Source organism: Cottoperca gobio, chromosome 20 (assembly GCF_900634415.1).
Source record: "Cottoperca gobio chromosome 20, fCotGob3.1, whole genome shotgun sequence".
Taxonomy (NCBI): Eukaryota; Metazoa; Chordata; class Actinopteri; order Perciformes; family Bovichtidae; genus Cottoperca; species Cottoperca gobio.
The window spans coordinates 5163904-5235440 of NC_041374.1; the positions used below are offsets into that span (position 1 = coordinate 5163904).

The following is a 71537-nucleotide window of genomic DNA, read 5'->3' on the forward strand; positions in this document are numbered from 1 at the left end:
CCCTAAACCTGGTTCTGAGCTGGGGCCCTCGGATGTCGAGTCTTCTGATGGAGACGGTGCCGCTGAGGATATGGACTCTGACCACTCAGAGGAATTCTGACCCTCCGCCGGCTCCCCCTCCTCCCGAGTGGTGTTTCTTGGGGACTTCTGGAGCCATCCCTTGGGGGGGGGGGGGTCCTGTCATGAGCCCTCTCCCTGCCTGGTAACACCACTAATTGTTTTCAATTACCTCCACCTGTCTCTGCTCCACCCTCGTTAACTTACCAGCTGCACTGCATTTACTACTCATCATGCCCTGTATAGAAAGCCCTGTTTTTCAGTCCACACTTGTCAGATCATCTGCAAGCCTGCATCGGAATCCTGCCTGCCTGCTTTCAACTCTGACTCCTGATCTGTGATCTGTTACTACTACTCTGATCTCCAGATCTGTGATCTGTTACTACTACTCTGATCTCCAGCCCGACTTGCCTTATGACTACGAGTTTAGAATATCCCTGAACTGTACTACTGCCGTGCCTCATTCTGTGTGTGTTTGTGTGTGTGTGTGTGTGTTCTCGAAATTGTGCTCCTGGGTCCTCGTCTGTCTGTCCTGACAGTTACATTCAAATCGGAAATTCCACTCTGCTTCGCTTCGGTGGGAGCAGAGTGTCTCTTTGTCCTCTGTCTTAAGTGAGGTAACAGTTGGCTCTTTTTTCCAGTTGCATAACAAGAGGGACAAAGCACTTCCCTCTCTCCCCACCCCTAATTAAGGTATATAAAAATGGAGTGAAATTCAGTTCTTGCACTTCAGACCTTTTCCTCTGTTTGCTGTCTGACTGGGGCGGAACATTTTATACTGTAAGTATTCTATACTTTTATCCTAAATGATGGATTCATACATTTCTGTGCCAGAATAGCTTGATGCATGAAGAAATTATTTATTAATATGTTTAGAATTGTGGGAATTAACTAATATAAGGTGAACTATTCAGTAAAAGTTAAATAAAGGCACTGTTGGTGCACAAATGAAATAGCAAATGTACTCACACAATATAAGTTTTCATATCATTTCCAGTGTTTTAGATGGATGCAACACAGTCTTTCTCTTTGTTGCAGAATCATGAGCAGAAACTACTTGTCCAAAAATGATGAGCTCCGCAAGGGAGACTTTCTGATGTCCAACAACAGGGAGTGGAAGGCTATCTTCCAGGTGAGTAACTCAGAATATTAGTGCACTCCAGACACTTATCAGGATGCATGATACAAGTGCACTGGACGAGAACAAGTGTTTGGAAATGCTCCTTCTGATAACAGTCAAATGTCTCTTTCTGCATGCAGGATGATGGTAACTTTGTCCTCTATGGCTGGAAGCCTGTGTGGGCTTCAGACACTGGTGACTCAGACGCCTCCCGCGTGTGCATGCAGGCTGACTGCAACCTGGTCATATACAACAAGGCCAGCAAACCCTTGTGGCACTCAAACTCCGCCAAATCCGACTGTAACATGTGTCGCGTTCAACTGACCGATTGATGGCAAACTGCTGGTGAACAAGGAATGTGATGAAATCTGGAACTCTGCTAACTCCGAAGGCGTGAAGTGATTCATTGTTTGTGAAAGTCATGTTTGGAAGTCGATTTGAGTTACTGTAACCCTGAGTGCTGTGTAATCTTTGACCGAATAAAAGCAATTTTTCACAATGCATAAAGGAGTTTTTCCTTCTCTTTGTAGAGAGCTATGATCAAGCTAAAGTGTGTTTCTGCAGCTCAGCTCCTTATGAATGAACAACTCTTTTGCTTTAAACAGAGGGAAAGTTTAACACATTGAAAAGATACACTGTGTGAGGCAACAAAGGATTTGTTCAAAATGATTGAGGGGGAGCCAGACATTGAGCTGTCAGGAGAAGAGGAGGAAAAGAGCTAGGCGGTAAAGCAGGTTTTAAAATGTATTTTATATTTGTTTCCAATATTCATCAAATGAGAAATAATTTAAAAAGAAAATGTATTTTAGTTTCTTATATACCAATTATAAAAATGATGTATATAAAATACATTTAAAAGATTTTGGGTCTCGGAGGATAAAGTAAAAAAAGAAACTCTTACATGTAAAAGTCCTGCATTGAAAATCGTACTTAATGAAAGCAATATGTTCTCATGACGTCTGTTTTCACAGTGACTTTGCATCATTGCAGGGCTGTGCAGTTTGAAGCAAAACCCTGGATAGATAGAAAACTGCCCAAAAATGGTAAGAAAACCTGATGTCACACTAAATGTCAGGAGAGTAGCAAACCTTAAAACGAGTTGCCAAAATGGAATTTAGTGAAATGTGTTTTGTATAGAGCTTGTTAAAGAATAACATTCTTCATGCAGTTACATTCAAATCGGAAATTCCACTCTGCTCTGCTTCGGTGGGAGCAGAGTGTCTCTTTGGGAGGAAGATGAGTGTAATTTCATTAAACATCGCTTTGAAGTCTAAGTGAGGCAACAGTTGGCTCTTTTTTCCAGTTACATAACAAGTGTATAATCTTGGTATTTTTCTGTTTGGACCAGGCAAAGGTGCACACACAAGAGCTTACTTTACATAATAAGGTTAGCTGCGACCGTGCACTGCATTGAGAGGAAGTGTGTGTGGGACTGTGATCTATTGTCTTTATTAGTTGGCTGAAGATAGACAGGAAAGGGGGACAACATGCAACAAAGCACCGAGTGTCACGGTGTGGTGAAGGTGAGGACCCAAATGCAGTTCACTGGACGACGATGGTAACAAAAAAACAAATTTTATTGAAAACAAAGCCGAAGCTGACAAAGTACAAAAATATAAAGTAACAAACAAACACAAACCAATCAGGACACGAGCAGGACACGAGCAGGACACGAGCAGGACACGAGCAGGACAGGGGCAGGACACGAGCTGGACACGAGCAGGACACGAGCAGGACACGACGGAACATGAATGACAATCCCCCAAAACACACTGGGGCAGACAGGGATAAATACACAGACACCAAACGAGGGAACAAGACACAGTTGGGGAGAAAGGCAGAAACACAAGGGCAGAGTAAATGGACACAGGAAGAACACATTAACAATCAGAAGGCGAGGGAAAAGACAGACAGGAAGTACCACTTCAACATAAAACAGGACACCAAAGAACAAGCAGATTGTTACACCGAGAGTCTGATTTGAACCCAGACCGCTGCTAAAGACTCAGCCGTAGCACATGAGGAGTACACTACTGGGGCTATTCTGGACAACAAATGTTTTTACTTGACAAATACATTTAAATACTTCTGCAAAGGTCACACGTTCATATAGGCAATGTCTTCTTTTTAAATGGACACATTACTGCCCAAAACCTTTGTTCATGTAATTTTCTCTCTTGTCTTGTCTTGTTGTCTTGTATGGTAAGAAAAACTGATGTCACACTAAATGTCAGGAGAGTAATAAACCTTAAAACGAGTTGCCAAAATGGAATTTAATGAAATGTGTTTTGTATAGAGTTGTTAAAGAACAACATTCTTCATGCGTTACATTCAAATCGGAAATTCCACTCTGCTCTGCTTCGGTGGGAGCAGAGTGTCTCTTTATCCTCTGATGGGAGGAAGATGAGTGTAATTTCATTAAACATCGCTTTGATGTCTAAGTAAGGTAAAAGTTGGCTCTTTTTTCCAGTTACATAACAAGTGTATAATCTTGGTATTTTGCTGTTTGGACCAGGCAAAGGTGCACACACAAGAGCTTACTTTACATTATAATGTTAGCTGCGACCGTGCACTGCATTGAGAGGAAGTGTGTGTAGGACTGTGATCTATTGTCTTTATTAGTTGGCTGAAGATAGACAGGAAAGGGGGACAACATGCAACAAAGCACCGAGTGTCACGGTGTGGTGAAGGTGAGGACCCAAATGCAGTTCACTGGACGACGATGGTAACAAAAAAACGAGTTTCACTGAAAACAAAGCCGAAGCTGACAAAGTACAAAAATATAAAGTAACAAATAAACACCAACCAATCAGGACACGAGCAGGACACGAGCAGGACACGAGCAGGACACGAGCAGGACACGTGCAGGACACGAGCAGGACACGAGCAGGACAGGGGCAGGACACGAGCAGGACAGGGCAGGACAGGGGCAGGACAGGGGCAGGACACAAGCTGGACACGAGCAGGACACGAGCAGGACAGGGGCAGGACAGGGGCAGGACACGAGCAGGACACGAGCAGGACAGGGGCAGGACACGAGCAGGACATGAGCAGGACACAACGTTACATGAATGACAGTCCCCCAAACACACTGGGGCAGACAGGGATAAATACACAGACACCAAACGAGGGAACAAGACACAGTTGGGGAGAAAGGCACACACTCACACACAATCACAAACAAAACACAACAGTACATTTTACAATTGTACCCATATTAATACATCATACAGTTCCAGCCATGATAACATCCAGCTTTGGCTTTTCACACAACTTCTATGGAGTGAGCCCTTAATTTATATCAACAGAAAGAACTGATCCCAGGCATGCTTTAATGTCCCTTTTGTTCCTTCTACAGTAACTATTGAGTGTTCAAAGGAAGCCGTTTCAGTCATAAGTTGAAACCATTCAGTGAGAGTGTTTGTGTTCTTCCAGTTTGACAAACAACTTTCTTTAATCATAAAGCCTGTCCGTATTGATCTAAACTGTGCTTTGGTAACACCTGCTGGTGTCTATGTTTTACCTAGTGTTCGTTTGCTGAGTTCACTTTAGCTGCTACAAGTCTCCTATGTTCCTCTGTAGATAGTAGCCTACTAATCTCCTTTTAGCTCTGTTTTTTAACTAGTTTTTGTCTCCTTAGCTCTGTTTGAACTATTTTAGCCTCCCTTTAGTCAGCCTACCTAGTTTAAGTCTCCTTTTATAGGCTATCTGTTTGACTTAGTTTAGTCTCCTCTTTGTCGGCCTACCTAGTCGTCTCATTTTAGCTCTGTTTTACCAAATGTTAATCTCCTAGTTAGATGTAGTCTTCTTCTAGCTTTGGTTTGGATAGATTTAGTGTCCCTTTAGTAGGCCAACCTTTTTTTAGTGTCCTTTTAACACAGTTTATAAAAGCACTGCCAGATTCCAATAGTTTTTCTGAACTATGTGAAAGGTTTTATAATCGTACTGCTACACCCTAGCCTATAATTAGGTGGAGTGACACTAGCCTACGGATTATTCTCATAAACGGGTAAAGGTCCTGCAGCACTTTCTTGTGCATGTTATCGTTAGCATGCACAAGTTAAGGTGTCAATGACTGGAATTGTTTTTGTGTTCTTCCAGTTTCACAAAAAAATGTCTGCAATCATAAAACCTGTCATCCATCAATGACAGTCACTTTATCAAATATTCCTCCCTTTAAAGATTGTCTCATAGATACTTAAAACCAGAAAAACTGCATTTCCCCCCCCCCCCCCCCCCCCCCCCCTTCTCTCCCCATCCTAACGTCTGTTTTCACAGTGACTTTGCATCATTGCAGGGCTGTGCAGTTTGAAGCAAAACCCTGGATAGATAGAAAACTGTCCAAAACTTTGTTCATGTCATTTTCTCTCTTGTCTTATCTTGATGTCTTGTATGGTAAGAAAAACTGATGTCACACTGAATGTCAGGAGAGTAGCAAACCTTAAAACGAGTTGCCAAAATGGAATTTAATGAAATGTGTTTTGTATAGACTTGTTAAAGAATAACATTCTTCATGCGTTACATTCAAATCGGAAATTCCACTCTGCTCTGCTTCGGTGGGAGCAGAGTGTCTCTTTGTCCTCTGATGGGAGGAAGATGAGTGTAATTTCATTAAACATCGCTTTGATGTCTAAGTGAGGTAAAAGTTGGCTCTTTTTTCCAGTTACATAACAAGTGTATAATCTTGGTATTTTGCTGTTTGGACCAGGCAAAGGTGCACACACAAGAGCTTACTTTACATGATAATGTTAGCTGCGACCGTGCACTGCATTGAGAGGAAGTGTGTGTAGGACTGTGATCTATTGTCTTTATTAGTTGGCTGAAGATAGACAGGAAAGGGGGACAACATGCAAAAAAGCACCGAGTGTCACGGTGTGGTGAAGGTTAGGACCCAAATGCAGTTCACTGGACGACGATGGTGACAAAAAAAACGAATTTTATTGAAAACAAAGCCGAAGCTGACAAAGTACAAAAATATAAAGTAACAAACAAACACAAACCAATCAGGACACGAGCAGGACACGTACAGGACACGAGCAGGACACGAGCAGGACACGAGCAGGACAGGGGCAGGACACGAGCAGGACACAAGCAGGACAGGGGCAGGACAGGGGCAGGACACGAGCAGGACACGAGCAGGACACGAGCAGGACAGGGGCAGGACAGGGGCAGGACACGAGCAGGACACGAGCAGGACAGGGGCAGGACACGAGCAGGACACGAGCAGGACACAACGTTACATGAATGACAGTCCCCCAAACACACTGGGGCAGACAGGGATAAATACACAGACACCAAACGAGGGAACAAGACACAGTTGGGGAGAAAGGCAGAAACACAAGGGCAGAGTAAATGGACACAGGAGGCCACTTTGTGAATGTTACCTCTGTTCTGTCATTTAACCTAAGTTTTTAATAATGTTCCTTTCAAAAATCCACTCTAGATTCATATGATTTATTCATATCTTTTGTAATCAATATTGTATAGGTAAACTTTTACATACCCATAAAAGGGAGAAAAAACAAAAACACACAACACACACACACACACACAATCACAAACAAAACACAACAGTACATTTTACAATTGTACCCATATTAATACATCATACAGTTCCAGCCATGATAACATCCAGCTTTGGCTTTTCACACAACTTCTATGGAGTGAGCCCTTAATTTATATCAACAGAAAGAACTGATCCCAGGCATGCTTTAATGTCCCTTTTGTTCCTTCTACAGTAACTATTGAGTGTTCAAAGGAAGCCGTTTCAGTCATAAGTTGAAACCATTCAGTGAGAGTGTTTGTGTTCTTCCAGTTTGACAAACAACTTTCTTTAATCATAAAGCCTGTCCGTATTGATCTAAACTGTGCTTTGGTAACACCTGCTGGTGTCTATGTTTTACCTAGTGTTCGTTTGCTGAGTTCACTTTAGCTGCTACAAGTCTCCTATGTTCCTCTGTAGATAGTAGCCTACTAGTCTCCTTTTAGCTCTGTTTTTTAGCTAGTTTTTGTCTCCTTAGCTCTGTTTGAACTATTTTAGCCTCCCTTTAGTCAGCCTACCTAGTTTAAGTCTCCTTTTATAGGCTATCTGTTTGACCTAGTTTAGTCTCCTCTTTGTCGGCCTACCTAGTTGTCTCATTTTAGCTCTGTTTTACCAAATGTTAATCTCCTAGTTAGATATAGTCTTCTTCTAGCTTTGGTTTGGATAGATTTAGTGTCCCTTTAGTAGGCCAACCTTTTTTTAGTGTCCTTTTAACACAGTTTATAAAAGCACTGCCAGATTCCAATAGTTTTTCTAAACTATGTGAAAGGTTTTATAATCGTACTGCTACACCCTAGCCTATAATTAGGTGGAGTGACACTAGCCTACGGATTATTCTCATAAAGGGGTAAAGGTCCTGCAGCACTTTCTTGTGCATGTTATCGTCAGCATTCACAAGTTAAGGTGTCAATGACTGAAATTGTTTTTGTGTTCTTCCAGTTTCACAAAAAAATGTCTGCAATCATGAAACCTGTCATCCATCAATGACAGTCACTTTATCAAACATTCCTCCCTTTAAAGATACTTAAAACATAGATACTTAAAACTAGAAAAACTGCATTTCCCCCCCACCTTCTCTCCCCATCCTAAGGTATATAAATATGGAGTGAATATCTCTTCAAGCACTTCACTTCATTTCTTCTGCTTGCAGTCTGACTGAGGTGGAATTTCAAAGCTGTAAGTATTCTATACTTTAATCCTGATGGATGGTTTCATGTATTTCTGTGCAAGAATAGTTTGATGCATGAAGGAGTTCACTTTTAAACATGTGCTGTTGATATTAAGTTTATAATTGTGTGTATCATTTTCAGTGTTTTAGATGGATGCAACACAGTCTTTCTTTTTGTTGCAGAATCATGAGCAGAAACTACTTGTCCAAAAATGATGAGCTCCGCAAGGGAGACTTTCTGATGTCCAACAACAGGGAGTGGAAGGCTATCTTCCAGGTGAGTAACTCAGAATATTAGTGCACTCCAGACACTTATCAGGATGCATGATACAAGTGCACTGGACGAGAACAAGTGTTTGGAAATGCTCCTTCTGATAACAGTCAAATGTCTCTTTCTGCCTGCAGGATGATGGTAACTTTGTCCTCTATGGCTGGAAGCCTGTGTGGGCTTCAGACACTGGTGGGTCAGACGCCTCCCGCGTGTGCATGCAGGCTGACTGCAACCTGGTCATATACAACAAGGCCAGCAAACCCTTGTGGCACTCAAACTCCGCCAAATCCGACTGTAACATGTGTCGCGTTCAACTGACCGATGATGGCAAACTGCTGGTGAACAAGGAATGTGATGAAATCTGGAACTCTGCTAACTCCGAAGGCGTGAAGTGATTCATTGTTTGTGAAAGTCATGTTTGGAAGTCGATTTGAGTTACTGTAACCCTGAGTGCTGTGTAATCTTTGACCGAATAAAAGCAATTTTCCACAATGCATAAAGGAGTTTTTCCTTCTCTTTGTAGTGAGCTATGATCAAGCTAAAGTGTGTTTCTGCAGCTCAGCTCCTTATGAATGAACAACTCTTTTGCTTTAAACAGAGTGAAAGTTTAACACATTGAAAAGATACACTGTGTGATTTTAGCCACCTTGAGTTAATTTAAAATAATTAAAACATGAAAACTGAGATGAGATATGAGCTGTGTTATAATCAGAAATTAGTAGTGAAACACAGGGGGATTACAACATAACACAAAAACACAACATGAAGATGAATGTTTCATCTAATGGTGGCTTCTATTATCACTCAGTCTGTCTTCAGTATAAGTTTGCAGCACTGATAGGCCGTGCAGTTTGTGGACATGATAGAAAACTTCCCCCAAACTTGTTTATTGGATTGTCTCTCATGTCTTGTAATGTTCTTCTGTGTCTGTGGTGAGAGAAACTAATGTCACAAAACAACCGGGGTGTAGCTAACCCTAAAAGATATGTTGCATTCACTGATAAGAGGATTAATTGCAATCAATCTTTTAGTCCAAGATTGTATTGCTTTACCTTTTAAAACAGCAATTCTACATTCATATGATGCATTCATCTCTTATGTTATTGTGGAGACTCTTGTCCACAGTCAGGGATAAGGATGACAAAGAGGAGGTGTAGTGTCACACACACACAGCTTTATTCTCACACAGGTAAGCGTATATCACAGGCACAGCTAACAGGTCACTCTCCTGTCCTTCGCTCTGCTGTCCGCAGGCTGCGCTGCGTCGTGGCTCAAGAAGCGTCTCCTCTGGAACCCAGCCTACTGCAAGAGAACAGATCCAGACCATCATCATGCATTTATTATGTGACTGATTACCTGATTCTGTTCAGCTATCTGGCCTCCAGCTGGGACACTCCTGTCTCTCCCCAGCAGCCGGCGCCCTAACCCCACCCCACTGCCACAGCTATCAATATTATACAAGTAAACTCTCTATGCCCCAAAAAGGAGGGAAAACAAAAACAAAACAAACACACACACACACTCACACAAGATATAACAAAAAGACAGTCAATTACATCACCTAAAACATTTACAATTGTACCCATATTAATACATCATACAGTTCCAGCCATGATAACATCCAGCTTTGGCTTTTCACGCAACTTCTATGCAGTGAGCCCTTAATTTATATCAACAGGAACAACTGATCCCAGGCATGCTTTAATGTCCCTTTTGTTCCTTCTACAGTAACTATTGAGTGTTCAAAGGAAGCCGTTTCAGTCATAAGTTGAAACCATTCAGTTTGACAAACAAATTTCTTTAATCATAAAACCTTTCAGTGTTGATCTAACCTGTGCTTTGGTAACACCTGCTGGTGTCTATGTGTTACCTAGTGTTAGTATCCTTAGCTCTTTTTTAGCTAGTACTTGTAATGGAAGATTTCACATGCCATATTGTTCTGTAAAAGTCTTCACTGCTATGCATAATAATTATGCTTACGGTTCCTTCAGGACATTTTGGCACAGTAAGACATTGAGGAATCTGAGAATCTGAGAAGGTGTCTGAAAAACACTTCCTTCCAAGAAGGAACTTGATTTATTTGAAATGATAGAAACGATTGCAACTACGACATGGAACCACAACATGTCCCACTAATCCTTCAGTACTCGCTGTATCCACATTATGCCTCCCAGCTGCACAAAAGCACCTTGTAAAAATCTTCTTTCTATATTAAATGATGCTTCTCTCCAAACTAAATCTCTAGTATGATTCAAAATGTGTTTAAATTGTCTGATTTAAATGCCAACATTAGTGTCATTGTCCTCTGTATCATGCAGAACCCCGATTGAAGGATTCAAAGTTGATTTTTAAGCAGGATTCTGAAGCCTTTACTGTAAACTTAATGTCATTACTCTTGGAGGATGGTTGCAACAACAGATGATGACCCGATCTGAGCAGACTGAACATGGACACATTTTCAGAGTGATGATATTTTTAGGGCAGATTTTCATTCGTTTTCATGTAAGATAAGATAAGTTAAGATATAACTTTATTTATCCCCAGGGAAATTGTTGTGCAACAGTCGCAATACACAGTAGGAACAGTATGCAAAATAAAAATTAACAAAATGTACAAATGTTGGCTTGTCATTATCATGTTGAAGTTGTGCCTTCAATTCTGGAACACCGTTTTGTGCCCTAGATGTGGCTCGTCTAGACAGCGCCATTGTCTTGTCCTCTGCTCCATATGCCAGGAGCAAATCTCATTAACAGTGAGAGGAATTGGAAGAACAGAGGCTCACTCACAGGCTCTCTGTGAGCACTGTGCTAAGAATAGAGGGAGAAAGTGATTATTATATAGAACTGTGATTACATCCGAACCGTTAACCGGTGTGGAGCTGACATTCTTTCCACTGAGTGAGGTGATGTGAGGCATAAAAGAGCCAAACAACTGTGTCAACAGCACAGTATAGTTAAAATGGTCCTCATTAATGTTGTTTTAACAAGTTCTAATAGGGTCACTGTGTATTATACCTTATTAATCCGCTTTTTGTTTACTAACAGGTACACGATTTGTTGTTTAAAAAGTGATTTTAATTAAACTACTTTTAGAAATTAGATGATGTATACACACAGTGCGGCCCCCATATCAAACAAGCCATCAAACACAAATATTATGAAGTGAATATACTTCTTTCTGCAAGTTATATTGCTAAATAATGTTACAGCTTTTGCTTCAGTTGTATTTTTAAAGCACAACCACTAGATGGCGAACAAGGTTAACACTGAAACATTTCTTATTAGTTAATACAACACCTCTCCTTGATACGAAGAACTACAGTACAGACTGATTACCGTATTCTTTATGGATTTGGCTCAAAGTGATACCAGATTTTTAGATTCTACGGCTGCATCTCAAATCAGCATTTTCAGTTATGACCTTCCCCACTGGGTTTAAGGTTTGTCTGTCTGTCAGGGACAGTCTGGGAGTTTTACCATACTGTCAATGACAACAGCTATTTAGTCTTCACTTAAAGCACATAGAGTTTTAAATATAGACAGATTCTCTAGATAGACGTCTCCTCTCCAGGTACAGTTCACACAGCAGACATAACAGCTTCATTCAATGCCTAAACTAGTTTGTGGTAATTTGATTAAACATCTTATTATGAAAAACTGTATTTTTCTATTAATCTATCATTTCTTATTCATAGTAAGCAACATTGTTCATTAGTTTTAATTTATGTAGGGCTATGAATTTATTATTAGTTGGGGTTTTTTGTGCCGTTTAGTCTGCTCAGTGTTGATGTCGCCCTCCTTATTAAAGGTACAAAGGGCTCTTTCTGCATTTATTAACATATAAACCAGCCAGGCCCTTCTGTCCTGTTCTGGTTTAGGTTCTGGTTTTAGGATAGTGATTGTTGCAGAGCTCTGGGTCTAAAACCAGGTTTTGTTGGTTTCAGTTTATGCTGTAATAAATAAACTACTCTTAACAAATAATCACAAAACAGAAAATAAATTCAAATCGGACCTGGAAATGCCAAGACCAACTTTTTTTTAATGTGAAATAAAATATAACAAACTCTAAATTGCATATATCTTTCTTTTAATCCCAGTCTGGCATCCCATTCAAAAAGATTGATTTGCTTCAGATTAAGGTGGTCGGCTTTATAGGAGTTTTTGCTTCATCTTCCAGACAGGCTACCCTAAATATACTGTGCGCGCATACTGCACACGTTACGGTCTTGCGCTCCATCTCTCTGCGCACCGTGCCTGGCAGGAGCTCGCGCCGCGGCTTCAGATCCGACAATGACGCGTGCAGAAGACAGTCGAAAAATCAACTCTCCTCTATAAAACAGACGATATACGAGGCGGGCAATGAGCGCAGGTGACTCACCGAGGGTCATTTTGCTTCACCGAGCGAACTCCTGCGGTGCTTCAGCGCGAGCAGACAGATAAGCGGAAAAACCATTTCGCAACCTATTTTGCATGCAACCTCAGGGGCGCGTGAAGTCTGGGATATATTTTTCCGCCTTCAGTTCAGTCCTAGCAATGTGTAGCCTGCACAGCTAGTTTTATCCAAACGATTGTTGGGGGTGTCAGGACAGACTGAAGGACGCTTGTTTTAAGCAATATCAGTTTTTTTCTGCAAGATGTTTTGAGCGCCAAGGGGGGGGTAGAAAGCGGCTGCTGTCGTTGGGGGGTTTCTTCACTGCGCAGACAAGCGGCGGACTGTCTCTGCGCTACCAGTCGTCTCGTCTGATCGACAACAAAACAGCAGACATTTAAGGCAGGGAAGGAGGCAGGGGAGGTGGAGAAAGGTCGTTGGGGGGGGGTTTGTAATCTGGAAATATACGGCGTTAAAATGACGATGTCCGTCCCGGAGAGGAAATCAGGATCGGAGGGGAAGGAGGAGGAGAGCGAGGATGAGAGTGAAATCTTGGAGGAGAGCCCGTGCGGCCGCTGGCAGAAGCGGAAAGAGCAGGTTTGTCTGTTTTGGCTACATGTGTATCCAATAAAATGCAACTAATCTACTTTTTAATCAGAAAATGATACAATCAATTAGCAAACTCTGAATGCTGGACATCCTCTGTTATGCAATTCTTGAGCCAGGCTTGAGGTATTATTGTCCCATGGTGTTTTGCACCATCCCACCATAAATCTAACACAGTGACATATCTGCTTAGCCCACATAAAGTCTGTTTTAGTGTGACAGGAATAGTTTGCTTATTTCACCCCCACCACTGCTGTTTATTCTCAGTTCTTCGTCTGGAGGATCAACATGGAACCGACACTTTATGATAGGCACAATAACCAGGGCGTGTAAAACAAGTCCGACTCCTTCACTTTATAATCTAAAATTATATGTTGTATCATAAAGGCAGGTATGCAGGTGAGGTAGAAAGCAGGAGAGTGATCAGTAATGTAGTTAATTTAAAGGGAAACTTCAATCAAATGTAGAAATGTTCAAATCAAGTGCATTATATTTAGGGAGCTGTCAACTGCTAACATTGTCTGCTATCACCTTTTATTAAATAAAGTGGACATTTATTTAGATCCTTTGGACTATTAACTGTCAAAACAGTGAAAATGCAGAGAAATTATCAGCGAGGTGAAGGTAAAATATATTTTTGTCTGATTAATACTCAAAAAAAGTTGCAGATCAATTTTCTGTACACTAATGAATCAACTGTCAGCTCATATGTAATGCATTAGAATCAGACAATCCTATGAACATGCATATGAATCTATCTTATCCTTTAGACTGTGAGAATGAAACTCCACAGAAATCAGCTAATTTCCTGTCACAGCAGATTCAAATAACTTGGGAGGGGCTGATTTGCAGGATGAGCGGTTGAAGGCAGGTTGTGTGATTGTGGCGGAAATAATAAAATAATTAATTCAGCAATTTGTTCAGCTTTTAAAATTATCGCGTGGTACAAGTCCCTGTCTGTCCGAGATCTACAGCTTTATTTACACCTTTCCATGTCCGCACTAGTCCAGAGAATACATTAGCTGCATTCAAATAATGCAATGAAAATAACCCAGTGACCTTGCACAAAGCTTCGTCACTCATAAATAATCCCATGTTTGTTTGAATACCAACATTAAAGACACAGATAAGCGTAGTTTCTGTGACATAAGTAGCTGCTGAAACCTGGCCATGTGCTCCATGTAAGGAATATATGACACTAACAAAAAAGTTCAGTTATTATCAGAGAGAAGAAACGGACTTCTAAATTGTCTTTTTTGTAAATCTGTGGGTGTCGGCTCTACTAACAGTTTCAGATAAGGCTGAGCATTTAAGTTTAAGATTATCTCTCACACACACACGGCATCCTCAGAACTCCATGACCACCTGACCTCACTGCTCTTACTGATCCATTGAGCACTCAAACACATCCTGCTAGTGTTTTTCCACCCATTGATTACCCATCTAGGCTGCTTCCACTGTCACATGTCCATTTAGCCCCCACTGAGAGCATCAGTCATTTAGGACTGGTTGCTATTGTACAAATCCATATCAGAATATCAATAGACATACTTTTCTGATATCAGCATTATGTCATGAAAGTGAAATAATCACATTTGACTTCAATGTGATTAACTATGTTCCACTTTTCGACATTACTTCAACTCATTATACATCAACTTAAATAACCATTTTTGTTTTTTTTCAATATTTGCTTAGAATCCTCAATTTTGTTAGTGTTACTTAACATTGTTTGCCTATAAAATGTAAGAAAATAGCCAAAAAGAGCCGTCATAAGACCTAAAACCGCAATGTGACCAATTCAAATTGCTCATTTTGTCCAACCAACAATCAAAAAATCAAAAGATATCCATTTTAAAATGTCAGTAAGCAGACACAAGCAGCAAATAATACTCACATTTTAGAAGCTGGAACTACCTTTTCTTTTTTCTTTGCATTTCTGCTTGATTAATCGCAGCGGTATATGAGCTTATGATCATTGTGTCTTTATTACCATTACTGGCATAGCTCACCTATGTGTGCAAATTTAGACACTTTTTTTTATTGATGAACAATAAGCAAAACATTTGCCTCAGTCGCCAGGCTTAAAGAATAACAAACTGTCCTAGAGGGTAAAACCTACCTTACTGTGTGAAGTTGCCCTTGTGTTGATGGATGTATACAGTAAACGTTGTTCTGATGTAGTCATGTTGGTCGGCTCCCTGCTTTCTCCTCTCTCCGTCCAACAGGCCCGGGTGTGTCTGGGCGGCAGGCTTGAAATGCACATGAATACACAATAAATAAGTCAGTGGGTGAAAGTTCAGAATACTCGCTGCCATATCTGTTATTCACTCAGGCATCACAATAAACACAGGCCGCGCGGTCACATGGTCAGCGCATGGTATTGTTGCCTTGCGTGGCTGTTTTCTCAGGCGGGGATGGTTTAACATTTTCAACGTGGATGAATGTGTTGCCTTCAAAGTCAGCTTATCCATCTTGACTCAACAAACGAAGCATTGATTTTCTGAAGGACTGAGCGGTGCTGGTTTGATTGGAAAGCAAAACTGTGTGAGCGGAACCATAACAACCGTAAAGGTGGTTGTTTTTCATTGTGATTTATTGTTAAATCTTTGCTGGCTCAGATTTTTGTTTAAAAAGAAAGTATTTCCCTGAAGTTACAACAAGAGAAGTTACTATAAGTTATTCAAACTGAAGCTGGTGGTTTAACATATTGTTTTCTATTCCAGGACCAAATACATACAATGGGTGGATAATTGTTGCACTGTTGACAAGCAACCCTGCTGCTCTCTTTGTGAACATGTCTGGTGGCACGTATCCTCTGAGTCATCTGTGAATGTGGACGTTCAGGCTAGTGCACAACATTTTGGCAAAGACAATGCAGTGACTCAAAAATATTGCTGTTGGGACATGAATCTGGCAAAAACTGCAGATTGAACTTTCCGTGAAGGAAAAGTGCATAAATCAGACAAAATTCAGTCAAATTATGAGGCGAGACATGAGACAAAGGTACCGTATGAGGTGGTAGGGGAAGGTGCATGCTGGTAGAAGTTATTTCTTGTATTTCCCGCTGATTTAGCTGCTTATTTACAAATAAACAGCGGCTGTGACACGCAGCTCACGGACACTGTTATGGTACTTTAAAACCCTTTGTGCCCGATTCACGCAAAAATACTCCATCTCAGAGTCGTACCTCAGTCAAATCTGAACACAAAGACGTGTTAAACATTTATTTAGAATTAGTGTGACATACACTTTCCTAGCTTATCATTATTTATGTGTAAACATCCATAAATGAACTCAGAAATCATAGAAGAAAGAAGCTCCTTTTACTTGCAGAACTTGCCTGAGAATTGTCCCATTTTCTGCCGTATCGAAGTAATCCAGTGATCGCTGTCTGTATGTCCATGGATACACTGCAACAGGAAGTGCTGATAGTTAATTCAGCATACTTTTTTTTTTTTTTAAGTTATATTTTTGGGTTTTTAATGACGGGGAGAGAGAGAGAGAGAAGTGTAGATCGTGAAATGGGGGGAGAGAGAAGGGGAACGACATACAGCAAATGGCCATGGGTCGGACTCGAACCACAGGCCACAGTAGCAAGGACTCAGCCTTTATATTTGGGTCGCTTGTGCTACCGGGACGGCCAATTCGGCATACTTTTAATGGTGCCAATTTAAATAAAATGTAAACAAATGTAGGCTATAAAAGCCCACAGCTAACTAACTGACACCATGGTAACCTTGGAGTAAAGCTTGGAATACTTCCTGTTCCTGCTCTAAAGAGTGATTATCTGTCATAACATCACTCTGGGAGCTTAATCCACCAGAGACACAGTAGACTTTGACCTGTCACACTATGCTCTTTTTATTATAGTCCAGCCTTGACAGAAGATTATCACTGACCCTTGTGATCTTGGCTCCATGTTGCAGCATGGTAGACCCCCTGAAGTGAATCCACACCCGTCCCTCAGTACCCATTCCATTAATTGCTCTATCTTCTAGTTCCAGGAACTGTCTCCATCTGCTTAACAGAATGATGAAAATGACTCCAATCATTTGTCGTGGCATTAATTCGCGAGCGGAGACGAATATGTGAGGTTGACTGCGGTGGGCAGATGCTGCTTTATGCACTTGAGTGTTAACCAAAATCCCATGCATGTGTAAGTGCTCACATGCATGTGTCAGGATTGAGAAACTCGAGGCAATGTATTGCTGCAACTAATGACTGTTTTCCTTAACGATTAATCTTTACATTATTTCTCGATTAATCATTAAGGCTATAAAGTGTCAAAAATGTAACCAAAACCCTAAAGGATGTCTTCATATTGACTTAAAAACCGAAAGATATTCAATTTCCAATAATAATATATAATAAGCTTTATTTGTATAGCACCTTTCATACAAGAATTGCAGCCCAAAGTGCTTCACAGCAAAAACATAACAATTAGTACAAGATTAGACAGAATAAGAGCATTTACAGTACAATAATCAGTGTTGATGTAAATGAGTCTGAAGTACCATTATAAAAATAGCAGAATTCATGCCTAGTTTCCCTATCTGTGCCGTACTTAACGACCCTACTGCCGGGAAATCACATTCATCACACCATTCTTGTAAATGTTTTAAACTGTCAGAGCCATATTTTGAAAGAATGGGCCCCTGTGACCTTTCAACTGCTTTCGGTTAAAGCCAGTTTTTCTCCAATACACATTTATCAGAGAAACTTCCTCTTTTTCCCCGTGGTGAAACAGTCTATTTGATCTCAGGTTTTTCAAAAATACACACTCTGAAATTTATCCCAGTTACCACATTCAATGTTAAACCAGGTATAGCAAAAATTAATGAAATCATTTAAATTAGTTTAAAGTGGCATAGAGTAGCAGCATTAAAGTAATAATAATAATTAAAAGGCTAAGATAAAAAGATATAAAATATCACCATTAAAAGGCTAAAGTAAAGAGATATAAAATATCACTATTAAAAGGCTAAAGTAAAGAGATATACAATATCACTATTAAAAGGCTAAAGTAAAGAGATATAAAATATCACTATTAAAAGTCTAAAGTAAAGAGATATAAAATATCACTATTAAAAGTCTAAAGTAAAGAGATATAAAATATCACCATTAAAAGTCTAAAGTAAAGAGATATAAAATATCACCATTAAAAGTCTAAAGTAAAGAGATATGAAATATCACTATTAAAAGGCTAAAGTAAAGAGATATAAAATATCACTATTAAAAGGCTAAAGTAAAGAGATATAAAATATCACTATTAAAAGTCTAAAGTAAAGAGATATAAAATATCACTATTAAAAGGCTAAAGTAAAGAGATTCTTCAGTTTACTTTTGAAGATATTGAGCGAGCTTGCCTCCCTAATGTCTGCAGGTAAAATGTTCCATAGCTTTGGTGCATAATTCCAATGACGTAAAACAGAGAAATTCTCTAATTGTTTCATCTCCGTAAAAGTCAGAGGCTGGCCACACACGTTGGGATAAGTTTATTACAGTCAACTGAAAGACAATAAAAAACCATCACCTCACAGTAACCATGATGTATGTCGTGCAGTAAACCTCCCGCTGCTTTTAGATGCTTTCCATGTCTGAGGTTGTAAAGGCGAGCCAATAAACTGAGCAAACAAACCCTTTAGCACAAAGCATTGCCCCTCTTAAGCCTGTGTCAAGTTGCGGCTTGCAGTAAGAGCAGCCTGTCCTGAGGGGATCCTCCTAATGACTTATACTCCCTAATAATCCTGCAGTGCAGGCATTTTGCTGCTTTGACAGCTGCCCTATGAGGAATGACATCCACTCAGATTTCCCTTGAGGGGAAACAGAGCAGGGACAGTCGGCTTTGATCCACCTGTTAACACGGTCGCTCTGCCAGACGCGGTCCTCCCCGCCTGTTGCTCTGGGCTTTACTCGGAAACACATTCACACCCTTTCATTCCTAGAATACAAAATAATGTTTAGTGCGTATGTCCATTGATGCTTGGTTGTTTTTAGCCACACTTGCGACATGAATCTTGGGAAAGCCATGTTGCTCTATCTGCTGGTTGGTCCAGACTTGAATATCTCAGGAACTATTGCTTGTATTGGCATTAAACTTTGTACAGAAATGTGTGTATCGCCAAAGGATGAATCCTACTTTGGGGATCGGTTGACTTTTTGGCATTTAGTAAAATATCTCAATAACTATTAAATAGATTACCATGAAATGTTGTACAGATATTCATGGCGCCCAGAGGATGAATCCTACTGACTTTGGTGATCCTCTTGAGTTTTCTACTAGCGCCTCCATGAGGTTGACATTTGTGATTTTGAGTGAAATATCTTCACAACCTTTGGATGTATTTCCATGAAATTGCATCTACACATTCATGTTCTCCACAGGATGAATTGTAATAACTTTGGTGATCCCCTAACTCATCCAGTGCCATCCTCAGGTCAAAATCTTAACTCCAATTTGCCCATCGGGTGTAAGAATAGTGCAGCTCTGCTTTTACTGGCTACATGAATGATTTAATGGCGCTGTGTTATTTACCTTCTCATGTGTGATGACAAACTGTATTTTTTACAGCCTGTGCATCCCTGACCCAGCCTGCCAGATTACAGTAGAGATAGCATGCTATTCTCCTCTTCGTTTTACAGCTGTTGTTGATAGATTTTTACTACAAAGCTTTCAGTCAGCGGGGGTGTTAAGAATGAAATAGCAAATTATTGATGTCACGCTGTTGTTGACACAAGCTAATTGTTGTCTATGATTCTGCTCTTATGCTTGGAGAAAAGCTAAATACTTTCTGATGTTTGCATGCTGCCATTTCACAGGCACCCGTGCATCGAGGAGGCCTGTTTATACAAAACAGCAGCTCGCAGCACCCGCATGAGGGCTTAAAGTGCCCTTTACTCATTGGTCAGCATCTAGACAAGAATGCGATTGCTAATCTGTAGTTTGAAGGAAATGTCCGCACTCAGATACACATACACTGTTATCACCAGCTTGTAATATTGAGTGCATTCCAGGAGTTGATTTGAGAGTAAGTGTGGTAGCTGCAGCTGCTTCTTAACTTTATTGCAGGTGAACAGATGAAAGGAGGGAATGAGTTCCACTGTTAAAGGTTTCCAGACAGAATCTTGTACTAGCTAGATTATAGACTTGAGATAACCTGTTTAGTTCCTGTTTTTGAAGAGTCCTCTGTCTCCACGGCACAGAGCTAACTAAATCAGTCGTTCCCGCATATAATTAGTTTAAGGCCTCAAATTACTAAAACTTGTGCATCGTATACTTATTGCATTCCCTCAATTTAATCATTTGTGTCCTTGAAATACTTCTTTTGTTCCCTTGTTCCCACATCCGCGTCCTATTGAACAGACTAGTAGGATAAACTATTTACAAAGGACAGGTTTGAACCCCGGCCCCCGCGGGAAGGACTCAGCTATCCTCTTCATCAACGGATCTTTTTCTTGTATGATGTTTGCTTTTAGGTTTTCAGACTGACATCACATACTGACATTTACCATGTCCATTATCTGATCATTGTAGCGTTCCTGAAAATGTCATGTCTGGACAGTTAAGAATCACAAACATGCCAAAGAACTAGTGATGCTCTGAAATAAAAGTTACAAAGCCAATAGTTTTAAAGTATGCATGGACAGAAACATCAAAAAAAATCCTCCACGGGCTAAGAATAGGTCCGCTACAACACAGTGTGAGCTGCGTTACAGTAAACAAGCGAACAGATGGTGTTCAACCTATTGGGCTGTCATGAACAGGCAGTACATCAAGCATTTACTTTTCTAGGGCTGCAGCTAACCATTATTTTAGTATTCGACTATTCTACCGATCGTTCCATCGATTTAATAGAGTAATTGTATAAAGCATATTTTTGCTTAGGAATAATATTAAATATACAAAAGAGAAAATAAGACTAAATGGTTTCCTTTTTAGAAAAAATCAACATTTTTATTGCTTAAATTACATACAATAATAACCCTATCTGCCAGAACTAAAGCCATTTGGTGCGTTTAGGTGCCATATTACAGCCTGGGTTTCAAGGTTCTAGTCTTAACTTTCTTCACTACCGTCCTGAGAAATAATTTCAACCATCTAAAGGCTATTCTTTTGTGATTGTCATCTATAGTGTTTATTTGCTAATGATTGTATTTGCATTTAAATATTTGCTTGATAAAAAGAATCTTGGTATTAGCCATTTTAATAATGTATTATAAGCTCGTGTTAAACAGGTCATAATTCCCTCTCATCTAATTTCTATTGCCGTGAAAACATCTTCTTTAAACAACTTCATTTTGTCAAGTTCTATATATTTTACAAGATTACACTTAAACACTTCACGACCATTACTAACTTTTACTGAATAGAGGTTGAACGCATCATAGTGTACCTCAATGGAACCCCCGTGCTACCTAGCGGCTGCTAACGGCGAACGTAAACTAGCTTGCCTACTGCCGATTTCAACACAGATTGTTGTTTAATACAATCAGGGAACCGTTAATTAGCGGCACCTCAAACCCGCGCCCCGGAGTGGTTGTGTGTATACGTGTATGTGTGTGGGGGGGGGGGTGTGGGATTAAACCAAGCCTGATTTATTTTTTAGAAATCGAGTTATTGAGGAATCGTTTCGGCACTTATTGTTACCTGAAGTTTTTGCCCTCAGAGTACTTTTCTGTTACGATCTGTAGCTGAAGAAACCGTTAGATAATGTGCTCCGTTAGATCATGTGGTTGTGAAATGTGTGCAGCTCGGCCTGCAAGGCCTCTAGTGGGATCATCAGATCTGATGGGAGATACAGAAAGGTATCTGTCAGCGTTTTCCACTCTGACTCTGTGAAATAGAGCTACCCGGATTTTCTGGCAGTCAGACGGGAAAGCTGGCCTGAAAAGGAATCCTCTAGGAATGGTTGACATGTCTGCAGGCTTTCACGGAGCTGTCATAGTAGTTCATGTTACATGACATGTATGCCTCTTGAGCAATGCCTCGCAATTACTCAAGCAGGCTTTACACACAGTAGGCAAGAACTTTCTAAGACGACAGTCTCTTAGAGTCATCGTTTCAGATGGCTGTGGGGAAATGATTGTTTAAATGTGGCCATGTTTGTAGAACAAACCTCATTTTTCATATTTCTTGCATCATTGAATTCTGATGTGGATTCTGGCATTCATCCCGCAGAAACAGAAGTCTTAACATAACAATTTAGATTTGCATAATTCATTTACCAGTGTCCACTGTTAGATCCTCTATTTACAGTTAAATTAAATGCATTGTAGGGAATAAACGCTACTATAAGACTGAAAGAACTCCAACGTAGACCATTGTGCACAAAGATTCAGGCTTTCTCTGCCAGATCAAGAAAAACCAGATTTGTTGTTCAAATAATGTTAAAAATGAAGTTTCTGCACGAAGCAGAACAATAAGTAGCTGACAACAACCGTCCAAGTACAGAAAGCTGGAGACAATTTTCTCCTTAATGGGATAAAATATATTTAGTAAGTACATGCAGGATATCTAAGAAAGAAGTGAGGCAGCAGTCTTTACTGTGTACACCCGTTTAGTAACAAACCTCTGACCTATAACAATAGAAACATGACTCGAGGGAATTTTCCAGTACACATTCAGAGCTTTGTCTTGTGATTCTGATGCACACACACTAGATTATTTTAATAGTTTTAGGCTCAGTCTAGTTCCTGTCTTGTTGCATGGAGCAAAGAGACTGTAAAGACATTAATGCAGTTATGATCAGCTTGCTATTGTTTCACCCTCACCCGGCAGAGGCCAAGCTTCTCCACCGCCACACATCTGCCCTGGCGTTGACTTTGATCGTGTGTGTGAATATCCAACAATAGAAAACATCTCACCAATCCTTCTGAATGCTCCAATGACCGCAGGCAGGTGCGACTAGGTTGCGTAAAGCCTCTATAAACACGACTGTCTCCGTAAAGACTTCAGTGTTTTAACTGTCAATAAAGCCGGGATACCGCATGAATGTTTCATATACGCAAGCGTTTCAGCTTCAAAGGGAGCTTTCCTCACTTTGTTGACCAGCTGATATGAAAACTGTGTGTGTGCAGGTTTCAAAATGTTGATTCATTCCTCAAGCACGTCAACACAGACGGCTCCTATTTTGACCTTTGGAAGTCAAATACGGATATCTTTCCACGTGTGTGTGTGTGTGTGTGTGTGTGTGCCTCAAATATGCACATAAAAAGGGACATAGCGACAATCGGACCTTTTGTGGAGGAACAATACACAGCACACATTCATATCTAAGATACTGTATAAATACGTAGGGAAATCTGGCATTCATTTATTTGCTGTAATGTTAAGCGATGCATTTTTTTGTTTTATTGCAGGACTCTTTTATTTGCATCTAGATTCATTCATTGCATTGTGTGATATTTCTATCTTTTCTCTTCTTATAGAAAATGAGGCCAGTTTTTCCTTAATCCTGCTACAGACCAATTGCAATAACTTATGCACTTGTCTAAACACTTGAAAACAAAATTCTGCACTCATAATGCAAATAATCAAATATTATAACGAGGCAACTAATGCAAACTATTTCTCTTTGATGTGATAAAATATATAAGTCATGCATAAAATATACAAATCAAATATGAACAAAACCATCAGTTCCTCAGCTGTATGAGTGTTTACTCCAATGTTGTTGCTCGAGGCCTCGTCGTCTGCCTACAGCTCTGAAATAACGTCTTTTGCTTCACAAGCTGAAATCAGACTTCCACCCCCTCATAAATGTGCTGCTGTCTGCGTGTGTCAGACTCAACCTAATTTGCATTCAGAATTTGAATGTGTGTTGTGTTGTTTACTCGGCTCAGGCGGCTTAAAGTAAAGCAGGCTACTCTCATGCAGGAGTTGAATTAGCGATGCATCCCAGCAGCCATCAATCAGGAAGATGGCTGGAGAATTAAATATGTATGGAGCCGATTAATAGAAGACCCCCCACCCTCCCAACAGGGCTGTAGCTGACATTGAGGACACAGAGGTCATGTCGTCTGTGTTTCCTGTTTATCTCATTATATAAAATCTCATAGTATTATTATATAAATGGCGCCTAATAAACCCATGGATCGTACTTTATCGCCGGTCTGCGGCCCTGGTGATGACAACACACATTGTAGCTCTTGATGTCTTGTGGACAGGTAGCTGAGGGTTAGATAAACACACTAACCCCCCACGTGGTGCTATCACAGACACGCCTATTAAGCTTTGTCTGTAAGGTTACGTAACAACAGGCACAAAAAAGCAGCTTGCTGTCTCCATGCGTGTCTGCCAACAGGCTTTTGTTTGAACACGTGCTGAAGAGCCAGCTCAGGTTGACTCTCACTTTTCAGCTTAATCTCCCCTGGAAGATAAACGCTGCATGATAAACACAACTCTTTCTGCTCCGTTAACATACTCATAGCTACTTTCCTTTAGCCTCCACGTGGGGCATTATTATTATTATTTTTTTTAACAAGCTCAATATCAGCCACTTGACTAATCTAGGCTTATAAACGCAACAATAGCTGCGAGAGAGAAACTCATACTCGCACCCCTAAGTGGTTCCTTCTGCTCGACAATGTTGCTTTCTTGCTCCTGCCTCCAGTAATGGGAGTGTCACGAGCTAATGGTAGTCCCATCAAGCACGAGCACACAGCTACCGCTAAAGCTTTTAGCTGTTGCTGGCTGGCTACTGTGGCAAACACTCAATAACCCTTTGCACTGGTTGCCAAGTCTTTTGAGCTGTTACCCTGAGTCACCCCTCTTGCTTGCTGGAAAGCTGACCTGCAGTAACCTCTGCTGGAAGGGGGGGGGGGGGGGGTAACATATTGCTCTAACACTGGGTTTGTAGTAGCATTGAAGCAAGCAGTGTGTGTGGATTTACAAGCATGCATTGGGTAATCCAGTGGGCAGAAATGAACCAGCTTTATGGAGAACTTTAAGACTCGGGCGGACTCTGCCAGACCCTGTTGAGCTTCTCCAAGAACACAATTGCACATGTTTTTACGAAAGAGGGAAGGCGGCCAGTTTTCAGGTTGAAGCAAACACACACACGCACATCTTTTATTAGCAGTCTAGTTAGAACCGCTGCTTCCATTCCAAGAACTGGACTGTGATTCTTTTTTTTCTTTTGCAAAACTCTCCATATGAGTGACACTAAGTGATTGTAAAATGGAGGCTTAGCTTGGCCTACGAAGCCTCGGTGAATCCGCAGCACAGTCCTAATGTCCATCCATGACCAAGGCACTGAAACATTACAAACTGTAGTTTACGTCATCAAGTGCTGGAGTCCAACATTTTGAATGACACAGCAGATTGCGAAATAACACATTTTTGTGGCCAATAAAAAGTGAAGCTCAAATGTGTTTAAGTATAAGTGTTTCTTTCTTCTGTCAAACTAACACAGTGGGTTAAGAAGTACAATATTTACCTCTGCAATGTAGTGGAGTACAAGTTGAAAGTTCTATAACATGGAAACCTTAATAAAGTAGAGAAGTAGTGCAGTAAATGAATGCACTTAGTTACATTCCACCACTAACCGCAGACTGATGGAAAGTACGCTTAAAGGCTGAATAAGTCTGCGAGAGAGCCCTTATTAACTTGTCTCACCGTGGGAAAAACCCAGAGCCATCCTGGACTCGAGTCAAAGTCTGAGTCTGCAGGGCCGGACACCGGCACTGGACAGAGCATCTTCCTGTTCCACACAGACGCTGGAAAGGAGACGTCACTCAGAAGTTAATAAGTGGGATTGTTTGTTATTCATCGAGATGGCGTCGTTTCTTTCTGTGGGAATGTGACATGAATTGTGAGTATGGTAATAAATCAATTCCTGAGAGACGACAACGGAAGAGGTGATTCACACAGATTTGATCACAATTATGACTCGGCACTTTACAGGAGCTGTAAAATTAGTGAATCGAGGTAATAGCGGCTAGGCTACGTAAGTATGTTAGGTGTGAAAGGAAGGCAACAACTCCTGCATGTTGTTGCCGCTGCTGCCGGGGATAGAGTGAGACGCAATCTGTTTCAGCGTGTCGGATCCATTCCACACCGCAGCATTAGATGGGAAATGCATTTAAACACAAGGAAGAAGAATTACTATACGCTTCAGCTGCTTATCTACAAACTTTATGTGCAGTTTTTCCTCCCAGCACAATCTCATTTTATGCGGCGACTGCAGTAGCTCTATAGGACTCTGAAAAGACTGGACCCTCGTCTGATCTGAGGTCTGACAACGCCCAACAAACCAGCAATAAGGAGGATCACAACGGAATAAAACACAATCACCCTTACATAAAACGTTCTGTTTTACTCAGGCAAAGTACTTATTTGTATTTTTATCAAATTAATCTTGAATTATTATAGGATTAATGTTTAATGAAGCACAAATATTTGACGCGATTTGAGTAATTCCCTAATTAAAAGGAACCTTTTTGCTTTTGTTTCTTAATTAACAGTCGTTGTTGTGACACGAGTTCGACTCTTGACCTTCCCCACTCTCTATTACACATTCCTCCTGTGAAATCAGCACAACTGTCATCAACCTGGATGATAAATGACTGAAATGTTGCAATAACTTCCATTGATTGTTTGTTTGACGGGGAGAAGCCAGAACAGAGAATACCGTGTCGATAACAGAAGCTGATAATGATTTATGTCGCCACATTATGCAGTTTTAACCTCTCGCATTAGAGGAGAGCCAGGTGTTTGCTGAACATACGCCTTTCCTATTCTCCCTGAATTGTCAACTCATGATAAAGAAAACCTATTACTCATATTTGACCGAGCGATATCTCACGCTTAAATGAAACGTGATATCAAAATATATGCTTGTCTACGCTATTGGATTTCTATTTTGTCAAGTTAATTCTAGTCCAAACAATGTCAGGTTTGTTAACGGCGGGAAAACCAATCTCTCCGTTTACGCGGTAAATGTAACAAATGTCAGATCTTATCGACTTTGTTTTTGAGCAGTAAAATAAGTAAACGCACACTGTGGTTATGCAGATAAAGTCTAACCTTGGGCTGTTTCTTTCCACTTGAAACCCAAGAATGTTTGATTGGTTTTAAGTGTGTGTGTGTGTGTGTGTGTGTGTATTTTAATTTTTAGTTTAATCTCTTAAATAGTAGGTATAATAATGATAGTATTGCCTGATTTAGTGTAATGGCATAAATCATTATTGGAAATAAATGATGATGAATGATTCATTCTGAGAAAATAGTCTCTTATATGGCCTGTGAAGACATTATGTGTGCATTAAAAGAAAGAAACCTAACCCTGGACTCAATGATTCCTAATTAACCCCTCTGACTGGCGGTGGACATTGCTGTGGAAACAACACTCCTTCCCACATACACAGACAAGCACATGTGTACAGTATATAACACTCGCAGTAACTGGCCCACATCCACCAGCCTCTGTCACAAGAAAAAGCCTAATTTCTGTGGAATCACTGTTTTAAAGGTTAAAAGCCTTATGTAACGACGCCTCTCAGAGCAGCCTCTTACTTCTTGAATGCAGTTGTGCTTGTGCCATCTCTCTCCCGCTGGCCCTATAAATCTGCAGCGTTGTCACTGTGACAATGGGAGCGAGGACAGGGTGGCTAGTGTAATCTTGTAGCCCTGGTACAGACTGAAACACAGACACAGACAACACTCTGAAATACAAAAATCAAATGCTGAATTTGAAAAGATGCCGCTTCTGCAGAAACCAAACATTTTCTAATCTTTTGTGGAGTCTTCACAATGCTTATCATGTCCCAGTTTCATAGGAAAAAACAGCATTTGTTCAAGGCCGACTCTCTTTGTTGAAGAGTTTTTCTTGTCAGCAGGACTAATTTGATTTCATCCCAGCCTTTTTTATTAAAAGGGGGTCATATCAGGACATAAAATTGTTATTTTGTCATTTAGTATTATGAGCAGAGCTTCATGAAAGAGGCAGAATAACTTTCCCTGTGTTTCTGACTATATTGTGTCCTGTTTTTATTTATTATTTCAGCAGCTCTCCCCTTTGTATCCGTCTGCTCTGCTAACCCGCCTTGCTGTCCTACATTCCTCTTAGTGGGGAGCTTTAACTGCTCCATGAGAAAATGAATAAGTGAGATGTGATTGGTGGTGGGTGGGGGGGGGGGGGGGGGGGCTGTCTAATATCAGCTCATGGGCCTGTGTGACCTTGTGTGTCTTTAGAAAGAGGTTGAACCTTGTATGCTCCGGAAAGTCGAGATCCTGGCAACAGTTTGATTTAGATAATGTGGCATATGAAGGGCGTTAATCTGAGAAAATGCTCCACACAATCCTGATGATTTAAAATCTCTCGCGCACACATACGCTTTCATCAAGCTGTGAATGTAGAGGGTTGAGTTGCACGTTTCCTGTCCCCTGCTTGACACGTCACGGCTGGTGCCATCACTATATTCTTCACGCTGAGAGGATACGCGCACATTATCCGACACTCTGACCTGATTGTGTGCTGCGCATGTGATATCCTGGGGCAGCAGAAAAGAGAGGGAGATGTGGAGGTGGACTGTAGAGCAGCTGGTGAAGGTCAGCAGACGGTCAGTGGCTCGTGGCCCCCGAAACTGACCAGACAGGAACAAGGAGTGCGAGACGGCTCATCGAGCAGCAGGAGGTCTCGATGGCTGTTCAAGTCTGGCTTGCTTTGGTGTTTGTTTTGCTCATTAGCACATTTGTGTAATGGAACAGTGTTTTATAGATGAAAAAGGGACCTAGGCAAGGCTCAATGAATGGTTAAAGTAAGGAAATGGTTAAAAACACATGTTAATTCATCTAATTACCTCTATTCAAAAGTATCTGTAATCACGACACATTCATTTTTTTTAGGTAATGGCATTATAAAGTATAAAGTAGCCGGTCTTTCTTGTCTTTTTCCCATATTTCCACGTCCACATTGTGCAGAGTTAGAAATAATTTTTGCATTTTCCACAACATTTCAGTCTAAATCTTTGATCCTGCTCTTCTTTGATGCCAGTGAAATCTCTGAGCGAGAGAGAAAGCACATAGCAACAGAGACATAAGGCTGCACTCATTTACATACAGTACAGACACCTAACAAGTATCTAGTACAGAGTGGTGCAAAATGACTTGGGTGTAGACCTGTACAAAATCGACCTATTAAATATTAATGTGATGCGGCGTATCCGCTCATCGTCGAGGTATGAGGTGTAGGAAGAGGCAAAATACTGACGTCTGGGAGACAAAGCTCTTTGTCGCTGTAAAGCTTGGACCCACACACGGACTCAGACAAAGAAACTCTTTCATATGAGATGCCTTTGCAGGGAGAATCGCACTGAAAGAGCTGCCCTATTCTGGGCAATGAAACTGTCACCTGCAAACGGTCCAGCCAGCTGAGAGTTGCACTTTCCTCTACTTGGATATAGCCAGTGTAAGTGCGGTGTAAACCATCAGCCAATTCAGCTGTGCTCAGATAGCAAGGTGTTTCTATCGACCATATAAAGTGTAAACACTCAGTACTGTACGACACAATACAAAACATAACATTGTAACCTTCATGAAGCTAGGGTTTATTGCTGTTTCAGACGGCACTACTTCTAGCTCGGTGTACGTAATAAACTGCCGACTAAGACTGTTTGACATACGAGTTACATAATAATTTGTACACCCATAACCTTCAGGATACTCCTTTTAACAAAAACCAGTGGATTGTGGGTAATCTGATGTTTTTTTGTTGAATATCTTTCCTTGCGTTGTAGATGATATTGCATTTAAGGCCTTTTAGTTTGGGGTTAAACTAGGAGCTTCATAATGAAGTGATGTATTACAATCAACAGTCAACTCGGAGGGAGGTCTGCTTTACTATTTCTGGTAGCCATCTTTAAAGTGGACCAAGTTGCACTGGAGACGTGGCAGAGAAGTTTACCTGTGTTGTAGTTTGTATCTGTATCTGGTCGTATTTTTCCTTTTTTTTACGAATCAAAATAAAGAGAATCATGTGTGTGACAAATGTGTGGGTGAGGTAATGAGGTTAGTGTGGCGGCCTTCACGATCCAGTTTTACCCAGCTCAGATGTAAAAATAACAAACATCCGAAAAGAAGTTGTTTTGACATGAACACTCGATCCTTAAATCCCTTTCACACCCTAAACCCGCCTCCCTTCCAGCAGCCAATCGCAGCCCAGCATCCGATGTGCTGTTTACGAGTCTCACGCTACCATGACCGAGCAACAGGCCCCGTTAAACCCCCGGGATGTAGACGCTGGGACAGGGGACCAAGTGTTACTCAACATCTACAGAAAATAAACACCAGCCGAGCAACGACTGCAGAGGGAAACTGACATGATTCCTTCCTGATAGATTATTGCAACGAATGAATTCCCTCTTCTGTCAGCCAGTCAGAGGATTGTGTTCCAGCTCTGTAATACCAGTAATCAGATTATCATCTCTTGTAGAGTGGACGAGTAGTGAGATTATATGTCATGTCTCCTCTGCTGCCCACCTCGTCTGTGAAGGGAGCTTTATAGCTGCGCAGTACTGTAAGTTTAGCAATAAACTAACCACAGTGGCCAGCAAATATCTTTCTCTTGAGGCTGGCATATTCCATGAAAATATCTGCGGTGGTGTTTTAAGAAGACGGAGCATAAATTCTGAATATTTATAGCAGCTCTTATGGTCTCTGTGATTGCTGTTTGTCTGGTTCGGTTAACAAACCTCCTCCCTGTTGAGCCGGATACAGAGAGGCGTCCTTTGATTCCATTCATCACAGAGCGTGAGATGATGATGTCATGAAGCATGTTACAAGAGGAGCTCTGTACAATATATCAATGGTTAACATTTAGTAATAAATAGTAATTGAGGTGGAGAGAGAAGCCCAGATAATAGTCGTTCAGTCGCTACCCCGTCATCAAACTCTGCATCAGAGGCTCATCGCAGCATCATATCATTTCCTTGCAGCATGGTTTTCAGTTTAGGGCATCAAAATCTAGATCAATAATTTGATGTTCTGCAGAACGATAGAGCTAATGCTTTATTGGTCCTTGGCAGGAAATCTCAGAAAAGGTCCTAGAGTTGATAAAATATTTATTTTTTGCATAGTCAGACCTCAATCTAGTGATGTAAGGAAAGGCCAAACAACAGTCATAGTTTAACCTTTGAAATCCTGTTTGAAACAACCCACTGCACCACCAGTTCTGCTGCATAGAGGTTACCTCAGCACGGAGCTGAGGCAGCAATATCCTGCCATGAGCAGTCTTTAGGCTGTTGCATAAACACTCACGGAGCCCCCGGGCTGTCTGCGTCTGCCAGATTATAGACCCAGCCGCTGCCCCTTCACTCCACTCCACTCTGCTTCCTTTTATTCCTATCTCCGGTGCAACCTCCTCCATCATGTGGCCTGTGTTTCATCTCTCTTAATCCCTCATCCACTTCTCCCTCTCTGTCTCCTGCTAATCCTTCTCTTCCCTCTTTACACTGCTCATCCCATCGCCCCTCTTTCCTCTTCATCATCATGTTATAGCTGGCTGGCAACATAACCTCAGCACAATGAGTTATCTTCCATCTATCCACACTGATGCCTTTTTGTGTGCATTAATAGATGGAAAACTGAGTTGGATGGTGTTTAAAGGAAAATTACGCCACTGTTAGATCTCTATTAGTGGATTATATGGAGCTTTTATCAGATATTATAGCCACAGCAGGGGTGACGTCTAATCATTTCAAACATGCTTTTTTCCTTGAGTATTTTAGCGAGGGCTTTGTAATGCTGTGCTGCTTTGTTTTTACAACTTTACTGTTTTGGTTTACTCCCACAGCTCTCATAGAGTGGTTACCAAACAGACGCAGCTAGCTGTAGCGATTTAGCTTGGACCAAGTATGAAGTGTGGACTAGCACTTTGCCTCCTGGGCACTGCTGAGGTGCCCTTGAGCAAGGCACCGGACCCCACACTGCTCCTGAGTATACTGTACAGTAGCTGCCCACAGCTCCTACTACTTGGATGGGTTGAATGGAGATCATGAGTCTACATTTCACTGTGTGTTCTGTGCTTTGTACATTGTGTGACCATTAAAAGAGGATTTAAAAAAATCAAAAATCCTCAATTTCCGTGTGTATAAGATTATATGACAATGTTGTGCTCGCAGCTTGTTACTGCAGGTTTAATGTAATTCATTTATGAGTGTAAAAAATGTAGATTTTGCATTTGCAGTCCTACCATTATGCTAAATCCCACCTGTGTTTCTGTCTGCCCCCTGCAGGTGAGCCAAGGTAATGTCCCTGGTGTGGAAAGTGCCTCCCTGGCCATGGACACAGAGGAGGGAGTGGAGGTGGTGTGGAACGAGGTGCTCTTCTCTGACAAGAAGGTCTTCAAAGCACAGGAGGTACGGTGGCTCTTATTCCCTACAGCCAAGACAGGAAGTAGTTACTGTTGTGGTTTTAGAGTGACTAGAATCTGCTCATTTGGGCAGGAGTTTATTATTTTTCTTTCCAACTTCAATTTTTAAGATATATTAGTGTGTTGGGCAACACATACATTAACAGGAACAAGGTCTTCCAATGATGTAATGTGGGTTACATTTTAGTCACACATCATTTATACCAGTAGTCAATTGTTTCCACACTTGGTCCTTTGCATACATTTCTTACAAATTTCATAAATTTTCTTGTTGATCTATAAAATGTTAAAATACAAATAACGAAGGATGCCCATCACAGGTTCTCAGGGTCTAAGTTAATACATTAAAGTTGAGTCCATGACCCAAAGGCCAAAGGATTGAAAGACCTTACTTGGTCCATGATGTATTGAGAAGATGTGAACCACCTCTGATGTATGTTTTTTTTAGGAGAAGATCAAGGAGATGTTTGAGAACCTGATGCAGGTTGAACACCCGAACATTGTCAAGTTCCACAAGTACTGGCTGGACATGCAGGAGAGCCAGGCGCGGGTACGATTTCTTTCCTCTCTTTGTACTTTTTCCACACACACACACACACACACACACTTGTAAATTAACGCAACTCCATGTTGGCCCACAGGTTATATTCATCACAGAATACATGTCGTCGGGCAGCCTCAAACAGTTTCTGAAGAAAACTAAGAAGAACCACAAGACTATGAATGTGAAGGTTAGTGTTTTCTGGCCACATACTGTATTGGTGCGCTTGCTAAATCTGTCCCCTGGTGGTGGCTCAGAGTACTGCAGTACAATCCCTGTTCAGATCCATATTTCCTGCAGGATTAGAGATGATGTAACAGGACACCCTGGTGGCTCAGTCTGCTCACGCATCTCATCCTCTCTCTTCTGTCTTCTACATCTGCTGCTTTTCATTCTATAATTAAACCATAAATTGCAAAGAAGTGTAGTAACAGTGCTATATTCGGTATTCTTCCCATATATTCCTGAGAATGAGGGAGGGATTTGTGTCTTTAGAGGATTCATGTTGCTCTGTTACACTACATTTTAGGCCTGGAAGAGATGGTGCACCCAGATTCTCTCTGCCCTCAGGTACTGACTGATTTCTTCCCCAGGATTTTAATATGAGAGAGTTCTATTATCACAGCCATCACATTAACCAGATGCTTTATTGTTTACTGGCAGTTATCTGCACTCTTGTGACCCACCAATAATCCATGGCAACCTGACGTGTGACACCATCTTCATCCAGCATAACGGCCTCATCAAGATCGGCTCAGGTCTGCTCCCAGCAGGGCTTTTTATGTTACTACAACCAGCATAGGCCTCCCATGTTGTAACCTAGGACTGGGGATTGCTGGATTTACTGAATTTATCTCTGCAGTTTTGCTTAACAGAATAAACATCTCAACTATGCTTCATTTTCTTTCCACAGTGTGGCATCGCCTATTTGTTAATGGTAAGACAGATCATTTTGTAGTAGATATGTTTTCATTTGTGTCATATCCATCAATATGTTTCATCTAATAGTATGTATACTATTTGTGACTTCTCTAACCAGTGTTTCCAGATGCCAGCGTCCACGGCAAAGCGAGGCAACATCGCGATGAGCAGAGGAATCTTCATTTTTTTGCTCCCGAATATGGATGTAAGTGTGATGAGGCAGAGTCTGTGATGATGAGTGTCAGGGTTATTGGATATTTTGTGCTGCTTTTTAGAGCTGTAAAACCATAGAGTGGCTAATTATTTGTTTGCAATAAGGCTCAATCTGACTGTATTTTCATTGTGTCATTGTGTTAGCTTTCTATGTGTCTCACCTCCTTCATCTTTGCTTCTACATGTCTGCTTCTAGCTGACGAAGATGATTATGCCATAGACATTTTCTCGTTCGGCATCTGTGCTTTAGAGGTGAGAAACCGATCTGTTAGATTCTCCTCTGTGTGTGTGTGTGTGTGTGTATAATATGTGATCGTGTTAACAGATTATTTACACCCCTAGATGGCAGTACTGGAAATCCAGGCCAATGGAGATACTGCCGTGTCCAAGGAGGCCATCATCAATGCAGGTCAATCTCTGGAAGACCCTCTTATGAAAGTGAGTCTCAAAAATACTTCCTGCCCTAAATACACAGAAACATGGAGATAAAGACAAACTGTCCCACACTCCACTATTAACACTCGCCCTCACATACCACCTTGCTTCTAGGTTTATTTCTTACCACATGCAGAGACTTTGTACACTTTTAGAATGAATCTGTCAATAAAAACATGGCAGGAAATCCAGAACGTTAAACTGGGTCATACTGTGCAGTCGGAGAGTTGTGTGTTGGACTCAGTGTGTTGTTTTTATTTTCTTTTTTTTGCAGGAGTTCACCCAGTCCTGTTTACGCCACGAAGCCAAGCTCCGTCCTACGGCTCACGACCTTCTGTTCCACCGAGTCTTGTTCGAGGTCCACTCCCTCAAACTGCTTGCCGCCCACTGCCTCATCAACAACCAGTGTGAGTTTCTCACCTCCACACTCTGAGCTTACCACACGGAAGTCTCCTCTTATATTTACTTAAAAGCAACGATACAACATACAATACATTATAGAAAATGTATACAATATATTTTCTGATTTTAGCAAACAGTCGAGTAATTTAAGAAAAATGTACTCCGCATGAACGGATTTCTTTCAAATTAGTCGACTCATTTCCAGACTTGTCTTTCATCTACAGACTTGCTCCCAGAAAACTGTGTGGAGGAGAAAACCAAGTCCTTTGACCCCAATGCTGTCATGGCAGAGATTAAACATGAAGACAGACAGGGAGTGCAGCTCAAGTAAAATCACACAAGCACCTCATACCTTTTGGGCTACTCGTCTTACATATGACACGTGAAGCACAACACTCTGCTCTTCTGTGTGTTTCTTCCTTGTTCAGATATTCCCATGTGTCTCCTTTGGAACTTGACAAGTTTCTGGAGGATGTCAAGTAAGTAGAAGTACAATAGAGGACTCACTTTGTACCAGGAATGACTGCAGCAATGAAGTGCAACATGTTGTCCTGTCTCCTCTCCAGGAATGGGATCTACCCCTTGATGAATTTCGCCTCATCGCGACCTCACCCCGTCCCCCGCGCCCTCTCCTTGTCTCAGGAGCAGGTTGAGACGGTCAAGTCGCCGACTCCTGAACCCCAGGAGACAGAAACAAGGAAGGTTAGACTTTTAGACGTCACCCAAAAACAAACGTAGATACACAATCTGGCTGCTTACAGAGAAAACACGTCTGTTTATCACTATCATTATTATACCCGTTTACTATCACCCAAAACACATTAAAGATATTTTTGCTGTGTCCCACTTTTCCTGTGATCCTCTGTTTCTGTTGGTGTTGTAGGTTGTTCAGATTCACTGTAATTTGGAGTCAAATGAAGAAGGGACCAAAACTCATGTGAGTCACATACTGTAGTATTACAGGCTCCTTAACAATCAAGCATATTTGTTTTGGCAGTCACATTTTTCTAGCATCTCTGTATCAACATTTATTTTAGAAGTTCTGTCCGTTATGGTGGTAAAACATAAATTCAGCTTGCTTTTAAATATGACTTTTTGATCTCTCCCCAGCTCTCTTTGTTTCTGAAGATGGATGATAAACTTCATAGGCAGCTTAGCTGTGACATCCTTCCATGTAAGTTCAGCACCACTGTACCGTTTTTAAAGTAGATCAGGCTTTGGCTACACAAACAATACTTGTTATTGGGATTATTGGTCTTTTTATAGGATCTGTTGACGATAAGAAAAATATGTTAGCAGATTTTTGTAACTGAAATATTTCACGTGAAACTTTCAGCGGACACCTCCAAAGATCTTGCCAGTGAACTCGTTCACTACGCCTTCATAACTGAGGTAAATATTAAATGAAATCAATGTATAAATGTCCTTACTTTGGATTTTTGCATTTTTAAGCAAAAACAGGAACTCATCTAGTCTTAAAAATGTCCCGTGTGCTGTGTAGGAGGACAGTGAGAAGGTCGCAGGGTTCCTGGAGGACGCCTTCAGCCGACACCGGGTCCGAGCGCTCGCCTCTGGGGGCGCACAGTGAGGAGGGGTCGCGACAGCGGCTGGCCCAGACAGAGGGGCCCGGGCGTTGACCACACAGATCAAGAAAGGGATCACACAGCCGGGAACGGAGGAAGCTGACCCAGCTGGGCATACAATGGGGACAAATACAAAAGAATGCTGGGCCTTGACAGTCAGTAAATTATCCCAGAGAGAACGAGAGAACGCCAGCGCTGAGAAAGGAACCAAAGGCACCTCTAATTGGAGGACCAGAGGCATCATGGCTGTGTTCAGCATTCCCACAACGCAGTGGAAGATTTAAGAACTCCCTGCTTAAAAGGGCTATCATGCCTTAAGATATCTTGACAACTTTTCCATAATGCCACTATTCAGAATGGATATGTTTTACTTTCAGATGCAGCAGCTATGTTTTCAGAAGGATATTTATTGCTCAAAAGTCTCCAATGTCCACTTTGATTGGTGATTATTTACTTTGATTAAAAAAAAACAAAAAAGGTAATTTACTAAAGCCTCTCTCCCTTACGAGCCAGAACCCTCAGTTTTTTACAGTTGTAGGAATTTAATATTCCGTCCAACATGCACTGTTAAGACTCTTCAGTTGACTTATTTATTTCTGTTTAACTGTGAATACTAGAAGCTTTGCACAGGCCTTTTTTCTTTTTTCTTGACTTTTTATGATGTGCAAAGTTAACACACCTGCACTCTGGGGTTAAAGGCTTCTTCTCCCAGAGCTAAACTCCCTAATGTAGGGATGAGCAAAGAGATGATGCCTCTCTTTTAGCCTGTAGTGCTCTTAAGGGTTTTCCCTGTGTAAGTGTTCTGAAAGCCAAAGACTTGCAAAGTGCCTGATATGGCAATGTACTTTGGACACAATTTCCTAATGAAACGGCATTGGTACCCAACTTAACAATTTGAAATTTAACTAATCAGGCTGACTTTCAGTTTAAAAACCGGAATGATTGATTCATAAAAGTTCTGGTCTCTTACCATGAGTCCACATAGTCACCCTGTGCGAATGTGAAGATGAGCTTGACACCCAGAAATGGCAGCTCCTTTAAGACCTGCGGCCTTTGTATATTGGACATATGGATCAGGCGATAATGCTCTCTGCTGCAGTCAATATAAGTTTGGAGATAGCTGCAGCTCATGTACTCAAATTGGAATACATCACAGGAAGCTTGTGAAGTAAAATCATAGTCTTATATAAATGGGAGGAAGGGTTATGGTGATGTGATCTTAAGACTTGTTAATAAAAAATTGGCATATTGTTGATAAATATTCTTATTTTTGCTGTATTTCCCCAACTATCTGAGGATATTGTCTAACACCAAATTTGTTTAGTGTCTATAGGTGTTTTTAAAGGAAACATCTACCCAAACAATAGAAACAAGCCTTCGGGCTTTTGTTTTTGTTTTCTCTGTCATTTTTAACGTACGTAATGACTGCAGTGCAGTGATATATACATGTATCATCAAATAAATTCAATCAAAATCTTTAAGAATATATGGTTTTAGCATTTTGTCTTTTACGTAATCAATATTAGTGCTAACCTCTGGAGGATTCCATGTGCTGCAGGTGATAAAACACCATTTCTGATCAAAGAGAGGAACATTTTTGCTTTGATCATGTTCATTTCCCAGTATTAGATCTACACTAGGTTTATTCCAGGCAATTTCAGTGTGAACTTTGGGACTGATTGCACTGCAGCCCACACAAACACCAAAATAGAATACACTCCGTCAACTCTGCCAGATTTCCTTTTCAAGAATCCAATCTTGGCAGCGTAAAAGAAGACTACCATTTGGGTGGATCTTTCCTTTACAAAACAGGACAGCAAAAAAAACAATAGTGACTTGTCTGATCGGTTTCAGCAGTGTACTGTTGTTTGTCGGCCTCATTTAGCTCTGCTTCATTTGTTTACTGGGTCTGTGAGGTCATGGATTCATACCAGTTACACTGCTGTATAGTCATTGCTTACAGTACTTACTTGCTCTACTCTGCCGAGCCTTCTTATCTGTGTTTCTGAAGACAGGAGCCCTGAATTCTCCCAGACATTAACCAACTACGGGGCTGTGGTGTACATATTTGTTTGTGGCTATTAAAGGGGTTTACTGTTGGACAAACTGTCAATGCAATGCAGTGCCACAATTGCTCTCTTTTTATCTAGTAAGCTGCATGTCTTAATAGCCTGCAACCATTCAAAACTTTGCATTTTGCCTTTGTCAGTCACAGTTCAGTTCCAAGGGGACCTGACCAAGAAAATGAATGTTAAGACTGTGCAAACATCCATATCAGTCTTATTTTATGTCTTCTTTTCCCGTGAATCTGTTGAATGAAACTTTCCTTTGGATGTGTTAAACCTTTGTTAAGTATTGTAGCTACTGCAATTAAATACATGACAATAAACAGTATGTGACATGTTGGTTATGTCTCAAATTATTAAGACTTTTTTATTTATTGGACAAGGATTTAATGTTGATAATTCTTAGTTCTCTACACTTTCTAACATATCCCAGTATGTATTGGTTTTATTTTGGTGTTCACATGAATACATTTTCTTAAAATTTCTTAAATTCAAGAAAGTATGACTTTTATTTAATAGGCATCTCCTCGTTTCTTGGTAATTTATATTATAATGATAGAAAGATATTTAAATTAGTGTATCAATGCATATCACTCCTGAAGCCAATTTTATAGAAGAGTTTTAAAGTGTGTAACTGATAATTATTAAAGCTGCACTAAAGAAACAAAAAGTAAATATTGAAAGATTGGAGGTGTTTGTTCTGTCAACAAATATGGAACCGAGCAATTACAAAAAGATATGGTTTCCCCTGACTTTTTAAATGAACATGGTTGTTATAGTCCATAGGTCACTAACAGGCGGACCGCGGTCCGAGTCCGGACCCAGACGCCGACCTATCCGGACCCGGACCTATAATCAACAGATTATTGAGGGATTTTCTATTTTAACCTGCGCAGCTTTTCTCGTTTTTACGGCACTGGTTTAGCGGTTCAGGAAGCTCACAGACCAATTACATGCTAGTTAAGCCATCCCACGTGGTGCTACTCAGCCAATCAAATCTGTGCATTCCAACCATTGAGACTCTGAATACAGACAGATGAGAGGCGCGTGACAGACGGAAAGAGTTAGCGATACTGAGAGAGAAGACGGAGAAAGGGAGAGAAACACAGACGAAGAGACGAGTGAGCGGCAGACAGGGAGAGAAACACAGACGAAGAGACGAGTGAGCGGCAGACAGGGAGAGAAACACAGACGAAGAGACGAGTGAGCGGCAGACAGGGAGAGAACAATAACTACTCATGGCGCTCTCCAAGAAGAGAGAAGTCAACAGAGCTACCCAGAATGGACTCATTCATGTTCATCCTTCCCACTGGAGCACAACACCAGTGTCTCATATGCTCATTAATTAAAAGTGGTGATGTGAAACGCCACTATGAGACAAAGCACAACGTTTTTGACCAAACATACCCACTCAAGTCTAAACTGAGGGCACAGAAAATAAGCACTCAGAGCCCAATGTGATTTTGATTTGTGACCAAATAAAGCAAATAGACCTACCTGTCAGCATCATCAGCCACAGAGAAAAGTTTAACCCAGGATGTGCTAGCCTGGGTTAAACTGTTAAACTGTTAAGATGCGTTGAGACTGATTTATTCTAACATTGGTTTAGACTGTTAAATCAAGATGTGAAACAGTTAAATTAAGCACTTTATTTTAAGATGCACAAAAGCTATTTTATTTATTTTCTCAATTTAATTTTTAAATGCAGCCTGAGATGATCATTATGCATATCTACAGTATTATATATTTCTGTAGGCTATAGTTCAATGTTAAGTGACAATAAATATTGTCTAAATGTTTTTAAATTGTTCTTTCTTTATTAGATTTGACAGTCAGTTGTTGATGACGTGCATACGTTGATACAACTACTAGGCTACGTCAATATATATCACACTAATTCATAACGCAAGTTAGACATTATGATGCTCCGGACCTTTGCTTCCTTAGAATTTTAGTTGAATACCCCTGTTATAGTCTATTACAATAATATACACTAACCTGGTGGTGTTACACACAATCAAAAATAATTACAAGACCATGAGTTATATTTTAATTTATAGCATATCCCACACAAGTATTGCACTAGGAAGTGTAGCTATACCCTTGGTTGAGAGATTCTCTATAAAAAATAAAAAACATTGTAGGAAAGAAGACGATACTATACTGTCTATGATGGTAATAATGTTCGGCTAACGTTACCAAAATGTGTAAATAGAATACCATGGCAGCACCATTGAAATACATTATTTGATGAAAACATTAGCATTAGAAATACAGCTCACATAATATGATGGATCACAACATAATTCGTTAACACAGTTGTTTTAACCGTGAGGTTTATAGCACGGATTTATTATAAGATCTCATCCATGGTTCATAGATGAAAGATTGTATTCAAAACGCCATCCACCATAACATCGCGAGGGTTCCGACATCGCGATATCTTTCATTTAAAAGGTTAGTATCTCGCGAGCGTTGTGTAGTGTGTTGGCCTCTCCAAGAAGTTGTGCTTCATGGCGGTAACGGAGACTGCGGTAAATAATAATCCTTGATAAAGACACACATATACATGTTTTAGCTGCAGTGGCGGTTGCCTAAGTAATTTGAGATGTTTGTTAGATTTAATATATACTAAATATCCTGTAAATGGACAATATATATCACTGGGAGAATACAGCTTGCTTTACGCGCCATAGTAATTAATGCTTACCATTAGCTACTATTAGCTAGCTCCTTGCTACCAACAAAGATAACGCAAGCTAAATCGAAACCAGGCCTCGCTAACCATGTAGTGTTTTTTGTAATACTTATGAAGTTAAGGTCATTAGGGGTGTAATAAAGATGGATCGTGATTTAATTTTCATATCGACTTTGTCCCAACACGCCTTCGGCTAGCCCATTGTTGCTACTTAACCTAGTTAACGTAGCCTGTGTTGGGACGAGAGCCATCGTTAGCATTCATGTGCATCACGTTAGCTGGCTAAAATCTAAGGAAAGACGGGCTGACTATGAAGTTTGCAATGTAAAATAATGCTAGTTGCCTGTTTCTATTATGTTAGTCTGAAGGCATTTCTTATTTCCCCTAGAATTTGTTGAATTGTTAAAGCGTCCCCGTCAGTCCTCTTCCCCTTGGGGGCTTTCCTGCCTCAGTCTGGTGGACGCAGCGATTAGCGGGTTGCGTAGGTAAGGAGTTCGTCCGGTCCCACCTGGTTTAAATCCGGGTGTATGTCCTGTATATGCTAGCATCTTTAATGGTAACCTGTGATGTGTGAGGTGATGTGACTTCTGATTGCAATGAAGGAATTTTCTTACTGGGAAAATGTGGTTATGTATACAGGCAGGTGTAAATTCTCCAAACTCTTGTGTTCTCGTTTTTTTGTATGTGTTTTCTTCATAAATTGCTGTTTCTGAATTGCAGGGAGGTGAAGCTCTGACGATGGAGAATGGACAGGGCACAGGCTCCAAGCTTGGCCTGCCGCCTCTCACCCCAGAGCAGCAGGAGGCGCTTCAGAGGGTAGGAAACCCCTGACGATGAGTATCTGCCTAAATGTTCCTTTAGTGATCATGTAATAACCAGTGAAAGTTTGTATGATAATAAATACATCGGAGCATATATATTCATTATTGGGAATATGGGATTCATTAAATCTGATTTCATATCCATGTGCCGGTATAGTAATATTTATTCTGTTTTTTTTTTTTAAACTATGTTTTTAAGTTTGACACTATTTATTAATTGTTTTATAATCCTTTTCATATTATTATTTGCAAATTGTTATCTTTAATAACTGTTTCTGTAAGGTACTTACTTTAATGTTGCACCAGAATCTATGCAAACGATAAAGAGATTGCTGGGGGGGAAAAAGACTGCGTAAATGTACTGCTGCAATGTTTGTCCATATTTAGTCTCTGTAATTATTTTCTATTCCAGGCAAAGAAGTATGCCATGGAACAAAGCATTAAGAGTGTGTTGGTGAAGCAGACCATCGCCCATCAGCAGCAACAGCTCACCAACCTGCAGGTGAGATGAAGAAAATGTTTTGGTACTCTGTCAAACAAAAAGTTTGTAATGCGTGTATCGTCTGAGTCTTGATTCTAAACAGAATGTCTTAGCGTTTACCAAAATCAGTAACTCCGACATCTCATGACTCAGAAGTCGGTTTTTGTTAAAGCTCTCTTGGAAGTCTTACGCTCTTCTCCCCGATGCTGTGAAAAAGAACGTGTGTAGACCATGTGTCCTTGCTTTTGCCTCGTGTTAAATGCTTTTATAGGGGACTGTGTTTATCTCTGTGTGGTGATTTGTAATTTAGATTAGAGGCAACTCTCCAAACTGTATGTTCTTTAAAGAGGTTCTGTGTAAACTGTTAGCCTAACCACTTTTATGAAAAAGCACAGCTAAGGGATATCTAACTTACTTTTTTCATCTTTACTGTCTTTCAGATGGCAGCAGTGACGATGGGCTTTGGAGATCCTCTCTCACCTTTACAATCGGTCAATAGACTATTAAATTATTTTCCTGTGTGCATTACCAATGGAAAATGACTGTTGCCCTTCTTTTACTGGTTAATCAAAGAATGCATATTTTGTAAGAAAATGTGGCTTGCTACTGTACCATGTCAATAATTCTTTATGAGTGTTGTTAATCGTCAAAGCATTTGTTATTTGCTCTCTAGTCGCAATGAGATCATTAGCATTAGCATTTTTAACAAGAATATGGCCAAAACTCTTTGGCTGTTAATGGGCTTTTTTAAAAGGGTTTTATAAATGTGAGAAAGGTCACTTCTTTTTGAAAAGTATGCATTTGCTGTATTTAAAAACAAAGTTCTTGGCATGGGACAAACGGGATAGCGATCCCTTTTTCTTTTTTATTGACCAAAATGAGAGAACTGCTGGAACTATCTGGCTATCTTTTGGCCATCAATGTCAAGTTTTCTTTCCATGAACAAGTCCCTTTATGTCATGAATTAAGCGCATGTTATATTTTCTTTGGCAATAGAATGAAATAGCAGAAGCAGACTGACTTAAAGGCATCAGTGAACAGCACAGCAACTTCGTGTTGTTAAACCATCCCTTCCCCTTTAGACTTGAGAAGAAAGTTTGAAATGCTTTCATCACGACTTGTGATGTATGGATTTCGTTTGAACTCCACGATTACTTTTGTTACCTTACTTGCATCCCTGGACTACAGGTCAGTTACGAAAGCCAAATACTTGTGAGGGCTGTGCATGTCAATCACTTAGTGTGTTTTTCTTCACATGTCAGTTCAATAGTGACAGAAAATAGGTCATATTGTAATTACAAGTGGTGACATCAGTATTTTATAACTGTTATACATGTTAGTAGTTTGTCATAAAGTTCTGTCCATTGATTACGGTATACCATTATTACCCTATTTACCTGTTCAGACCCCCTAACTTGAAACTGGCTGTAACTATTTGGGGGGGGGATTCAAGCACAGTAGGAAAATGCACATTTTGTTTTTAGTATATGTGTGAGTGTTTTTTTTCTTCCTTTCTTTTATACTCTAGTGTTTGTCGTGTGTTGATTTCCCCGGTTGGCAGGTGGCAGCTCAGCGGCAACGTGCCCTAGCCATCATGTGTCGAGTGTATGTGGGCTCGATATACTATGAACTTGGTGAGGACACCATCAGACAGGCCTTTGCTCCCTTTGGCCCAATCAAGAGCATTGACATGTCTTGGGATTCTGTTACAATGAAACACAAGGTCAGTGTAATATAAGTGTTAAACATTTTAAATGCAGAAGGTTACAAATGCAACTCTTCAATGGTTGTATATGTTCTGTTTTTCTTGCATTTTGTCCAACTGTGCAGGGGTTTGCCTTTGTGGAGTATGATGTGCCAGAGGCTGCTCAGCTGGCTCTGGAGCAGATGAACTCAGTCATGCTGGGGGGTCGAAACATTAAGGTATGTTGTCCGGAGATATGTGTACCTCCTCAAGGTTTTAGGTACACAAGGACAAGGGGAAACAATTTAATATCTCCCATTTCAATATATCTTTGGTGGTATTTGGGATACTGAGTCAATTTGTTAATTAACGGCTTCTGTGATACTTTGAGTGACTTGTGAAATTACTCGTCTGTCACTAATTTCTCTCTCTTTTTGCTTGTCTGTTGATTTCCAGGTGCGTGAGTTGTGTGTATGTCTGGGTGTATGTTTAGTGTACTGTCTGTTTGTGTTGTGTGTTATGCTTCCATGATGTCATCAAGGCTATTTTAGTGACCAGTTCCAGTAGGATGCCCAGCGGCGCGTGGCGTCGCTCTGTGTCCATGGTGTGCTGATGATGGGCTGCGCCTGGTTGGTGTTGCTTGGCCGCCCCATCTGTAGTACAGATCCCAGTCGTACTTAGATACCCGTCTTACTTAGGGAGAGGAAGTTGTCAGGTTGCGTAGCAGTAGTATGAGAAACCTCTTGCGCTCCACTTTCGATAACGTCACCAGCTCAGCCAGTCACACTGTGCACGCACAATGTGACTGGCTGAGCTGGTGGTGTTTTGTTTTACCACCGCGTCCTTGTTTGATAGTTTCGCACAGTTATTTACAAAATAGCTTTGTATTTGCAGTGTTGTAATGAAGGGAAAGTTGGTATATTGTTTTTGACCTGTATCATTAGAGCTGTGTAGTTTACATAACATCAAGAATCTAGGTGCTAGTATAGTGATTTAAGCTTAAGTGTTTATCTGATAGACATCCCCGAGAGAGCTGTTATTTGTAAGAGAGCTGTTGTCCACAGTTTAGTGTTCTGGCCATGTCTTTAAAACATGGAATCTTAAATGTATTTTGTATCTGATGGCCAGTATAAGAAAGATAGAATGACAGGCAAGAAATATTAAGTAATTCTTCAGAGCTTACAACCACGTAGTCAGATATTTGAAAGAGTGTAGTAATTGACTAGCACCTATGAATAGCCAGAGAATACTTGGATAGCATTGTGGCATAATTGTAGAAGGAGAGTGGCTTTGACTCGGTGGCTGTGCAAAGTTAGCTCTGCAGGGATTTGGAATTTTCGGTAGTGCGTTCTCGGTTGGTAATAAGAGTCCCCTACTCAGTAGCCCTGCTGGTATGATCTGTGCTATAGGTTGGGCGGCCAAGTAACATCGGTCAGGCGCAACCCATCATTGACCAGCTGGCAGAGGAGGCGCGCGCCTTTAATCGGATCTACGTGGCGTCCGTCCACCCTGACCTGTCAGACGATGACATCAAGAGTGTGTTTGAAGCCTTCGGAAGGATCAAGTCTTGCACGTTAGCCAGAGACCCCACCACAGGGCGACACAGAGGCTTTGGCTTCATTGGTGAGCTCGAGGGCCCTCATTCGCTCGTGCTCTTTGTGTTGCCACTGCTCCGCTATTTACTATTATTATCATTATTATTCACTTACAGAATATGAAAAGCCTCAGTCAGCCCTCGACGCTGTATCTTCTATGAACCTCTTTGACCTGGGGGGTCAGTACCTACGGGTGGGCAAAGCAGTGACTCCGCCCATGCCCCTACTGACCCCCACGACCCCTGGTGGTCTGCCGCCTGCTGCAGCTGTGGCCGCAGCGGCAGCCACTGCTAAGATAACGGCCCAGGCAAGTATGAATCCCTTCCAAAGGGATTTAATGGCCTTCCAGGTAAATATAACACAGATCTAGCTAGAATTGACACCAAAAGCACAAAAAACATGGGCATATACGGTTTTTAATAAGGTGACTGGGAGAAGCCCAGTTTTGTAGGGATCTCAGAAAAAGATTCATGACCTTCTAGGCTTAATCCTTTTTTTAATCCAGTTTAAAGTCTTCAAAACAGAATCTGAAGATTTATTCTCTTTACTTTTTGTATAGTAACGTAAGCGATAAAAGCTCCTCCCATTCACTGATTGGGTGTGCTAGCTGAGAGTCTTCTTTCTTAGCTAGCACAAACACGTTGACTGCTATTTCAGTGTGAACAGTCGCAATGATTAACCAGACAGTTTTGTTCCTCGTAGAATATGTCATGATTGAAAAGTTTAACATCACTGCTGTATTTTTCTGACTTGCTAAGAATATACATGTCGATGCTTTTGTTAGTAAGTCTGTACTGAAGTAATGTTGTGACCTTGATTCTCACTTCAGAGGGGCATGGTTGAGCTAACTCTGTGTCATGCTTTGTGATCGTTGACTGTGTTGTCTTGTGCTGTGCTCTGTGTGTTTCCCTTACCTAATGTCTTCGGCCCCCCTCTCTTAAGGAGGCTGTAGCCGGTGCATCAGTCCTGGGGGCGTTAGCCGCGCCCCAACTTCTCAGTCAGCAAATGGGAATACCTCAGGCTGTTATGGCTGCTCAGGCACCAGGGGTCATCACAGGTGTGTACCAAGACACGAGTGAGTGTTCATTTTTATAAAAGCAAAAGTTCAGTAATTCTAAATGATGCTTTTATAGTGTTGTTCAAGACATACAGCTTTTATACACAATGCAATTTAACCAATTGTTTAAAAACTTGTTCCACTTTTAAAGGTCTAAACTGCTTTCTTTGTTTTGCAATGAATACTACTTGTGAATATCATTTGTTTTCTTTAGGTAATTTACCAGGTAACTTGTCAAAAAACATGGACACAACAAAATGATACAAATGTATTTCTCTCTCATTATCCTCTCTACTTTTTACAAATGTTTTTCCCCCAATATTCATCGTGGCAGCACAGGTTGACAAGATATGACAGGTTTTTAGAAATTTTGGTTATTTTTTATTTGTTAGAATTTTATATTTTTCACAAAGTTTCCACGACTGTAATGATTCACTGTCAACCAAAATGTTATGAAAATGTCATCGAACTCTAGACTGGGTGTAAACAAAACATGGGTTTAGCTTGCAACCCCCCTGTTAACTTATCGTGTTGGGCCGAACCGTGCCTCATTGCTGCTTCATAGTAAAAGTAAACCGGTGTTTTTATAGTGAAGGTACCACATTTGCATGGCTCACAAATGCAGTATCTTGCCTCCCAGATTACTTGATACCGCTTAACATTTTATTACTCATTGGCAAATGATTGAAGGAGATGAAATCTTATCAAGTTGCAACCCGTAATGAGTGGTTGATTATAAAGTAAAATTAGCACATACTCTGTAAGCAACTACTTGACTTTGTTTTTGTGAAGTGTTCCGTCTTAATTTGCACATTTGATGTCATTGACTGCATGTCTGCCTTTCCCTAAAAGGTGTGACTCCAGTGCGTCCTCCCATACCAGTGCTTCCCCAGGTTGGTCTTGTGAACCCGGTGCTTGCATCACCGCCAGTTCTGTCTAATCAAGCTGGTGGTTCCAACCAGCAAGAGAGGAAAGAAGAGAAAGAGGAGATGCTGCAGGATGGTACGGGGCAGGAGATGCTGAGTGACCAAGAACACATGAGCATCTCTGGCAGCAGTGCCAGACATATGGTGATGCAGAAACTGCTTAGAAAATCCGAGGTGAGGTTTGGTAGTTAACGGGGTGACAGGAAAGTAAATGCTTTTATTTACTCTTTTTATTATCCAAATTATTTTTTACTTGTGAAATTCTTGCCTTGCTTCTCTCCAGTCCACGGTGATGGTGCTTCGGAATATGGTCGGACCTGAGGACATTGACGACGACCTGGAGGGTGAGGTCACAGAAGAGTGTGGGAAGTTTGGCGCCGTCAACAGAGTCATCATATACCAGGAAAAGCAAGGAGAAGAAGAGGATGCAGATATCATTGTCAAAATCTTTGTAGAGTTTTCCATGGCCTCAGAGATGAACAAAGCCATCCAGGCCCTCAATGACCGCTGGTTCGGAGGTCGCAAAGTTGTTGCAGAAGTGTATGACCAAGACCGTTTCAACAGCAGTGACCTCTCTGCATAAAGTGTCTGAAATGGTTCACCAGCATCCATCCCTATACCTGTCACCCAAACTAATTTCAGTCTCTGCAGCTAGAGATGCAGGCCTCTGAAACTTGTAATCATGTTTTTGTTTGTTTTGTTTTTTTATTTGGGTGTTTAATGTTAAACACCCCATTGTGGGGATTCATTCAAAAATATACATGTCCAACTTTTTATTTGTTTTTGCTTTATTTGTGAAGACTTTTTTGGTGCAAGTTTCACAATTTTGTAATCCTATCTTGTCACTCATTTATGTTTTCCTGCTTTTGCTCCGTTTTGTTTTGTGTTTATTTTTCAAAAATTTGCCGGGACATGTTCAGTTTCTTTGTACGATTAAAAGTTATTATTTGTCCACAAAAAAAGTCTAAAGCAGTTTTTTTTTTAAAAACATTTTTTAATTAATAAAGAATCATTTGATTTTATTTGTATTTGTTGTGTGGATGTGGTTGTAGAACATATTTGATTAATTAGTAAAAATACTTGACGCATTTAATAGTCCAATATATTAGTTAGCCTCTTTTTGTTCAGTGATTTGAACAACTTAACAAACAGTATAATAACCCTTCAGACATTAAACATAAGATTGTTTTACTTAGGCTGTTACTGATAATTTTTTACTTTACTTGTGTGTTATGTGTGTTTTAGTAATTGTTGGTGGGGGTCTACCTTTGACCACTCTGAAACAGCAGTTCTCCTGTGTTTGCCAAATTATGTTGCCATAATTTAAAAACTGACTTGTCACAATGGGTTTGCATTGTGTGGCAGATGTATGTTAATAGGCTACTGCACTTAGGAGATAATGTTCACCTTTGCTAAGTATTTTTTGGACCTGTATCTCTTCTCTGCAGTAGCACTATAATTTAAGTGTGTGTCATCTACTTGCAACGAAACGGCGAGTTAAAGGAGGTACCTTGCAGGTGGATGTTTGACATGCATCTGTTCAATATCCACTTTATAAGCAACATGATTGTTAAACAGTAAAGCTTTATTGAAGTAATCAAAATAAGATGGATGGTTATGTTCACATGTGTGCTCAAAGACACGACCTGGATGCACATTGTGCTAGAGCAGTGTTGTGTTACTTGACACATGACAGGAAAAGTCCTGCCATTGAAACTACTTAGTAAGCAGTACAAGCTGAAGGTAACTCAAGGACACTATGGCAGTCCATCCTGACTGTTATTGTATAATGCTGTACTAGAGTAAGACTTGAAAAATCTGTAGTAATGTATCAGTTAAAGCTAACTGGTATCCGCCGCTAGATGGGGCTATAAAGTAACCCTTTCAGAGGCGCAAGTAGTAGTGGCCTCTGCTCCAGCTCAAACTTGGCCCAGCCCCCCACACGACAAACCGGCCTGCCTCGGCTCAACAAGGGGAGTGATGCGCGGCTGTTGCTGAAGCTTCTGGCATTGTACCTACGTCGCATTAAAACAACACGGGGCAGACTCTCTGGATGTCTCTACTACACACATTTTGGTCGGTTTAAGAAGGTGTTTCCGTAACGTTCGTTATACTAATGTTAGTTAGCTAACGACCGCTAGGCACAAAGGCGTTCAGTCAGCTACTAGCAGAGGTTAGCTAACGGTAACTAGCCAGCTAACAACACAGCCGATGAGGACGAGCACATCCTCGCGCAGCCATACTCGGGTTAAGCTCTGCTGACTCGCTCTGTGGGTTAGCTGTTATGCGGTAGTACTTTATCCGTTACCTAAGTCAAGTGGTTGTATTAACAGTTACCACTCATGACTAGGATACTTGAAGCAACACTTATGTATAGCTGGTTCGTTGGCATGTTCTTCAGCTAGCCACGGCGGAGCTTCGGTCTCATACAGGGATGTGGCGGTAGCAAAACAAGCTAACGCTACTCCTGTCTCCTGGCGAAGAAGTGAGGAAACACTTCAGCCAAGCGGGAGTTCTCGTTTATGTTTATTGTAATGCCAGAGTGGCTGACACGAGGACGAATTTGACATTCCTTGAACACAACTGAACTAAAACTGGGAATATCGCTAACGGATCGAAGGGATTATTTTTGTGTCTCTTAAGTGGATTCGGCCTCCTGCTCAGGATCATCGTGGGAACACAGTGAGTGTATTGACATTGAGTGAGCCTAAATATCCTCTCTCCCGCCGACCTTCACTCTCCGATGCGGAGATTTCAGTAGCACCGGCAACCAAATCCCCTACGGCGGCCGGACATGCTGAAGTGTATCCCCCTGTGGCGCTGCAACCGCCACGTCGAGTCGGTGGATAAGCGACATTGCAACTTGCAGACAGTCCCTGATGAGGTATTTCGCTACAGTCGCAGTTTGGAAGAGCTTCTTCTAGATGCCAACCAACTCAAAGAGCTACCAAAGGTATGCAGGGTTTACAGACCCAAAACAAAATCTCTGTCAGTCAGCAATGTGCATCATTCCCCTGTATGGCTATATGCGGGTCCTTGTGGATGGTTTCCTGGTTTTAACTTTCAAATTCACTCTGCAGTACTTGCACATAGTTGGTGTTTATTCCACCTATTTGATAAGCAAAGGTTACATGTGAAATAGCTTGCATGATATAACCTGCTCAGGTATATCCTTCTCAGCAAAGGCAGCCAACCTCCTTGGAAATAGGTTTGGCCATTCTGCCCTGCAGTCTTGTAAAATCATTCGATAATGATAACAAGATGGTAGATATAGAGTACATTTGTTTTGTTTGCACATGAATAAGTGGATAACAGTATGTCAGCACTGTCTTGGCAATATCAAAATTAGGTAGTGCAGTTTATGCTTGAATGTCAGTGTATTACCAAGACCACTTTAACCCTAATTTACTTGTGTGATCATAAATGGACCAGGGTGATGGGAGGTTTTAGTTAGGCAAAGAGGAGTGTTCCCTGCAGGGTGGGTATGCTGCATTGCCAGAGGGACCAACCTTGACCGAAACAGCTGGCACACAACATGTTGCCTGTAGTAATGGCATCACTGGCCAGTTGATTGGATGCAGTGTGGGAAGGAATGCGTGGAATGAATTAATTGAAACGCTGTCCCCACCCACACACCCACTGTTTGAAAAATGACAAAAGTTCTCTTTGCGCAGCCAAAGAGTTTATTTTAAGGGGAGCAGAATTGTTGTTGGTCTTTTCTCCCTATAGTTCTCCAGAGACGTGGAACAAAGCACTTGCTGGGTCGACTTTCTCCTTGTTTTATTCAGTTCACAGCATTGTTCATTATTAGGACAAGGCACTGGCTGTGATTGTGATGGAGCTGGAGCTGGGAGTTTGTATGAATAGACTGGTCAGTAGTAGACAGTCAGTCTCACGTTTCATGGCTTTAGCTTAGTGGTGAAAGGGGCAAGTGGCACGTTCACTAATGAAGAAGATTGTTAACAAGTCAAGGTCAACAGAGGCTGATGTGTTGACACGTCACCTTCTGGGAATCATAAACAATAGCACTTCTTTTTCTAGCATCGACACATTTGTGTTTTTGAACAATCCCCCTTAGCTTTGACATAAGAATACTTATTTTAGATCAGCCTGAGTTAGTTTGATAAAATAAGGCATTGTGCATAACTACTCTGGGGACACAAACTTGGCTCTTGCCTTTACTATTTTGGCACAGATGGACTGAGAGCGACGCATGAAGGCACACATACTGTAGCTGCTGAATATGTAACCAGTCTTTAGTATAGTTAGGGTCTTTGGGCACAAAAATGGAGGCTTACTTTGCCTTATGAGGCTTACCTGGAGACAGACCGTGTGTTTCCTCTACTTAGTTCATACCTGTCAGATATTCACAGTGTACCCGGTGCATGGCCCCTGAAATCCTACTGAGTGACAGATGCTCCCAAATATATTGAGACAGCGCAAACGGCTAAACTAACCGACACAGCTTCTGTGTGGTGCTGGCTTCAACCAGGAGACATAAATGCGTGTTGACAGAATGTCTCGTGTGGTTGCAGTGAATGCGTAGCATGCAGAAACAATGCATATGGGCCCTCTCTGGTCCTCAAAGTCAGCGGGGTTTCAGCGAGGGAGCATTGTGAGAGGTCAGGCCCATACAGGGTTGGGAACAAGGGCAGTGACTGTATGATGAATGGCACATAAGTGAGCAAGTGCCTGAATGCCTTATGCATTTATGTGCCCCTTCCTTGTCACTGTGTATTCAAGTCAGAGATGAGTCTGTGGACTTACTTGTTTTTCAATGTCAGTTTTAACTTCCCGAGTCATTTTTGCTCATCAGTTAATCCCATGCGCCTGTGAATCAGCCCGTTATGGACACACTGTGGCATGCTTATTTGCTGCACCAGCATGTACAACATATGCCGTAGATAGAGAATAATCGGCTCAGAGGTGACACCTTCACAAACTCACTTCTTTTATAGGAGGCCTACAGACTGTCCTGAGACACAGACTCAAGCTGACAGGCCTGTCAAGCAGGGTTAGTTTCAGTCAGGTGAAGTTATGTGTACATTAACATTTTACACAATAAAATAATCAATATCGCCATTAATGTTTTAAACGCATGGTAGCAAACTGGTAATGTGTTTGAAATTGATAATGACCAATACAGCAATTGTGATATGTAGAGGTGTTTAGTGTGGTGCTGCTGGGGGTCAGGGTTAGGTCTAGATTGTATTGTGGGGGGTTTAACATAGTGAACAGATGGAGATTTAGACGTCCTGACAGTTTCTTAAGTTTGCTGTGACTCACCCCCACCGCACTGCCCACCAGTCTTAGATTATGCTGTCTGCGGGTATGATGTCTCCATTTGCCACATCAAGAACATTTTAGGTTTGAAAAAAAACAACAATTTAGAATGATTTTAGGGCAAGATTCTAATCTGAAATAGTGGCATTAAGTATGACTTATCTGTATGGAATGAGTTTTGAGAGTAATAGAAGTAGGCAGCTGATCAGGAATTCCCCTCATGCCCATACATCCTTAGCCCTTAATGCTGGTCGCAGCTCTGCTTTCTCATTTCACAAAAACTCAGATAATCTGCAACGGGTCTCTGTTTTGTTATTGGGACATTTACTTTGTACGTTTTAATGTAGTTTAACTACAACTGTTAACAACAGAGCAAAAATGGAGAAAATATTGATTTGCTTTTTATTATATAAGTTGGCATGCCTCTTTTACTTATAGTTGAAGCTTATGGTTGCTCAAGTATTTCTGCCAATTATTGACAAATTACTTGTGATAGTCTAGTTAAAAGTACATGCCACACAATCCATATTTTCATATACTATACTACTGTGTTTTACTTTTCAGCAGGGAAGTTTGCACTTAAGTAATCTGAATTTCTCTTTGCTGCTTTGACAAACTAGCCCTGCCTTCAAAGATCATGTTAAGGAAGAGGGAACTATCTTTTTAGCCATTCTCCAGTCCCATGACAAGTTACAAAGAAGTCCATTCACAAGTCTGATTGCCCCCCACCCCCTCTCATATCCAATGTCATTGCTCTTTGTGTTTCTTGTGTGCACTGCACTGCCCTTGACCAGGCGTACATTAAGTCTGCAAGCATATCATGACTGAAATGATCACCTTTTAAGACTTGTTGTAGGTCAGTTACACCTGCTGAAAAGCACAAGGAGGTCCCCTTTTTAGAGGGACCAGGTGGGCTGCAGGTGCAGTAGGCAGCAGCTGAAAAATGGCTCTAACACATGTACAGGACTCAAGTATATTTACTTCTTCTTGTCTTGGGTTTTCTATTGTTGAAATAGGGAGCAAATCTCTGATGGGTGTGTCGCCATTAGACTTTGCAAAACAGGTTTTAACCATGTTGCTCCCATTATTATTACCTAAGAGGTCCTTTCAGGTAAACTGATATGTTATAATACAAATTTCATGCCTCAACCAGAAATATGAGAATGTTTTGCATCCAATGGGCAGTGAGGAAATCTATAACTGAACTTATAACATATAACAAATGTGCATGATAAACAGTAAGGATGACTGCAATATTTGAATCCTCAACTGTCACCAGCTCTGTGTGTGTGCTAATAGATCTGTGGCTAAAGGGCAGATTAGGGCTTCACCTGGCCGTAAAAATGCCCCTCAGCACCTCAGTTGTAACCCCCCTTCATACACGGCAGTGCGTCTCAGTGTACGCTTCCTGTGGGATCGGCTTTTCTGCCATTTGGTTCTCTTTTCAAGCACATGACTGCTCCGATAAAAATCGTGAGTGCTTTTTATCTAGAGTCCCTTTTTATGTTGGGCCTCCAGTCAAGAGAAACTCAAATTAAGCGCCTTCACTCAGCTCTTGCTGAATGTGAATTGGTCTACAATTGTTTATCCAAGCTAGAATAATCAAGTGCTTTACTTTTATATGTCGTTTAAAAAGAGGTTTATTATTATGTTTAGGGAGATTAAACATGGCTCAGTCTAATTGAGAATGAATGGTGCCCCATCCATCTACTATATAATTCCTGACAAAGGTGTGAGAGAAATGCAGACTGGCTGGGCTTTTGAGCCAAAAGCTTGGTGCTTACTGAAGGAAGTTTGGTTTAGAAATCTAGGACATATGCATTTCAGACTTTACAGTGTAGTTGGGAGATTTCCAGTTGGTCTACCTTCTCTGAGTTTTCAGTTAACTCTACAGGAGAGCCCTGGTTTCTCTCCCCAGCAACTTTGCTGAACTAGGCTAAAACCAAAGATAAATTACACCTGCCACTGGCCTCTCTGCGGTAAAACCACATTATTCCTCTGGCGCAGCTCTTTTTCATTCTTCTCTGCTCTCATCTTTCCTGCTTTGGTAAAGCGTGTCGAAACCAGTGGTACCATTGTTTACGTGTGGATGGGTCTAAAGTATGATTTGTTGTATAAATGTTTTGTTTTCACATCAAAGCCAGACTATAAAATGTCCTCAGTATGTGGTTAAAATGAACCCTACCCTCACCCTGATTGTAGAGCACTACATCCAAGAGAGAAACCGAAGAAGAAGTTTGTTATCAGGCAAAACCCCACCCCACGATAGAGGTTTGGGCTGTATCATAGCGCCTGAAAAATGATTCAGAGCTGTTGAGGCCACGAAGGAACAGCAATGTGAGAGATACAAGTTTCTTTTTGATGCAAGAGCACATTCAGCAGGTTTCTTTGTCTGAGCTGATGACCAGCTGGTCCCACATCCTGCCTGCCCCCCCTCCCCCAAACTGGTGGGACAGAGGGGTAATGGGAGGGGTGTGTGTGAGAGAGTGAGTATGTAGTGGTAGTGGGGGGTGTATTTCATTCCGGAGATGGATTAACAGGAGCAGGCGGAGCTCTGGCACCTCCACTGGAGGAAGTGATCAGGGAGCTGAGCTGCGCTCTGATCCCCTGTCCTTTGAGGCTCTTGGTTGTGGAGCCATCACTCCATCCATGAACACCAGAGTCTGGGATGACATGCAGGTGGGAAAGAAGCAGCCAGAGTCGCAGAGCAAACAGCTGGTCCCCTGGAGACCTCTGCATGGTGTAGATTGATCTTCTGCTTTGTCCTAGCGCATACACATCCTCCACCATCCCTCCCTTTCACTTTGAGAAAGCATGTGTTCTTCCTAGGAATGGCTGCAGTGTTAACTGGGTTATGTCAAACTAGTGTGAAACACAGCACTGCTTTAAGGTATGCATAAGGACAGCCACTGTTGGTATTTCGTGTATGAAAACCCACACACTAGTGGTGGCAGGGTGCATGTGGACCTGCTGCCCTGCGCCTGTTTATGGCACCTATTCCTTTAACCTCAGGGCCCCTGAAATACAGCATCCATCCATCGTCTACCGCTTATCCGGGGTCGGGTCGCGGGGGCAGCAGCTCCAGTAAGGAACCCCAATCTTCCCTTCTCTGGGCCACATCCTCCAGCTCCGACTGGGGGATCCCGAGGCGTTCCCAGGCCAGTGAGGAGATATAATCTCCACCGAGTCCTGGGTCTTCCCCGGGGTCTCCTCCCAGCTTGACGTGCCTGGAACACCTCCCTAGGGAGGCGCCCAAGTGGCATCCTTACTAGATTCCCGAACCACCTCAACTGGAAGATCGACCGGTAGATTGAGAGCTTTGCCTTCTGGCTCAGCTCTCTTTTCGTCACAACGATGCGGTAAAGCGACTGCAGTACCGACCCGCTGCTTCGATTCTCCGGCTACTCTCTCGCTCCATCGTCCCCTCACTCGCGAACAAGACCCCGAGGTACTTTAACTCCTTCACTTGGGGTAAGGGCTCATTCCCTACCCGGAGTAGGCAATCCACTGATTTCCTGCTGAGAGCCATGGCCTCAGATTTTGAGGTGCTGATCCTCATCCCAACCGCTTCACACTCTGCTGCGAACCGATCCAGTAACTGTTGAAGGTCACAGATCGACACAGATGCCATAAGGACCACATCATCTGCAAAGAGCAGCGATGAGATCCTCAGGCCACCAAACTGCAACCCCTCTCTTCCACGACTACGCCTCGATATCCTGTCCATGAAAATCACGAACAGGATTGGTGATAAAGGGCAGCCCTGACGGAGGCCAACATTTACTGGGAACGAGTCCGACTTACTGCCGAGTATCCGGACACAACTCTCGCTTTGGGCGTACAGGAATTGGATGGCCCTCAGAAATGACCCCTTCACCCCATACTCCCGCAGCACCACCCACAGTATCACCTGGTGGACCCGGTCATACGTCTTATCCAGATCCACAAAACACATGTAGACCGGATGGCCGTACTCCCAGACCCCCTCCAGGATCCTTGCAAGAGTGAAGAGTTGGTCCGTTGTTCCATGACCAGGACGGAATCCGCATTGTTCCTCTTCAATCGGAGGTTTTTCCGGAGTCCTCCCGGATAACATAACCCGGAAGGACTCCTTCTTCAGTCGGACGGCTTCCCTGACCACCGGGGTCCATCACCTTGATCCAACTCACCACCAGATGGTGATCAGTTGACAGCTCCACCCCTCTCTTCACCTGAGTGTCCAAAACATGCGGCATCAGATCAGATGATACGATTACAAAATAGATCATTGACCTTTGGCCTAGGGTGCTCTGGTACCACGTACACTTATGAGCATCCTTATGTTTGAACATGGTGTTTGTTATGGCCATTCCATGACCAGCACAGAAGTCTAACAACAAACGACCGTTCGTGTTTAGATCAGGGAGGCCGTTCCTCCCAATCATGCCTCTAAAGGTGTCTCCATCGTTTCCCACGTGTGCGTTGAAGTCTCCCAGCAAGACTACGGAGTCCCCTACTGGAGGCCTCTGCAGGGCTCCATTCAGGGTCTCCAAGAAGGCCAAATACTCCGGACTGCGGTTTGGGGCATAGGCACAAACAACAGTCAGAGTTTCCCCCCCCATAACCTGAAGGCGTAGGGAGGCGACCCTCTCACCCACCGGGGTGAACTCCAACGTAGCGGAGCTCAGCCGGGGACTTGTGAGTATCCCCACACCCGCCCGACGCCTCACACCTTGGGCAACTCCGGAGAAGAATAGAGTCCAACCCCTATCCAGGAGTATGGTCCCAGAGCCAAGACTGTGCGTAGATGTCAGCCCCACCAGATCCAACTGGTAGTGCTCCACCTCCCGCACTAGTTCCGGCTCCTTCCCCCACAGAGGGGTGACCGGGCTCCGTGGCAAACCCGGCCACCAGGCGCTCAAACCTCTCCACCATGATAAGGTGATTGTTCCCAGAGAGGCTGCATTGTCTGTTTTATTTTGCCCCCAGAATTCAACCCAAGCTTGATGCATCCCATTTACAATAAATCAGCAACAATTTAAGTAATTTATGAAAAGAAAATGCCAAACATTCAGATTCCACCGGCTTAAAATGTTTTGTAATTTGAATTCCTTTAGGGGTTTTGGACTATTTAATGGACAAAACAAGCTATACAAATAGCAACACTCTTTCAAGAACACATTGCAAATAGAAGTTGTTAGATTAGTCAATATTGGAATTAAATAATCATCTAAGGTTGCAAACCTACTTGAGGTAGAAAAGCAGTGCTCTCCAGCGCACCCTTATTATAACATTGTTGGTTCAACCCTGAGAGGTCCTGTTGACTTTCAGCACAGTAGCATTTCCTGTTCACATGTGACACGACATGCATCCAATGCTTCCCTGCTTTTTCTTTCTCGCCATTTGGACCTAACGCTGGTCTGTACACTCGTGCTGCTGTTACTCACCACTCTCCAATGCACTCTGGCCCTGGTTGCCAGCCTCTAAGGTAAACAAGGAGGCAAAGCCCCGGTGAATAATTGATTGCTGTGGTGGTTGTGGCAGCTGTTTGCGATAGGGCAGAGTCTGTGGCTGGGCTGCATGTCCTGCTGGAGAACAGTGATAGGACAGGTGTTCTGTTGGCTACAGGCTTAAGTACACACAGACAATGTGACGCCATTTTCTCTCTCCTTTTTTTGTTACCACTGTATTTATGTGTTGATTTCATCCTCTCAGCAGCCAGTATTTAGGAACCTCAGAGGCTAAGGACACATGCCTGCTTGTATCCATGAGCAGGGAGTGGCACACTAAAATCCTTATTATTAACACGCATAAACTAAAATGCAAAGCCAGAAGCAAACTTTATTGTGTGTCTGGTGGACACCTTTTACTCTAGTTAATTTCTCCTGTGGGTATTAAGCAGCACATTCAGTTTTCTACATTATTTTAGCAAAACCATCGTCTTAAATTGCATCGTTTTACGGTTACAACTAACATGTAAAGTATGGTGTAGATTGATTGTCAATAGAAAGAGCATAATGAAAAGTCCTTATTAAAACATGAAAAATAAAAATAAGTCCAAAACCCCAACATATCCAATTCATTATGCAATAAGACAAAGAAGGTATTAATCTTCACAATGAGAAAATAAATTCCTGACTGTTTTTGGGATGTTTTAAATTATTTAATAAGCTTTACATAAAAGATTTACCTTTTTGGATATAAAAAATAATAATCACAAAGCTCCTACATTTCTTTGTACTACATAGGTTCTCCCCTGAGGAGGAAAAGTTCAGAAAATACAGTAAAGATTTCCTACCGGTCAATCAGACTCGGTAAACGCAGACAATTTTTATCAGCCTGTTGTAATTGCCTGGTCCAAGATTGGTGATATCCCATCCTGTTAGCAGTACAGTTTGAGGTCATCTTGTGCCAGATGTTTATTCTGTTTGATTACACTGTCTGTCTCTTGCACATTTTCGACAGGGTACAGACTCAAAGAGAGACCGCTGCTGAAGATGACCATGTGAAAGTTGGAGTGGTTAAAAGTGACAATGGCATTTCTTTGGGATAGGATGCTGTTTCTGAACCTTTTGATCATACAGGAGCTCTGGAACTACACTCTCGGTCACACAAATGGTCCCTTTGAGGCTAATCTGTCAGGGTGCTGATGGCCCTGTGGAGGGAAAGGTCAACCGGGAGGGCATTAAAACCAACCACAAACAAATGCTGCTCTTTATCTGCTGGCCACACAGTCATTGAAAGCCTCTATCTATCACTCTAAAACCTGATAGCCCTTACATCCTCCGCCTCTGTGTATTTCCTGTACCTGTGGCTTTCGGATGGGCCACTGTCCCACACCTTCAGCTCTCTTATCTCCAAGCCATGTTTTACCACTTCACACAACTGCTGTGTTAATACGTATTCAGCATCTTCATCTACACAACAGCTACCACAACAAGGCTGCTCTGCCGTTACATGTGTTTTGAAACAGGTGGCCAGTTCAGAATTACTTTCAAAGCTGCTTCAGGATGCACACAAAGCCCTGATACGTTGTTTCTTTGGGGCGACTCAGGCCCTCAGTTGGCATATAGGTCCAGGCCAGTCTGATTTGTTGACGCCGAAGTTTCTCTTGTTGATTCCTTTTTGTTGGGCGCGTCTCTGCTAGGAGGAAGTAGGAATAATCAAGTGAACCGTGGAATGCCCTGTTTTTGTGAGACCATCTCTGCTCTGGACCTTGCTTGTAGAGGGAACTTTAAATCCAAGCATGAAAACAGCAGGTTTGAGAAAAATCGGCTTATGTTCTTGTTTACCCCAGTGCCCCCTCTTAGTACAGCAGTGTTTCTGTTTTGTTCCCTGCTCCTCCATCTCTCCTATAAACACACTCAGAAGCTCACGGTGTCTGTGACTGATAATGTTTATGATGACTAATGTACCTTGTTTCTATGTAATCTTACAAGATGTGGCACTGACCCGTGAAGGAATGTTAAGCCCAACTGCTCCGGAGTGATGATAAAGAGTACAGTAAAGCACTTGTGGCTGCAGCGGTGTTTACTATTGCGATGGCAGTCTCTACTACTAGTATTCTCTTCACTATCACTATCTCGCTGCCTGTCATCTACTGGGCTGCAGAGTGCCAACATTTGGTGCCATTTGGGGAATATCTTTTCCCAGCCCAGACAATTTTGATTGATGATTGTCTCTAAACTATCATTAAGTGCAATTCTGAATAGCAGACATGTTTAATGCTCCTTTTTTGAGAACTGCTGTGTCGCTGCTTTTAATCTCTATCATTTGTGTTTAAATCAACCGGCACAACCCAATTAATAAATGACAACATTTGAGTGCCCGCACGTAAAATATTTACCTGCTGACTGATAAAATACAAATATGTGTACTATGCAATAACGGGGCACTGCGAAGCTCAATGTTTTAAAGTTTCCTGAACTTTAAAGTTATCATTGACTGAATAATCATTTACAACTTATCTTAATTGCTGTGTTGTTTACTTCTCCTCCTTATTGATCCCACTATAGATTCTATCTTGTCAGAATCACTGAATGTGATGGTATAGGTAACAGTCTTAGTCTTATGCCGGGAAACTGCCATGTTGTATTTGATTATGTATTTTTTTTTGCTGAACATGCTGGATTCTGCTGAAGGTGTATCTTCAGCTGTAAAGCTTGCTTCTACTGTTCAGGGTTGTATATGAGTGTTTTTTACACTCGGTGTGCTGACTAACAGTCCTCAGATAAATCCACTGGTATGCATTTTATTTACAAGGTTTTTATTCAGCTTTTATCATATTTTTCTTAATTTCACTGTCAAAGCACATGAATTGAGGAGCTCTGTAAAAGACACTTAATGATTTTAAGTTGAATCTTTCAATGTCTTGCTTTTAAATGTTCCTTTCGCTTGTGTGCATGTCAGTTTTACGCGGGGAAGCCTTCGGCAAAGCATTGTGTTTAGCTCTGATTTTGAGAGTATCTTTTTCAGATGTGAGAGTGTCATGGTTGGTTGGTTGGTTAATTAGTTATTGCGCCAACACAATATAACGCAGGTTGAATGTATGTGTTGTGCCAGTTTCAGGCTTCTAATAGAGGTGCTGATGGGTGAATATTTGTGTGTATAACTGAGAGAATAGATGAGAATGGCAAATAGAAAGCACAGCAGGGTTCTTTTGAGACAACAAAGCCGCATGCACGCATGTATGTGTCATGCTCATGCCAGCTTTGAATAACAAACTAAGTAGTAACGGCTCTGTAGAAAAGGAAAAGGCAGCATGTGTGTACATGTGTGCACATCAGCGGGTCTGTTAGTAGGCCCTCAAGCACATCTTTTCATCTCCAGTGCAGCGAGAATGCCCTGGTTTTCTACTTACCGCTTTTTTCCCTCTTGTGATTATGTTTTGGTCTCAGCACTTAACCCTTTCCTTTTGCGTTTTCTTGTGTTGATGTCTTTGCTTTTAAGTCTGTTGACATGGTCACAACAGCACAACTGAATCTGATGAGTGATTCACTAAGTGTTGATAGTTGGGGCATTGTTAAGAGTAACATGTCAGTTCTTTTCCCACGAGAAATTGCAACAATTCAGTGCAAATGGTTGTGTTTATTCCCTGTTTTGCTTTATTGTCCCACCAGGCAGCTTTCTAATACTATTTCCGTTAGAGGTTCACCAATCGGTCACATATTACGATGTTTTGCTGGTCACAAACATGTGCAGTGAAGAAGACAAAAAGCTCACAATTTGTAATCCATTGTTTTGTATAAATAAATAGATCAATAAATACATAGTGTTACACAGATAATAAATAGCTGAGTCTCTATAATGGGCCTAGATACACAGTATAGAATAATATTTTCTCTGACATATGAACATATAATTGAAATGTTTGTGTATGCTGTCAATTACAGTTCTTAGAAAATCGTAATCGTCAGATCAAACTATTAAAAAAATCGGAAACGGCCTAGAAAACTAATTTGTGCATCTCTGTCTTCCATCGCTGTTGTGTAAGAGTTCAGTCATAGAATTTTACTACGGTTTTGATTAACTAAATGTGATGAGCAGCATGTTAAACAACTTTTCCATAACTTTCTCTTAATAATGGTTGTATTAACTGTTCTAGTATGAAACGTGGGGAATCATGCGAGGTGAGCTCTGAGTAATTAACCCAGCATAGTTTGCGTTGCAGAACGTGACATCCGAGGAAATGCAGGCATGCCTGGAATCTCCCAAGAGTTTGCCCTGCCCTCACTGCTACACTCACACCTCACTCTCACTCTCACACACACTTGAACTTACTCATTTCACATTCCTGTTGGTGAAGCCCACGCAACGGCACTATACTTAGACAAACACTGAAGCATGCATGATACGCACAGCTTGCTGCAGTTGAATTTTTAAGATAATCAGGCTTAATTTCAGTCTCCCCTTGTTAAATTATCTTCTCTACTCATTCTAACAGTGTTTTAATTAACATGGCCGATAAACTTCTGGGACTTAAAACTCAAATGGGAATACGGAAAAGGAGCTCAGCTGAAAGAATGTAGAGGATGCCTCAATAGCAGAGAACTTTATATATTCATATTTTGTCAGGTCTCAGTAAGGTAACTCCAGCTAATTTAGCAGATGGCAATGGCTTATTGGTTTTAAGGTGTAAACAGTAAGTGCTTTCTGATCAGAGCCTGTTCGATATATTGGCCGGATTGATCAATGGGCTGATATTAGCTCTTTGCAGATATATACTGTTATCAGTATATATGTTGTCCGAAAAAGCAACAAGAAGTTTATGTTGATACTTTGTCTCTAATCCCTAAAAAGGTTTCTGGACACACTTACCAACATTCACCAGACTATGCTTTTGCTGTGTTGTGTTATGCAAATTGTTCAATTTGAGTGGACACATTTCTGCCCCTCTTCACCTTTTCTTTGATTTATTTAAACTTTGCAGATCACAAAAACAAAAGATATTCCAGTTGCATGTAAAGCCTTAATAACATAAATGATATAAATATGTCCACTATCATGATATATGTTTTGTTATTAGCTTTAGCCTACTAAATCTTTACAATGTCACCTTAACTATCCTTTGCAAGCTGGTCTGGTCTGATAGCAAGGGGTTAATGGCCGCAGTGTATGTATTGTCACAGGTTAATCTGTGAGCAGTGTGTAACACATGCTGCAGCTCAGCAGTCTAATAACTCTTTTGAGCACAGGAACATGTCGCGAAGGTCAAGGACGAGTACAGATTGAGCGTACATGTATGTTTAGTTGGACTCTGTCACCTCATACTTTGTTAGAAATGGAAATTGGTGTGCTGGCAAATGTACAAAATGTGCTCTCAAGTACAGTGTAACTCTTTTTATGTACAACATCAGGTGCCACCGTAGTATATTTTTAGATCTGCTATCACAAACCAGGTTCATGACGTCAGACATGTGGAAGAGCAGTGTTTCAGACAGCCATTGGAGATCAGCATGTGCTTGCCTGTGGGCTTAGGGCTAGTGTTTTGGCGGTTCCTGACATTGATCCTCTCTGGAGTCGTGTAGGAGGGTTGTGCATACAACTCTGTAATTATGCTGTCTCTATGACATATTAATGGGGATTGGCTTGTAATCCTAAGTAACGGCATCCTTGTCTTGTAGATAAGCATATGTGCTAAAGTGTTAAGTGCTCTTTTGGCCCAGTGTTTATAAAGAAAACAATTCAGATTACATCACAGTAATGTTTGTGATGATATAGTACAGATGTTGAGATATCTTCAAGCAGATAAAGTATCTGGATCAAGGGAGGCTCAGTTTTCATTTCATCGTTAGTCGAGCGTCACTAGGTAGGTTTCTGCTTCCTTGTTCCCCCGGCTTCTTCATTGAACAAACGCTGGTCTCCAAGGTGATGAATCTCCGAGGGCCAGTGGTTTGCCTGGTGCGGAGATACGTTTACCCTGTGTTGTCGGGGAGATACACCAGATGGGTTGGGGCTTTCCTGTCACTGCAGACCTACTGTACCTCCATGTGTGCACTGAGGCCCTTGCATTTTGCTATTCCAAATCAGCTTGCAACACCGCAACCTTGACTTCTGCTCGAGCCAAACATGTCATACAGGCGCAGAGAGGACGAGTAGACCTGGTCATCTCAAAGATACACTTTGTCCTTTGAAAAAGTTACACCTGCAAGGCAGAGAAACTTAACACCTAAAGTGGAGCAGTTATTTTTCCACACGGGCCGGGATGCTAGATCAGTGAACTACATAGAGGTGACTTTGTGATGCTCTTGTGGACCACTTATTGAATTTAGTGTTGTAGGCTTATATCATTTTCTGATCTGTACTCGTAACACTACATCTTTAAAAGCGTAGAAAAATTTAAATATGATACCGTGCAAACATCCCATGCTTTCAAAACAAGCTACATGCAGTATATTAAGTAGGTTAATTAATTATGTGTTTTATGTTGCCATTTGATGGCATAGATGTAGAACATTTCCATCCAACTTTGACCTTTTTAAATATATTTACTCAAAAAACAGTGGGAGTCCTTGTGTAATCTAGATTTGTTGGATCCAGGCAAAGGTGACAGATGTTTGTCAGCTTATGTCCATGCAGCACGAGGATGGCTTTTGATGCCACCTGGTAGAGTTACTTTCATTCCAGCCCCACGATTGATTCTTGAAATGTTCTGAGGGACTGTTATCTGTTAAAACGTGTTATGTTTTGTCAACTAGTCTAGAGGAGGTTAAACTTTAAATTGCTGGATCCAGGAGTGACTGTGGAGCTGATTTTAAAGTAAATTACTACTGGAAAACGATAGAGATCCCGTGAGGGAGGCCACAACCTGATCATATACTATGCATCAATTGTACCAAGGATGCCGTTTTATTAAATTAAGTGTCCCTCTGTTTTTTGTTTTTTATAAATGAATATCTTACACAGAGCCTGTTCAAAGCCCTTCTTTCCATTTTATGCTGAATCAAGCAGATTTAAAGTGCTCCTTTTGCTGTGGCTGATGGGTTTGATCACGTTATGTGTTGACATTATACCAACTAGCCTGTGTGTATACAAAGCCTGGGCCATGCAGTGCCAGAGGCCCTGGTTGCCATGTTGTCCCCCTGCAGTATAGCCTCACTGTGGGACAAACGAAGAGCTGGCAGGCAGGCAGCACATACCGGATCCAGCCCATCCAGGAAAGAGCCAAACGTCCTCTGTGGACTATAAACAATAGGGCTTTGGGTTTTGTGTCATGTTTGTGGGAACACAGAAAAAGAATGGGAGAGCATAGGAGGAAGTCTGGGAAAGAGCAGTGTGCACTTGCTTGTGCATTAATGTATTAGCAAACAAGTGTTGTTAACAAAAGTGGGCCCATCCCTTTGTGTTCCCTTTGTAGTTATGATCTGCTCAGTGACTTTCCAGGCAGTGTTGGTGTTGATCATGCTGCAACCGTTTTGGACAGAAGCCTTTTAGATTTGGTTGGTCACTACAGAAACCTCCTAACATAGCTGGTCATTTCTCTAAAGTAGGATGTTGTCAATAAGTCTATTGATTTTCAATCTTTGGTGGTCAGATTGTTTTAGTCAGGTGGAAGATAGGCTTTATGAAACCTGAAATGGAAGCAATCTCTAGGCAGGTGTTACAGCTCTGAAAAGATCAAGTTCAAGGCTTTCAGCCTTGCGGCTGCTTTGAATTTGATTTGGATTGCAAATCTGCACTTGGACTCAGTGCTAACTCCCTTTCACTCATTCAGTGTGTTGTTGTGGATATGGTGTACTAGGACCGGTGGTGTGAGCTTTTCTATCATTGTGACAGTTTTAGTAAGCAAAGCAGTGATTAGCCCACCAATATGGTAACAGCAGAGGGATTACTCATCTATTTTTAAAATGCTGACTGAAAATTCAACACTCTTGTTTACAGAAAGCGTAACCAAGAGTGCCACATGCCACTTTTATCATTATTATATGTTACATATTGTAGATTAAAATTCCCAGACATTGGTCCCATTGAAGACTCATTTGACCTGTTTGCCAGAGCTAATATAGAAATACAGTTGGAAGGTATATATTTGTGTAGTGTAGTACATGTGCACATGCCACAGCGGTACTCTTAAGCGATGTAATTTTGTGAGTGGAAGAGCCACACAATTCAATGTCCACCTGTTCTCTCTCAATCTTCCTCTGTCAGCCCTCTGGAGTCTACATCAACATATTTAAGTGCGAGATAGGTTTTCTATTTATTTCGCAGTGTGCCAACGCATCGTATATACAGCTGTCGAATAGGAATCTATAAGCAGGCACATTCCAAGATGTACATTTGAATGAATTCAGTTCACTGAAACATAATAGCATTGTGTCAACTCAACAAAACTCATCAGCTTTCCCATGAAGCAAAGGGGGGGAAGCCCTTGTTGTCACTGTGGTTATTTATTAACCACGTTGAAGAGGAAGAAGTCTTTTGGCTACTCACAGTGGCTTAGTGAAAACACTATCTGGCTGTACTGTATTTTCAGGAGGTAGTTTGGAGGGGTTATCAGTCAGGCTTTCCCCTGTTCCCTCACATGCATACATAAACTGTGTACATGCATTCATCACTGATTTATCCTCACGATAGAAAGCATGGCAGCACAACGAAGCACAGGATGTCTAGAGGGCAGACAGAGCAAGAGAGAGTATATCTATGTAATGCCAGCATGTTCATAACTACTAGTCGCCCCAGGTTCTACAAGTACATTAGTTGGCGCTGCAAATTTAAGTCTGTACCCATACTCGATTATGGGTTAATCGATTAGTGGTAGACTCGGACATTGATCTGTGCAGAGCAAACACAGCCGTAACCCAAGCTAAAGTCACCAGGACAGGTGTAAGTTGATGGGAGTTGGCTAGGCTGTCAGTCATCCCGGCCCCAACACGCCCTTCTCTCTGTGTGGCCTGACGGACTGGAGCCGGATAAGGGAAGTCACGGCTGAAAGTGCCACTTAAGTGGAAAACAAACACTCGCGCACATATGCACAGTGTTTTACAATAGCACACAAACCCAATTACATGGCCATACGAAAATATACACCCACACTGCTACTTATGTGCAGCGTAGATTGTGTGCCCGCATGTTTGATCAAAGTTAATAGAATACATAGGTGCAATTCAGCAGTATAGTGCTGCTGGTGTGTTTATGGCTTTTGGTTTTTCCTGCTTGTTTCTGTCTCACAAATGTACCAGAGCTGCAAGCAACAGAGGGAGTGTGTGGGAGACAGTGGGTGAGGACAGAGGAAGTGGTGTTTATAGTTGCGAGTAGGTGGATGGTTGCATTGTCGACCTGATTTGTTTTATGATGAGGCCAATGGGAGCATTTTAATGCACACTGCCTATGAGCCACAGTGGACCAAACTCAACCACATTAATGACCACATTGCGTGTTTTGGTTTGGATGAATAAAAGACAATATTCGTCTATTAGAGAGAAGGGCAGTGAGTATACACTCTGTTGAGATCATTTGTTGGTCAGTGGCTGAAGTATTTGTCCCCATTAGTGGTGCAGTGTCTGTGGGAATCCATTGTTTACCCTCCATTTCTCATTGATAATCCACCGTCCCTCCCTTTCTCTCAGCTCTCTCCTCTCTACTTTGCACACAATCTTCCTTTTCTTCTCTGCAATGCTCTCCCCAACTGGCTTTCTCTATTCTTCTTAGTCATTCCTTCCTTTTGTTATCCTTTGCAAAATTCCTCTTTCAAGTCTTCATCCTTCTATTTCTAGCCCTCTGTCTTCTCTGTGGTGCCCTTTCGGACAATGGAGGAATCCCCTGGCTGGGCTGCAGGGAGGGGGGCAAAGAGAGCTGGCCTGTGACTGACAGCCCTGTGTGTGGCTGGCTGCTGGCCTTTGTCCCTCTGCCAAGGAAAATGGAGGGAACGCAGAGAAGTGGAGCAGTGGGAAGGAGGAGGAGGGGGGAGAGAGAGTTAGGGTGTCATTCATGTGTAGAGGTTTTGGGAACTTTAAGTTTCAAACTATGGTCTGCATGGGGAGGGGGCGCTTTGCTGAGCAGAGCAACATCAGCCACTGTTGCTCCAGTTAGCATTGTCTTTGAGATGACTGAGCATGTAGTCTTGCTGGTGCTTTCAGCTTCACGACTTTGCACTGAAGATATTGTTTTTTAGTAAGACTGATTCTTAATGCAGGGTCTGACCTTCCTCATCTACTGAGTTTATACCACAACAATGACTGCAGCTATCTATAGAAACGAGTGTCTAGTAATGAGGCTCGCCATTCGAGTGACCGACCAAGCTACTCAGTCAACCAAATCCTCTCCGCTTTTTTATTTCCCCCGGACACTGAAAGAGTCCAGGCCAGCACAAAAGCATGTGCTCTCCCCTCCCCTCTCTTTGAGCCCCTCACCCCAGTAGTGTGCACGCAGTGTGTGTAGTTTGTGTGCACTGTGAGGGAATTGATCTTGGGAAGAGTGGGAACATGCAGACTAGGCCGACGGGGCAGCTTTGGTACAAGATTAAGAGGCTCTGGAATGTGTGAATAGGACTTCCACTTACAGAGGGAAGGAAGTATGTTAGAGTAAAACAGAAAATGAGGGTAATGGGAAGAATTGACAAGAGAATTTTAGTTATGGTTAGTAATTCGACTTGCCTCTTTCTAACAAATTTGGAGATGTGTGGGTCTATTGATAAAATGCCTTCGTAGGCGAGTTGAGACTTGACCAAGTTGGTTCAGTGCAGAAATTGTGTGTGTGTGTGTGTGTGTGTGCTTGTTGTCTGATGGCATGATTGGAAGGAAACCGTAAGCTAAATGGAGTCACTTGACTAAAACACTGTAGCCACTGTAAACATCAGGCTTTGGCTCACTGCATCTACAGTGCCACATTACATACTCATACAGAGAATATACAGTTTACTCGCATGTGTCACACGCTTACAACATGTGTCACATGCTTACAACGCTTCTTAGATATCTGTAGTCACATTTGAATTAGTTTCTCTGTAGTGATGTGAGGTCCACACACATTAACATTCCACCCTGTGAATTTACAGTCTCTTCCAGTGCACATAAACACTCTTAAACAAACACCCACCGCTACTAATACGCATGAACACACAAATATGCACGTTAACATACTGCTCTTTCCCCTTGACACACACATGCTGAGTCCTATTAATGTAGCCAGAATTCCTGGCAACGTTAACCGAAGTAAAACTAAGACTCTGTAAACAGACCTACACCACAGGATCCTCTCTCCTGTGACTTAAGTACGTCTGCAAAATGTACAAGCACACACATACAAACTTACATCCTGCGGCACATTAACACTGCCTGAGCAGAAGGGAAGCTAAGCAGATAAGACTAAGCAGAGCATTTTGCGTTGCTGCACACACACACACACACACACACACACATTGAAGTGCAGCGTGTCTGTAGTGTGTAGCCTCCCTGTGCCTTTCTTCAAAAACACACACACACACACACACACACACACACACACACACACACACACACACTGCTCTCTGTCATAGGTTGCTCATGGGTGACGAGGCTTCACTGTATAATAATGGGGGATGTCTCAAATAAGTACCCACATCACAGAACTCATTTCACACTAGCTTGAGTTGGTCACTTTGTGGATGTTACGCAGACCCAATCCTCCCCTGTGTGAAACCTTATCAAAGTCCAACAGAATCTGTCCAGTTCCCATAGCTGCCTTACCCACCATTAATGTCATTTACCCATATCTTTTTTTCTCTGGAATTCAAAGCATTTTATGAGGAAACACAGGCTTGACTTACAACTTTTAGTCAACTGATCACATACGCTTTGATGTTTTAGTTGCCAAAGATGTCCTTTAAAAAGAGATAAACTGACCAAACATAGACTTAGACATATCAACAGTTATCAGGTGGCTAGTGTTGATTTCCTGTTTTAATGCTTGCTTGTATTCGTTGTAAACCTCAAATATTTGATTAACATGTTTTAAGCCTTGAGGCGCAAATAATTTAGAATTGATAATCTTCTTCCTTTAGACACGTGCAAAACTGGTAAATCGTATGTGAGTTTGCAAATGGGCTGTGATGACTGGTATGCTGTGTGAAACTGTTAAGTGCTCTCGAGACCCCACACTGCCCCCTGCTGACATGGCTATCATTGATCTGGTTCCCCTCGCACTCCTTTCTGTTCAGCTGTACTATATCCTCCTGTTAACAGCTTTACTCCCTTCCTTAAGCAAACAACTCTCACAAGGCCCTCATTAAAACATCCCAGTTACAAAGTTGTAAAGGAAATGTAGAACACTGATTCTAACCAACGTGCCGCCTCAGTCTATAAATGGTCACACACACACACACACACACACACACACACACACACACACACGCACACAGTCCTGTAAAAACTGCCTGAGTCACTGAGCAGACTGTTGTTGCTCACTAATACAATGAAAAGATGGTGGCGGTACACTAAATCCCACAGCTCCCGCTTGTTATTCCAATTGACCCATTGACCCGTATAACACTGTTGGTTCTCCATTGTTGAATTTGAAAGTACGTCAGCCAGTGGGGAAACGGCGGGGACATCAAATCCAGTTTACATTGATGGAATTAGCACTTATTGACTGTTCTAGACTCATTAAAGAACATATTTATTACATGTACAGCTTGTTCAGGAATTGTGTACAGCATCAGTTGTTTCCTAGAAAAACTCTGGCGAGCCTGTGTGTGTGTGTGTGTGTGTGTGTGTGTGAGCGGCCACTCGGTAGTGAATGGCCATCTTTGTGAGTGTTCATAATTACTTGTTTTCAAGCATGATTGCATTAGGGTCTAGCTTTCCCCTCAGCACTAGTCTAGCTCTGGACAGGAATGCACTGATGCAAAAGCTTTTATTAGGTGATTGGTTTAG

At 41.7% G+C, this 71537-nt stretch overlaps 5 protein-coding genes across 15 annotated transcripts in view; all 5 read left to right on the plus strand.

Annotated features, from left to right (window-relative positions):
* LOC115025437 (mannose-specific lectin-like) overlaps nucleotides 1-8632 on the plus strand; it is a 12935-nt gene extending 4303 nt beyond the window's left edge. Inside the window, exons 1-2 of one of the 2 annotated variants that reach the window (XM_029457681.1) lie at nucleotides 8075-8164; nucleotides 8293-8632. In XM_029457681.1, the coding sequence (XP_029313541.1) occupies nucleotides 8075-8164; nucleotides 8293-8553 (351 nt within the window). In that variant the 3' untranslated portion in view covers nucleotides 8554-8632. Of the gene's footprint in view, nucleotides 1-8074; nucleotides 8165-8292 lie in introns of those variants that run through there. The other variant, XM_029457680.1, reaches the window with a different exon arrangement.
* Nucleotides 727-1680, plus strand: LOC115025438 (mannose-specific lectin-like). Its single transcript, XM_029457683.1, is given in 4 exon segments — nucleotides 727-837; nucleotides 1096-1189; nucleotides 1318-1506; nucleotides 1508-1680. Coding segments are annotated over 3 exon segments (351 nt in total). The 5' UTR covers nucleotides 727-837; nucleotides 1096-1099; the 3' UTR covers nucleotides 1580-1680.
* Nucleotides 8633-12418: 3786 nt separating the features above from the next.
* On the plus strand, nucleotides 12419-39006 carry nrbp2b (nuclear receptor binding protein 2b). The gene is made up of 18 exons (XM_029457679.1): nucleotides 12419-13123; nucleotides 32369-32491; nucleotides 32954-33055; nucleotides 33147-33236; nucleotides 33576-33616; nucleotides 33710-33804; nucleotides 33960-33983; nucleotides 34086-34172; nucleotides 34377-34432; nucleotides 34523-34618; nucleotides 34890-35022; nucleotides 35242-35344; nucleotides 35446-35496; nucleotides 35584-35719; nucleotides 35901-35954; nucleotides 36128-36191; nucleotides 36354-36409; nucleotides 36519-39006. The coding sequence occupies exons 1-18, from the start codon at nucleotides 13004-13006 to the stop codon at nucleotides 36603-36605; spliced, it is 1518 nt and encodes a 505-aa protein (XP_029313539.1). The 5' UTR covers nucleotides 12419-13003; the 3' UTR covers nucleotides 36606-39006.
* A 2133-nt stretch (nucleotides 39007-41139) lies between these two features.
* On the plus strand, nucleotides 41140-48890 carry puf60b (poly-U binding splicing factor b). Of its 10 annotated transcripts, XM_029457688.1 has the most exons (12): nucleotides 41142-41200; nucleotides 41753-41849; nucleotides 42085-42180; nucleotides 42598-42687; nucleotides 43107-43157; nucleotides 44195-44389; nucleotides 44497-44589; nucleotides 45760-45973; nucleotides 46062-46294; nucleotides 46888-47020; nucleotides 47855-48102; nucleotides 48212-48890. In XM_029457688.1, the coding sequence occupies exons 3-12, from the start codon at nucleotides 42103-42105 to the stop codon at nucleotides 48509-48511; spliced, it is 1635 nt and encodes a 544-aa protein (XP_029313548.1). In that variant the 5' UTR covers nucleotides 41142-41200; nucleotides 41753-41849; nucleotides 42085-42102; the 3' UTR covers nucleotides 48512-48890. The 10 variants fall into 10 exon arrangements, with proteins under 10 accessions (XP_029313544.1, XP_029313545.1, XP_029313546.1 ...); XM_029457684.1 differs by lacking the exon at nucleotides 41753-41849 and having other exon boundaries at nucleotides 41140-41200; XM_029457685.1 differs by lacking the exon at nucleotides 41753-41849 and having other exon boundaries at nucleotides 41140-41200; nucleotides 46888-47002.
* Nucleotides 48891-49869: 979 nt separating this feature from the next.
* The window catches only part of scrib (scribble planar cell polarity protein), a 59247-nt gene continuing 37579 nt past the window's right edge, over nucleotides 49870-71537 (plus strand). The window contains 1 exon segment of the mRNA XM_029458101.1: nucleotides 49870-50881. Within this exon segment, the coding sequence (XP_029313961.1) occupies nucleotides 50723-50881 (159 nt within the window). The 5' untranslated portion in view covers nucleotides 49870-50722.

What these genes read in the sequence shown, in the direction of transcription:
- puf60b (XM_029457684.1), top strand. Translation starts at nt 41,180, where the DNA reads ATGGCGGTAACGGAGACTGCG. An exon ending in GGGATTTAATGGCCTTCCAG is followed by an intron (nt 46,295 to 46,887) that starts GTAAATATAACA and finishes CCCTCTCTTAAG; the next exon opens with GAGGCTGTAGCCGGTGCATC. An exon ending in AACTGCTTAGAAAATCCGAG is followed by an intron (nt 48,103 to 48,211) that starts GTGAGGTTTGGT and finishes GCTTCTCTCCAG; the next exon opens with TCCACGGTGATGGTGCTTCG.
- nrbp2b (XM_029457679.1), top strand. Translation starts at nt 13,004, where the DNA reads ATGACGATGTCCGTCCCGGAGAGGAAATCAGGATCGGAGGGGAAGGAG. An exon ending in TTTTGCTCCCGAATATGGAT is followed by an intron (nt 34,173 to 34,376) that starts GTAAGTGTGATG and finishes GTCTGCTTCTAG; the next exon opens with CTGACGAAGATGATTATGCC. An exon ending in TGGAAGACCCTCTTATGAAA is followed by an intron (nt 34,619 to 34,889) that starts GTGAGTCTCAAA and finishes TTTTTTTTGCAG; the next exon opens with GAGTTCACCCAGTCCTGTTT.